The sequence below is a fragment of the Helianthus annuus genome, chromosome 3 (genome assembly GCF_002127325.2).
Source record: "Helianthus annuus cultivar XRQ/B chromosome 3, HanXRQr2.0-SUNRISE, whole genome shotgun sequence".
Taxonomy (NCBI): domain Eukaryota; kingdom Viridiplantae; phylum Streptophyta; class Magnoliopsida; order Asterales; family Asteraceae; genus Helianthus; species Helianthus annuus.
The window spans coordinates 55,522,522-55,594,610 of record NC_035435.2 but is presented as its reverse complement, the minus strand read 5'-3'; the positions used below and the strand labels follow the sequence as shown (position 1 = coordinate 55,594,610).

Here is a 72,089-nt window from a genome sequence, read left to right as displayed (position 1 = left end):
TAAAGTAAATCCAAATTTAAGTTATAAGTTCAATAACGTTTATGATCCATCTGCCCACAACGACCTGCTCCTTCCTTGTGCAAGCTCCAATATGTACCTAAGGTCCTGCAAGGCATGCAGCAAATAATCAACAAACTAGTTGAGCGAGTTCACAGAAAGTAAGTTCATAACATGCATAAGTATAGCTAGTGGGGGCTTCCCATACTAGTGTGTACTAAAGGTGGGGGCTTCCCATGTTTATCCTGGCTAATGAGGGCTTCTCATTAACGGTACTTACTAGACTAACTTCCGACCATGTGTTCTTCTTACTGAGAACAGGAAAACGTACAGGGTCACGTAGGCTTTACGTGACGTGCCCTTCCCCGAGGACAGTGGTACGCGTGGGGGCTACGTAGGCTTTACGCAGCGTGGCCTTCCGTCCTGGAAGCCAGTAGATGGTATTGGGTCACGTAGGCTTTACGTAACGTGTCCTTCCCGACCCGGGAGACATATGGAGAATATACTGGGTTACGTAGGCTTTACGTAACGTGTCCTGACTAACCTGAGGACGATGGTCTATAGTCTGGTATATGCGTAAGTACGAGTAATCATTCCACATTCATCATATCCAACCCAATTCCCAACCCGGGAATCCCATGCCTTGGCTGTGTGAACTCACCTTGGTTTGCTCGGCAGATACACAAGGAATATAAGTAGCAAGTAAATGGTCACTCACGTCCTACCATGGTTATTATACGAGTCAGGTTCGTATATAGCACGTATATAGTAATCACGTATAGTCATGGCATACATGTACGCACGTAAGCAGATAAGACATAGCATGCGTGATTCAATTGTCTAAGTCTAACAATACCCGGCCCAATGACATAAGCAGCCCAATAACAAAACAGTCCAGATTCTCAATCGGCCCAAATAGTAAACACATACAAGTCCATTAATAAACAGCCCACAAATCAAATCATTGGGCTCAATAGATTGGGCCCGTAACAGTGAAGGCCCAACAGTGTGCGTGTGAATGATGGTCTCGACTCGCAACGGGGTTACGAGTCGCAACGGGGATCTCGAGTCGTAACGGCTGGATACGAGTCGCAACAAATGGTCTCGGTTCATCCTGGTCTGGTTACGAGTCGCAATCTGACTCGCAACCGTGGTTGCGGTTCGTGCGGTTTGGTCTCGAGTGGGTACCGACTCGCAACTGGTGATACCGAGTCGCAACCGTGGTGTGTGTAACAGCCTTCCTTAATTCTATCAATTAAACTCCGTGATTTCAGCTAACAGTTTGGTCAGTTTCGGAAACAGATCAAATCAACAATTAATCTATAATCAAGCATGTTCATAATCAACATCAATTCAAGAACAATTAACCAATCTTGTACAGAACATGTAATCGGGTCATGTGATACATAATCCCATAGACTAACATGCAACCTAGGTCATGAAAACCCAAAACGAATCATCATACCAACCTTTCAGGAACAATCTATGTTAGCCGATCCTCAATCGTTTAATCTAATATTATCATACACACAATCCAAACATATATCATGTTAACCGATTTATCAAGTATCTCGCTATTTGAATATCTTCATACATCCGATTTGCATGAACACATATAAGAGCCGATTTACAAAACATTTATCAATTTACATTCCAATCAACACATTAACAAGAATTCTTGGTTAAGCAAACACCAACATACAAAACCATACGATAACCATTTAATAAGCAACCTAGTTATCAAGCACTAACCGGTTGGATTGAAGGTAGAGGATTGATTCGTTTCACAAGCTTCAAAGTGTGTGTGTGTGCCGTCGGGTTCCAAGCAAGCCGAGAGAGAGAGCAAAGCTTCTAGGGTTTGTGTGTGTGTTCTTGTGTTGTAACAAATGAGAGGAAAACAAGACCCTTAGTTTTGGTATAGTGGTTGCGAGTGGGGAGTGGGCCGAGCCCACTCGGTTGTCTAATGGACCCGAGAACAAGGAGTGGCCCAAAGGGCTTTGTGTGGCCGGTTCACAAACATACGACATACATACACACATAATGCATATAACATAACATATATCATGAAATCAATTAATCATTCGGGTTTATAAAATCACATATCGTGCACAAACGTTACATCAAAGCAAGTCTAAAGTTCGAGTTGTCACATTATCCCTAACTAATTGGAAATTTCGTCCCGAAATTTGGTATGCACTCACTGAGGAAGCTAGGTAAACTGTACTGTTCACTGATTTTCCTGGGGTGTCACATCCTTCCCCCGTTGATCTGGAATTTCGTCCCGAAATTCCGAAGTAGTAGCTTCAGCCTCAGTAGTGGTTGCCTTGTTCCCGAATAACTGGGGGTACTTTTCTGTCATCCTGTCTTCGCGTTCCCAGGTGTACTCTGGGCCACGTTTGGAGTTCCAACGAACTCGGACAAGAGGGATTCTCTTGTGTTTGAGGACCTTCACATCCCGGTCCGTGATTTCTACTGGCTCCTCGACGAACTGCAACCGCTCGTCGATAGTGAGTTCCTTAAAAGGAATGATGAGGTTTTCATCAGATAGGCACTTCTTTAAGTTTGATACATGAAAGACATTGTGAACTGCCCCGAGTTCAGCTGGTAGGTTCAACTTGTAGGCTACCTTGCCAATCTTTTCTATGATTTCGAATGGTCCGACGTACCGCGGATTCAGTTTACCCCGTTTGCCAAAACGAACCACACCCTTCCAGGGTGAAACTTTCAATAAAACCCGGTCCCCGACCTCGAATTCCAATGGCTTTCTACGCTTGTCCGCGTAGGCTTTCTGACGGTCGCGTGCTGCCGCCATGCATTGTCGTATCTGTGCTATCTTTTCCGTGGCGTCCACTACAATCTCTGGACCCGTAATCTGACTATCCCCCACCTCTGCCCAACAGAGAGGTGACCGGCATTTACGCCCGTACAATGCCTCGAATGGAGCGGCTTGAATGCTGGTGTGATAACTGTTATTGTAAGAAAACTCCACCAAAGGGAGATGTTTTTCCCAGCCGTTGCCGAAGTCGATGACGCATGCCCGAAGCATGTCTTCAAGTGTCTGAATCGTACGCTCAGACTGCCCATCCGTCTGAGGGTGGTATGCTGTGCTCATGTCTAGTCGTGAGCCAAAGGATTTATGCATCGCTTGCCAAAGCTCTGACGTGAATCGTGCATCGCGATCCGAAATGATAGATGTGGGCACCCCGTGCCTTGAGACAACTTCTTTAAGATAGACGTCTGCAAGTGTGGAGAACTTGTCCGTTTCCTTAATCGGTAGGAAGTGTGCAGACTTGGTGAGTCGATCAACTATGACCCATATCGTATCGTTCCCACGCTGGGATCTAGGTAGGCCTGTAACGAAATCCATGGAAATTTCTTCCCATTTCCACTGTGGTATCTTAGTCTGCTGAAGTAGGCCAGCTGGTTTCTGATATTCGACCTTGACTCTCGCGCAGGTCAAGCACTTTCCAACGTACGTAGCGATGTGGGCCTTCATACTAGGCCACCAATAAGTAGTGCTGATGTCGTGGTACATTTTATCCGACCCTGGGTGTACCGAATAGCGAGACTTGTGAGCTTCATCCATTACAAGTTCGCGTAAACCGCCATAAAGTGGGACCCAAATACGCCCCGTTACATAGTAGGCGCCGTCTTCCTTTTGTTCCATGCGTTGCCTTGAGCCGCGTAAGGCTTCAGCTTTGACGTTTTCGGGTTTCAGTGCTTCTAACTGAGCAGCTCGTATCTGTGCAGGAAGACTGGACTGAATCGTAAGCTGTAGCGCTCGCACGCGCTTAGGTAGAGTGTCTTTCCGACTGAGGGCATCAGCCACAACATTGGCCTTGCCTGGATGATACTTGATGGCGCATTCGTAGTCGTTAAGTAACTCAACCCATCGTCGTTGACGCATATTCAAATCCTTCTGCTTAAGAATATGCTCGAGACTCCTGTGATCGGTGTAAATTGTGCACCTGGTACCGTACAGGTAGTGTCGCCATATCTTAAGCGCAAAAACAACAGCTCCCAGCTCTAAATCGTGCGTCGTGTAGTTGCGTTCATGAATCTTGAGTTGACGAGAGGCGTAAGCGATAACCTTGTCGCGCTGCATTAACACACATCCCAATCCCCGAATGGATGCATCACAATATACTACGAAGTCTTCTGTGCCCTCTGGCAATGAGAGGATAGGTGCACTGCAAAGTCTATCCTTTAAGTGCTGGAAAGCAGTCTCCTGGGGCTCTCCCCAGCGATAGGTAACACCTTTCTGTGTCAGTAACGTAAGCGGCTGAGCAATCTTCGAGAAATCCTTGATAAACCGTCTGTAGTAACCTGCCAGACCCAAGAATTGACGTATCTCGGTCGGTGTACGCGGTGCAGGCCAGTTCCTGATCGAATCTATCTTGGATGGATCGACATGGATCCCATCCCTGTTCACTACATGGCCTAAGAAGTGGACTTCACGAAGCCAGAAGTCGCATTTAGAAAGTTTGGCGTACAACTGTTCCTTTCGAAGGAGTTCCAATATAAGGCGAAGATGCTGCTCGTGTTCCTCCTGACTCTTGGAGTAAATCAGAATGTCGTCGATGAAAACAATGACGAACTTGTCGAGATAGGGTTTGCACACCCTGTTCATAAGATCCATAAATACAGCAGGCGCGTTCGTTAACCCGAATGGCATGACGAGAAACTCGTAGTGACCGTAACGAGTTCTGAAGGCTGTCTTGGAGACGTCCTCATCCCGGACTCTCAACTGATGATACCCTGACCTTAGGTCTATCTTCGAGTAGCAGCACGACCCTTGCAATTGGTCGAATAAGTCGTCGATGCGTGGAAGAGGATAACGGTTCTTCACCGTCACCTTGTTGAGTTCACGGTAGTCGATGCACATCCTGAACGTACCGTCTTTCTTCTTTACGAAGAGTACTGGGGCTCCCCAAGGCGAAGAGCTTGGTCGTATGAAACCCTTTTCCAAGAGTTCCTGCAGTTGCTTTGACAATTCCTCCAATTCCGATGGAGCTAGACGATAAGGTGCGCGAGCTATGGGTGCTGCTCCTGGAGCGAGCTCGATTTGAAATTCGACCTGACGATGAGGCGGTAAGCCAGGTAAGTCTTCAGGAAACACCTGAGGGTAATCACGTACAATTGGAATATCTTCCAATTTCTTTTCCTTGTTGAAGCATCTGAAACAAGAGCCAAAATGGCTGTGTGACCCTTACGTAAGCATTTCTGAGCCTTCAAGAAAGAGATGATGCCAACCACTGCACCACTCTTGTCGCCTTGAACTTCTAGAGGTTCCTGACCCAAACGAGGAATGCGAATAACCTTTTCGCTGCATAAGATTTCCGCCTGGTGTTGGGAAAGCCAATCCATCCCAATCACGACGTCGAAGCTACCCAAAGCTATGGGAATGAGGTCGATAGAGAAAGCTTGACCAGCTAGGATAAGATTACACCCCTGAACTACGTGCGTGGCTTCTAGACTTTTACCGTTAGCTAACTCGACTACATGTTTGGTGGGTAAAATGTTGGTGCACGTTTTAGCAGTTGACACATTTTCACAGACATATAGCTTGTATCCGCACCCGAATCAAACAAAACAGTAACGTAAATATTGTCTAGGAGAAACTTACCCATGACAACGTTGGGATCGTTCACCGCGTCGCCTCGACCTAGCACAAAAGCACGACCACGAGCTTCATTGCCGTTGTTGTTGTTGTTTCCACCGTTATTGTTGCCGTTGCCCTGATTGTTGTTGTTGCGATTCTGGTTCAACTGAGGGCAATCGCGTTTGAAGTGACCTTCAGCCCCACACTGGAAACATTCCCGGTTTCCACGCTGTGGCTGCTGCTGCTGATTCTGGTTCTGTGGAGCGGGTTGTTGCTGAGGCTGCTGATTCTGATTCGCAGGCCGTGGACTCCTACAGTCTTTGGCCTCGTGACCCATCTTAAGACACCTTTGACAACGACCCTTGTTACATGGGCCGTGGTGATGCCTGTTGCAGTTGTGGCACCTAGGTTGACTACCCTGATATCTCCTCTGTCTGTGACTACCAGAGGATTGCTGACTGGGGCTCTGGTACTGGTCAGTCTTCTGTTGCTGAGCTTGAGACTGAACGGATGCTGAACCTTTGCTGGAATCTCCATCCCATTTTCTTTTACTGTCACCAGATGTAGCAGGAGTAACTGAGGTGGTGACGTTAGCAGTAGCATTAACACGCTTGGGCAGTTTATTCTGATCCACTGCCTGATCGGTGATACAGTGAGCGAGACGCTGAATTTCCTGTATGTTTTCGAGGTTAGCCGACGTCACGTGGCTCTGAATTTCTGGCGCCAATCCCTTGAGATACAACTCAATGCGCTTGTATGGAGGGTCCACCATAGTAGGACACAGAACGGCCAGCTCATTAGACCGTTTAGTATACGCCTCGATTTCCGATCCAACCATTTTCAAGTTATAGAGCTCATCCTCCAACTTGTGAATATCTTCACGCGTACAGTACTCACGCTTGATGAGTTCCTTAAAGTCGTTCCATGGGGTGGCGTTAGCAGCTGCCAACCCTAAGATCTGGACTTGGGCGTTCCACCAAGTCAGTGCTATTCCTTCCAAAGTGCCGGTGGCAAACTTGACCTTGCGAGCCTCAGGGCACTCGCACATCTCGAACACTGATTCTAGCTTTTCAAACCAATGGAGGAGTCCCACTGCCCCCTCTGTGCCGCTGAAAGGGTTTGGACGACAGTCCATGAAGTTCTTGAAAGTGCAGACTGGCTGCTGCGCGTGTTGACCTATTGTGTACGAATAGGACGAAGTTAAATACGAGAGTTAATGTAGGATCTAAAGATCCTAGTGTGTGCCTATACTGCAGGATATACTACCTGCTTGAGCTGCTGCAACTGCCGCAGCAACTTGAGCTTGAACAAGAGCCTCTAGCTGGGCTTGTGTCATGTTGATTCGTCCAGACATGATCTTCATAGTAACAAGTAGCATACGTAAGAATGGTTCGCGAGTAGGGCGATGACAGAAAAGCGTAGGCATATAGGTATTCTCATGAAATCAAAGCATGTGTATCTAAGCGTAATGCGAGCAAAGTTCTAAACAGTTCTAGCAAACAGGCAATAACATAAACCTTATTACCTAGGATGTCGAGTCTTGCACGTGGAGCGAAGCGTCGTTGTGGATCGTTGAGAGCACTGTTCTGGTTATAGTCCGGTTTTAATAAAAACGTTTTCCCATATTAAAACCAAGTTCTCTATAACCAATGGCTCTGATACCAATCTGTCACACCCCCAAAATCCACCCGCGGAGTACCACCGCTTGGGAGCGTGACTGACCAGGATCAAGCCATCAATCATATCAAACATAGCAATTAAAATAAAAGTAAATAATGTAAATCATCATGACACGATTGATGTTTCAAAACCAACATCGTTTAAGTAGCGGAAGCAACATAAAGTAAATCCAAATTTAAGTTATAAGTTCAATAACGTTTATGATCCATCTGCCCACAACGACCTGCTCCTTCCTTGTGCAAGCTCCAATATGTACCTAAGGTCCTGCAAGGCATGCAGCAAATAATCAACAAACTAGTTGAGCGAGTTCACAGAAAGTAAGTTCATAACATGCATAAGTATAGCTAGTGGGGGCTTCCCATACTAGTGTGTACTAAAGGTGGGGGCTTCCCATGTTTATCCTGGCTAATGAGGGCTTCTCATTAACGGTACTTACTAGACTAACTTCCGACCATGTGTTCTTCTTACTGAGAACAGGAAAACGTACAGGGTCACGTAGGCTTTACGTGACGTGCCCTTCCCCGAGGACAGTGGTACGCGTGGGGGCTACGTAGGCTTTACGCAGCGTGGCCTTCCGTCCTGGAAGCCAGTAGATGGTATTGGGTCACGTAGGCTTTACGTAACGTGTCCTTCCCGACCCGGGAGACATATGGAGAATATACTGGGTTACGTAGGCTTTACGTAACGTGTCCTGACTAACCTGAGGACGATGGTCTATAGTCTGGTATATGCGTAAGTACGAGTAATCATTCCACATTCATCATATCCAACCCAATTCCCAACCCGGGAATCCCATGCCTTGGCTGTGTGAACTCACCTTGGTTTGCTCGGCAGATACACAAGGAATATAAGTAGCAAGTAAATGGTCACTCACGTCCTACCATGGTTATTATACGAGTCAGGTTCGTATATAGCACGTATATAGTAATCACGTATAGTCATGGCATACATGTACGCACGTAAGCAGATAAGACATAGCATGCGTGATTCAATTGTCTAAGTCCAACAATACCCGGCCCAATGACATAAGCAGCCCAATAACAAAACAGTCCAGATTCTCAATCGGCCCAAATAGTAAACACATACAAGTCCATTAATAAACAGCCCACAAATCAAATCATTGGGCTCAATAGATTGGGCCCGTAACAGTGAAGGCCCAACAGTGTGCGTGTGAATGATGGTCTCGACTCGCAACGGGGTTACGAGTCGCAACGGGGATCTCGAGTCGTAACGGCTGGATACGAGTCGCAACAAATGGTCTCGGTTCATCCTGGTCTGGTTACGAGTCGCAATCTGACTCGCAACCGTGGTTGCGGTTCGTGCGGTTTGGTCTCGAGTGGGTACCGACTCGCAACTGGTGATACCGAGTCGCAACCGTGGTGTGTGTAACAGCCTTCCTTAATTCTATCAATTAAACTCCGTGATTTCAGCTAACAGTTTGGTCAGTTTCGGAAACAGATCAAATCAACAATTAATCTATAATCAAGCATGTTCATAATCAACATCAATTCAAGAACAATTAACCAATCTTGTACAGAACATGTAATCGGGTCATGTGATACATAATCCCATAGACTAACATGCAACCTAGGTCATGAAAACCCAAAACGAATCATCATACCAACCTTTCAGGAACAATCTATGTTAGCCGATCCTCAATCGTTTAATCTAATATTATCATACACACAATCCAAACATATATCATGTTAACCGATTTATCAAGCATCTCGCTATTTGAATATCTTCATACATCCGATTTGCATGAACACATATAAGAGCCGATTTACAAAACATTTATCAATTTACATTCCAATCAACACATTAACAAGAATTCTTGGTTAAGCAAACACCAACATACAAAACCATACGATAACCATTTAATAAGCAACCTAGTTATCAAGCACTAACCGGTTGGATTGAAGGTAGAGGATTGATTCGTTTCACAAGCTTCAAAGTGTGTGTGTGTGCCGTCGGGTTCCAAGCAAGCCGAGAGAGAGAGCAAAGCTTCTAGGGTTTGTGTGTGTGTTCTTGTGTTGTAACAAATGAGAGGAAAACAAGACCCTTAGTTTTGGTATAGTGGTTGCGAGTGGGGAGTGGGCCGAGCCCACTCGGTTGTCTAATGGACCCGAGAACAAGGAGTGGCCCAAAGGGCTTTGTGTGGCCGGTTCACAAACATACGACATACATACACACATAATGCATATAACATAACATATATCATGAAATCAATTAATCATTCGGGTTTATAAAATCACATATCGTGCACAAACGTTACATCAAAGCAAGTCTAAAGTTCGAGTTGTCACAGTTCGCGCCGGAGAGGTAACCTCAGTATATCCGGACAAGCTGGAGAGTCTGCTACTCTATACCCAGTTTTGCCGGAGAAAATTTTCTATTTCCCATAAATAGTATCTTTTCAAGATTTTAAAAGTGTCTCTTTTATTAGGACTTTTATCCAGAATCAAGGAAATTTGTATTCCCATAACATATCTTATTCTAGACCAAATAATATCAATAAGCAAGAATAAATAGCAATTAAGTGCTATTGCCTGCTAACCGTCATTCTTATGACATACCAGTATCCATTACATTATTTTTATATAAGTAATTTTCCTTAAAGTTTATTTAAGGCAAAATTCTTAAGTTCAAGTCTAAATATCATTCAGAATGTTATCAGATAATATTAAGTTTCTAATTTTCCGTTTAAGCTTAGGTATTATTATAACACCTATTTGCGTAAACAAGTGGCTTAGCTTATACTAAGGCATCTTTTCTTATGTTCAAGTCTAAATGCTATCAGATGTGCTACCAGTTAAGTTAATAGTAATCTCCTAACTCTTTTATTTAAGCTTAAGTATTGTTATCACAACACTTATAGGCTTAAAGCGGTGGCTTAGCTCTGATACCACCTTCTGTCACGACCCCCGACCCCATCCTGGCCGGAATCGGTGTCGTGAGCAGTCCAGTGGTACCGGTGATTATTTTGAAAAACATTGCAGCGGAAATTTCATCAGGACCGTGAGTTAGGAAAAATATCAGAGTTTAAAAACACCGGATTTTATTTAAAAAGATGGAATAAATTCCATGTTTTACAAAGGTAGCTTTTAATAAAAACAATATTTCTTAATTTGAAAATAAGCCACTTCTTGAAGTCTTTTAGTGCCGGATCCAATCCTTACTCCAATCTACTGTAATTACCTGAAATGCGTTTTAAAAAGGTTTCGTCAGCGGGAAATACTGAGTGAGTTCATTCATTTTACTGAAAACGACACATTTGTTATAATTTACAGTATTAAGGGTTTTTACATATGTTTATTATCAACCAACATTTCAAGAATAGGTATTTGTCACAGACCAGCTCTGTGACTGTGGTCATATCACCATTGGCTGGCCCAATGAGTGACGTATATCACTTTCTTTTAGGCTCGCCCACCTAATGTGATTAAAACAATAATAATACTGTGCACAATACCCCACATACCGGCTGTAATTTGGTGATTACATAAACTTAATCACTGTAATTATAACTTTAAAAAAATTAGTTTGGAGTATTGTAAAACAATTGATAAAAAGAGAATGACTCACAAATCAGTATGCAGGATTGAGTTAACAAACTTCTTGATTCTATTTCTTCTGATAATTAACCATGCATTTTATTATTCTGGATCCTCTGATGATTTAATAGTTTGTTTGATTGTAAGGGTGTAGTTGGGAGTGTTTTTGGTGGTTTAACAGAATAGAATACGTATTGGTGTAAAACCCAAATCAAACCTTAACGGTAGTCATGAGATTCGAACCTTAACGAATTTCACAAAAACCGGGTTAATGATCAATACAGCAGTTACGATAATTTCCCGAGATCAAATTCTCACAATGAATGACCAAGTGCAATACTTCAACTCATTTATCAAAATGACAAACGACAAAGTATAGTACTTCAACTCATTATCGAATTATCGACAACGACAAAGTACAATGCTTCAACTCATTTATCGGATTATCGACAAACGACAAAGCATAACCCAATGTGGGCGGCACTTAGGCATTCCTTGGATATATTGATCACTCGGAAAATGAATCGTAATAGCGATTGAGTGATTATTGGTTAGAACACCAACGTATAGAGAGAAGAAGAAGAGAAATGAGCAAAGAAAAATGAATCCTAAGCTTCTTATTTATAGCAAGCAAGCAGGCAGCTCAATTCCTTTTCTGTTCGATGTGGGATTCAAGTGACGTGCTTGCTAGCTAGCTTGACGTGCTAGCTAGCTAGCTTAGTTATATTATTTCAGCTGCTTAACTCGTTTTTCTTGTATAACTTTTAAAATATGATGTTTTATAAAACGATGAATATGTCAATAGAACGAGCATATTTTTATCTACGTTTTAACCTAAGTTTCATTAAAAACGGAGTAAGGAAAAAAAAATAATATATTTTATTATTAATATTAAACGTTCTTATACGACCTCATATATATCTATTTTTAATAGACCTTACTTAGCTTAATTAATCTTGTTAGCTTAATTAATATTGATTAACTGATCAATTAATCATACTAAACTTAATTAGGGTTTCCTTATTGTATAATTATCATACTAAATATTAATTTTAGTGAGGGTTGTTACACAACCAAATAAATCACACTCTTTTCTTAGCAATTTCTTTTTGTTTTTTACTATTTCAGCACTTCCCACGCATTTTACTCTTAACTTTTCCCATAGATCTGCAGCATTTGTGTATTCGATAAAAGAAATTATGTCGTCTCTGACAGACTGATGCAGCAATGCGATGCACTTTTGCTCAGCAACAAAATTCTCTATATCTTCAGTTTGTGTCAGATTTTCACCACGTTGTCCTCCATCATGGTATCCATTCTTTAGACTTTTCCAGCTTGGATACGCAAATGCCTTTAACCACTCTTCAAATTTCTTGGCCCACCGACTGTACTCTTCAATTGCCATCAACTTTGGAGGTTTGTTATATGTGCCGTATGCACTCTCCACACTTAAAGCGTCAGAAAAAGTTTTCTTTGCATTCGGAGTGTTCTCATTGGTGTTGCTTGAAGTATCATCTCCGGTGTTTCCAGCAAAGGCAAACATATCACTGAAAGGATTAATGAACTTGTCCATCTTTCACGTACCTGAAAAGTTAACAAACACATAGAAAAAAATTTGGAATTTTGAAAAACTTAGTTTCAAACGAAATTACTTGAAGCGAAATTGCTTCAAGCGAAATCACACTTCACACGAGATTACTGACTTCAAACGGAATTATCAACCAGATCTAATTCCGTGTGGAATTAGGTCACCTTCAAACGAAATTAAGTCTCTTGGTGTGGAATTAGTTACTTTGAAACGAAATTAGTAATTCCGTTTGAACTTTTAAACAAAATTAAGTTCCGTGTGAACTGAACAATGCTTTTCAAACGGAATTAATCCAAACGTTTTAATTCCGTGCGGAATTATAGTGGACTTTTCAAACGGAATTAGGATGACGTCATGATTTTCGTATCTGATTTCAAGCGGAATTAAAGATTTTATCAAATTTTGATCGATTTTAAGTCCAAATCTTTCAAGGATTACTTAAAACTGTGTTTTACTTGATATATGTAAGTTTTTAGCCATTTCAACCGTTAAATTTTGTTCAAATCAGAAAAGAATGAGTAGAAGTGAGAGAATCTGATGAAATCAAGCTGAATTGGTATGAACTCCTCGTCCTGAGCTCTGATACCACTTGTTGGATCGTCGTGTAACCCTAAACAGTCAGTTTGAGTAGTTCATCATCAAATACAAAGGCGGAATCAACGTAAAAGATGTCAAACAGCTTGTTTTTCCTCTAATTATCTTCTTTTACTGAGTTCCTGAGCTTTTACAATTCAGATAACAATCCGGTAGCACCTCGGCTCTCAAACACTAATTCCGTATGAAATGAACATGGCACCTAGGTATTTATGGAGGTGTAATTCCACATGAAACCAGTCAACACGAAATTACATGTTCATGCGATATTACTAATTCCGTGCGGAATTAGTAATCTCGTGTGAAACACTTAATTCCGTGCGGAATTACATATGTGTAATTTCGTGCGGAATTACCCTAAAATACTGTTTCTCGAATTCCATGCCCTAGTCTATCTAGTACAATATAAGACTTAACAAAGACGAAGTTAACAGACATCAGTGCACCAACACATAATGCCCATTTTGTTTGCATCTGTAACAAACTACTTCTGACTTCCCTTCAGATCTTCTTCCCTTTGTTCTTCCTTCCATCTTTCCTTTGTCACTCCTTTAAATTTTTGGAACTTCTCCCCTCTTATCCTTTGCTCAAATGTTTTTGTGAGCAATGCTATTATTTCAGCAATTGTAGAAAAATCTGATGAAGTATCAAAAATCTATGATTCTGATGTTTGAACTTATGAGGGTTGGGGTCAAAAATTTTGGTTTTTTGTGTGTAGGAGATGGGAGCTATAGGTCCTCCTCTTTGGGTTAAATTTTCATAAATTTCTTCTTCTCTAGGTACTAAGATACTATAGAGATCATGAAGGTTTAGATTGCCTAATTCTAAACTGGAGGCTAGAGTCATGGTGAGATTTTCCATTCTCTTGATAAGGCATCTAAAAAGTTCACATTCCTTTCATCTTTGGATTTTTCAACACCAAACTTCTTTAAGTCATTCAGAATTTCAATAAATCTGTTATATGTTTATGAAAGTGTTTCATTTGGAGGACTTTTACAACGTTCATATGATGAGACACAACTAGTTCTTTTGTATTTTTTCATTCTTCTCCTCCTTCACAAAAATTTTCCAACTAATCCCATATTTCCTTTGCCAATGCACACACAAATACTTGAGAAAATACATCATTTGAAAATGCCATAATCAAGAGTGATTTGGCACTTTCATCTGTTTCCACCAATTTCTTGTCATCATCACTCCATTGACTTTCTAGTTTTGGAGCCCATGATGCGGCGATTGTTGGAGACTGGTCAGTTTGTGGGAAAAGTGCAATTTCAACATGGGGTATATGTGGGCCTCTCTCAATGGATTGAAATAGAGCTCAATCATGTCCATTAAGGAGATTGATCATCCTAATTCTCCATTGGGTTTTATTTGAATTGCTTTAGCCATGATTTGACGAAAGCCCGAGATGGACCAACGGGTATTGGACCAGGTATGGGTATAGAAAAAAGATATTTCGTGGGTATGGGATTAGATGATACCTGATCTGATTACCCGAAACCATATACTCGTTTACCCGAAATATATGCCTGAAAATTTTTAAGTTTTATATTTATTTTTCTTTAATTATAGTTTAGTAATGTTTCATATTTTTGTAAGTTTATTATTTGAAAAATAAATTTTTTTTTTAAATATATATTTTTGATGACATTATTCATATTTATATGCTATAAAATACAAAATTATTTTTTGAGATTAATATTATACTATATTTACATTTTTAAATATATCAAATATTATTACGGTGACAATAATATGTTTATTATTTATCATAATTTAATATATGATATAAATTTAAAAAAAATTATAAAGGAATGTAAAAAATATATGTACTGAAAATCGCAATGGGTATACCCGATACTCTATGGATAAATATCTGCCAAATACCTGACAGTTAATAGGCCGGGTATGAGACAAGATTTTACAACCGAATACGAGTATGAGATTAATCATCCCAATCCATACCCGGCCCATTGCAATCCTTGCCTAAACCCAAGTATTTTAAAGACGAGCACCCCATTGGTTAGGCTGGACGGTATGGGGTTAGTCCCCAGTGCGTCCAGGTCCGGCGACGGTACACACACCGTGCCCCCCCCCCCCGGTCCCTGTCCTGACCGTCCGCCTCAAGCCGTTTGAGACGGTCCACAAAATGACAAAAGAGTGTGGGGAACGAGGAACTTTTGATCGTTTGATTAAAAAAAATTCCAATTTCCATTAAATAAAGCAACAACCATTTTTTAAAATTATACCAAATTCACTCAAACTTTTATAAATACTCACCACTTTTTCACCATTTTTCACACCTTTTTACCCACTACAATCTCATATTTCTCTCACATTTTATAAACACTCTTCCCTTTTTATATAAACTCAACATTTTTTATACCATTTTTTACCCACTACCACCCCATCTCTCTCTCTCAAAATTTACCATGGCTTCACCTTCTTCCATTTCTTCATCTTCTTCGTCTACGTGGTATTCATCATCTTATCTTCGGAAGAGAATGACGCATTTATGGAAAACATGATTATGAACGCGTCTCAAGTCTTCATGGCAGGTGATGAAGCGTCATCCCAACGGCTAACTAGACGAGCAAAATTAAACCGAGACAAAGAAGGTACTTTACTATTTTTTCCGTATGTTTATTTAGATTTGAAAATGTATTCTATAATTAATTTCATATATTTTTTCGTTTTAAATATATAGCCGCCCACGATAAACTAGTAGCCGATTATTTTTCCGACGAACCCGTGTACACAGACGAGATGTTTCGACGTCGGTTCCACATGAGTCGTCGACTTTTTTTACGTATCGCAGGCGACATGGCCCAGTCTGATCCGTTTTTTACACTGCGATACGACGCTAGGGGGCAAAGGGGTTTCACTAATTTATAAAAATGTACGTCGGTCATTCGCCAACTGGCATATGGTTACGCACCCGATGCATTGGACGAGTATTTAAGGATGTCCGAAAGAACCGCACGTCTATGTTTGCACAAGTTTTGCGAATGGTTGTCAAATTATATAGCAAGAGGTACCTGCGGAGACCGAATTAATTATATCATGCACACGAACAGAGACATGGTTTCCCAGAAATGCTCGGGAGCATTGATTGCATGCATTGGCCGTGGCAGAACTGCCCAACTGCCTAGCAAGGTCAGTATACTAGGGGAGATCATGGACATCTGACTATTATTCTAGAGGCTGTTGCGTCACAGGATCTCTGGATCTGGCATGCTTTTTTTGGTCTACCTGGTTCGCTCAATTACCTTAACATCATATACCAGTCACAGATATATGACGATGTAGTGGCGGGAACAGGTCCAGACACAAGTTTTACGGTTTCGGGGGTGGAATACAGGCGAGGTTACTGCTTAGTAGATGGAATATACCAACGTACTCGACAATCGTTAAAACTATTCCACACCCGACAGACGAAAAAAGAAAAAAAATTGCGAAGTATCAAGAGGTGCGAGAAAAGATATTGAACGGGCTTTTGGTGTTCTACAAAAAAATGGCATATCATTGAACATCTAGCACGTTCGGCTACACCAAAGAGGTTACGACACATTATGTACGCTTGTATCATCCTTCATAACATGGTCATTGAAGACGAAGGTAGAGCGATATGCGAGTACGACGAAAACGCGTCTACCGGAAATTCTGTTGCAGTTAGTTTGGAACAACAAGATTTGAACATGTTCTCTCTACGTAACGAGTACACACATCATAACCTACAAGCGGACTTGGTGGAGTACATTTGGAACAATGCTCAAAACGAACCAGACGACCACATGCAGGACGAAGACTATTAGCTTTTTTTAATATTTTTTAATCCTTAGGATTTTTAAAGTTTATGTTATTTTAATTTATTAGGATTTTTTTAATTTTATGTTTTTTTTAGTTTATGTATTGTTTTTTAATATTAATGAAAATATTTTCTTAATTTATTTGTTAAATGTTAAAAAAGTGGAAGATTAAAAAAATAAAAAAGTGGTGAAGTAGGATTATCTAAGATCATCCTCCCATTTCCACTAAATTTATGGATGGACCATCCTCCAAAGTATGGTGATGTGGTGATGACGTGACGGATCATCCTCCCTTGGAGGATCATCCCCATACCATGTAGCCTTAGGGTATAGGGAGTGTTTAGACACTTGAAAGTGGTAAACTTCAAAATCAACCAATAAGAGTGTGTAATGTCAAAGTGGTAAATTATGCTCAAAAGTGTTGACAATGCTTAAACACTTTAGACACTTTAGGGTGAACAGGGTGCCCTCGGGAAGGGGGGCGGTGAGTGTGAACCCCGCTCAGGAACACCGCCGCCATCCCCTTGGTGACCCAAATCGAGGTGTGGTGTGCGGGTTGTGTTCACCGATGGAGTTTTGTAATTTTTGACCCTTTTTTATTAAAACAAAAAAAAAAGCAAGTCCCCCAAAAGAAGAGTGCCGCCATCAAATTAAGGGTGGGAGAGTTAAGTGAGGAGTTGACGTGACACGTAATAATTGGCTGTGGGTAAGAGAGATCGCTCCCCACTTTGATAAATTCATGTCACCTACATAAATTTCCCAAAAAATATGCCATGTGTCCATTTCTATAATTTGGTCAATGCATTCAGGTGAGTTATCATTTGTGTTGAGTCAAAAAAATTCATGGCTTGAAATAGAGTTTCGCCTAACCCAAATTCAATTCCTAAACCTGTTCATTATTTCCACTAAAATCGTTCAAATGAAATCAAACATCCATGAATTTAAACCAAAAATACGCTGAGTTCTAATTCATAAATAAACAAACAGCACGTCGATTATGGTAGCAAACAGAGCCAAACAACAAACCATATATCCACTAACATTCTTTAAACCCCATCACTCATAACATTCCCATTACAGATCAAACATCCGATACTACCGCATACGCATTCTTCAAGCCACCTGCACCTGGATCGTCTTCGGCTTCTTCGGCTCAGGCGGAGGCAGCTTCTCCACAGTCACCGTAAGCACACCGTCCTGACAAACGGCCGATATCTTATCCGTATTCGCATTCTCTGGCAATGCAAACTTCCTCATGAACTTCCCAATCCTCCTCTCCATCCTCACATACTTCGCTCCTTCCTTCTCTTCCTCTCGGTTCCTCTCTCCGCTTATCACCAGAACGTTGTCGTCTTCCACCTGCACCTTTATATCCCCCGACTTCAGCCCCGGCATATCCACAATAAACGCGTAGGAGTTAGGATACTCCTTGACGTCAGCAGGGGTTGCCGCCATTGCCCTTGCATCGCGGACGTAAGCCCGAGATGGACCGCCGTTGTTGGACTTGTTGCCGGTTGTGTTATCGGTGGATTCGAGGATGTGTTGGAGGTTGCGGAGGAACGGAGTGTCTAATCCCATCAGACTGAATTCCATTTCGATTGTTGTAGAAAGCGATTGAAGAATTTGGATTAACAATTGAGATGTAGTTGTTGTATAACAGGATGATGAGGAAAGTGGAGTTTGAATGGCGGATTTATTTGGATGAAAAAGTAGATTCTGGAAAGAAATGGAAGGGGGAAAGACGATTCTAGATTTCTGTTTTAGTTTCTAGAATGAAGGGAAGACGAAAACAAGGCTTTCCTTTTTGAATAAATTTATATATATATTTTTTAAATTTAGTTGGACGGAAATAAATCTTATCCAAAAGAAAAATCTAGTGACTAAATCTACGCATGAAACATGTTTTCTAATAGATTAATTAATTACACATTTACCCTTACAAACTTAAAATTTTTTTAATTACACATTTACCCTTACAAACTTAAAATTTTGAGTAAATTGTTTAGGACTGTTTTTCATTTTCATTCAAGATAATTTTTTTTAATTATAAAACTTACGGGACGATTTTGGCAATTTACTCAAACTCTTTTTAATTTATTTTATTTAATTAATTTTGTTATATATATATATATATATATATATATATATATATATATATAGGGTAGGGATCCTAAGAGAAGTCCACCCTATTTGAGAAACTTAAGAATCAATCTGTACCACACATTTTCCCTAAGCAAAAAATTCAAAAAAAGTAAAAAAAAAATGCATTTTTTTCTTTTTTGAAAAATCGCAACTTTTTCATTAAGGATTAAATTTTTTATTTTTTATTTAAAATTTTTTTTTTTTGAGATTTATACATATGTGTATATTGTTAATCTTTTAACTATACATATATGTATATTGACAATTATACATATATGTATATACATGTTTAAAATTAAAAAAATATGTGTTATAAATCCTAAACCTTATACCATAAACACTAAAGCTAAACCTTAACGCTAAACCCTAAACCCTAAACCCTAAAGCTAAACCCTAATTCTAAACCCTAATGCTAAACCCTAAAGCTAAACCCTAATTCTAAACCCTAAAGTTAAACCCTAATACTAAACCTTTAAGCTAAAACTAAACCCTAAAGCTAAACCCTTAATGCTAAACCCTGATGCAAACCCTAAAGTTAAAACTAAACCCTAATGCTAAACCCTAAATACTATTACTAAACCCTAATGCTAAACCTTAAAGCTAAATTCTAAACCATAAAGCTAAACCCTAAACACTAATGCTAAACTCTAAATACTAATGCTAAACCCTAAATAACACTTATTTTTCAATTTTAAACATGTATATACATATATGTATAATTGACAATATACATATATGTATAGTTAAAAAGATTAACAATATACACATGTGTATAAATCTCAAAAAAAAAAATTAAAAAAATAAAAAATTAAATTCTTAAAGAAAAACCTGCGATTTTCCCAAAAAAAAATTTGCATTTTTTTTAACATTTTTTTGCATTTTTTTGGTTAAGGAAAATGTGTGGTCTAGAATGCTTCTCAAGTTTCTCAAATAGCCTACTACTTCTCACATGATCCTTATCCTATATATTGGGATGGTTCAAATGAAAACCACTTTTATTGTGAAAACTCGAAAACTAACTAAAAAAAAGCCTAAAAAACACACAAAATTTGTTTTTTTTTTCAATTTTTTTTTTAAAAATCGCTCGTTTTTATATATGAAAAAAATTTCAAAAAAAAAAAAATTTGTAGTACACATGTGTAATAATACACATGTGTAGTATTACACATGTGCACTACACAAATTTTTTTTTTTTTGAAAATTCTTTTATATAAAAAAACCAGCGAAAATTATTATGCAAAAAAAAAAATTGGTATGTTTTTTGGCTTTTTTAGTTAGTTTTCGAGTTTTCACAATAACTAGTGGTTTTCATTTGAACCTTCCCCTATATATATATATATAGGGAGAAGATCATGCGAGAACCACCTCTTATTGCGAGAACCGCGAGAACCAATGTGAACACAACCAAAAATGCCTAAAAATAGCTAAAAATCACACAAATTTTTTTTTTTAATATTTTTTATATAAAAATCGCTACTTTTCGAAGCCAAAACAAAAAAAAAAATTTAAAAAAAAAAAAATCTTTGGCCACTAAAAGTAGCGATTTGAGCATAAAAAATATTAAAAAAATTTTTTTTTTTGCTTTTTTTAGATTTTTTTAGGTTTTTTGGGGGTTTATTTTTAGCATTTTAGCTTGAGGGGGGGGGGGGGTTAGGTTTTTTTTTGGGGGGAGGGGGGGTGGGGGGTTTAGGTTTTTTTTTGGGGAGGGGTGGGGGTTAGGTTCTTTTAGCTATTTTAGGTTGTGTTCACATTAGTTATCGCGGTTCTCACAATAAAGGTGGTTCTCGCATGAGCCCCTCCCTATATATATATATACATATATATATATATATATATATGTATATATATATGTATATATATATATATATATATATATGATAGGAGTTGGCTAGAAAGTCCAAATTTCCTAAAAAGTGTAAAAAGTCATAAAACACCGTAATGTCAACCATAAAACACACCAAAAACCCATAAATAATATGATGAAGATTACTAAAACATCATGTATGTGAGTTTTGTGTTGTGTTTTAGATGTTAAGGCTCTGATTGTGGAATGACAAATATTATTGTGTTTTATGTTGTTTAGCATTGTGTGTTTTATATATTCATAGTTCTACGATGGTGTGTTTGAAGTTTTTATGGACTATTAGAGTTTGAATATGGTGTTTTAGTAATATTCATTCTATTATTTGTGAGTTTTAGGTGTGTTTTATGTCTGAAATTATTGTGTTTTATGACTTTTTACACTTTTTAGGAAAAACACACTTTCCGTAGGATCCCCACTCTATATATATATATATATATATATATATAAAAACAAAATATACATGCAGTTTTTATAAAAAAAAATAATAGTTTTGTGACAAAATTTTTATAAATTTTATTCAAACCACTAACTCAGTTTATTTTTTCTTTTAAGGTGAAGGATGTTTTAAATTTTATAAATTAATACATAAATTAATATCCAGTTTTTTTATATAGATCAGTTTTATAAAGAGAAATCAATATATAAAATAAACATAAATGGTGTACAGCACATAACGATTGATTACAACTTTTAGTATTTAATCAAGTGTAGATATAGAAAAAAAATGTAAAACGTTATATATTTTTAAATGTGTTGAACACCTAAGAAGTATGTTGGCAGAAATAAAATATTTATCTAATTAAGATTATGAGGGTAACTAACTAATATTTATTCCGAGTGGTTTGAGTAAAGAAACTTTTGGTTCATGGCATTATTCTTACTATTTGGTGGGTAATTTTAAGGTTTGGTAACGATACGTTATTTTGATAAGGGGGAGGGGGCAAATGGCTTCTGTTTTTTGTTAGGAGCGAATTTAAAAGAGTAGATAAGATGAATTACAAACTTGGTACATATGATAAAAATTGTTTATTTGACCTTTTTCTATAAGGTCACTAGTATTTTAGTTTTATAAAATTTAGAGGTTGAAGTAGATTTTATATTTATAAAACTGATGTATATAAAAAAATTGGAAATTAATTTTTGTCTTATTTTATAAAATTTAGAAGATCCTTCACCTTAATAGAAAAAAATAACTGAGTTAGTGGTTGGATGAAAATTTATAAAAATTATGTGATAAAACTATGAACTTTTTATAAGAACTGCATCTATATTCTATTTTATATATATGTGACAAAATTAATTAAATAAAATAAATGAAAAGGAATTTAAGTAAATTGCCAAAATCGTCCCTGAGGTTTTATATTTGCTAGTTTCATATAAATATCTTTGAACTTAACAGAAAAAGTAAACTAAGTTAGTGGTTTGGATGAAAATGACAAACAATGCCAAAGGTGTAGGGGTATTTGGCACAAAAAAAGTCATTTGTACCAAAATACTAAATTACACCATCTAAGAACTTAGTTCTCGTTACGATTCTAATAGGTACTTTAACCCCTGAAAACATTCAAACCCCTATGAGTTTCATAGTGACAAAAACGAGTATTATGTGCTAGATGGTTATTTTCGCATAAATATTTACTTTCCATATACTTTTAAATTCCGAATTCCGACTTTAAACTTACCTTGAGCTCCAATCCGTATACATTCAACCACCTAAACTCATTCACTCGTCAACACTTGGATAATCGGAAGAATTAGCAATTTTGTGAGTGTTAGGATCGGAGACTGTCATGATTGTGCTTGTTTGTATAAGTTTGACAAATCAATGAATATAAAATAAGATTAAGTGCAGCGGAAATGAAGACAAACTTTGTAAGCACAATCTAAGTGGGAAATAGTTTGATAAACAGATGCTTCTCATTAAGTTGAATGATTCAATTACAAATCAAATGATTACAAGCATGCTTACAGAACTAAGCTCCCCCTCAGCATGATACTCCAAGGTTGGTTGCACAAGATGAAAGGATTGGACTGGAGAAGAAGAATCCACTCAGTCAATCAAATGTAACAATACAGGGTACTGTTCCATTTATAGGCAAACCAAACCACTGAGGCATCTCAGCTGACGTCACCATGATAGTGACATCTAACAACCTAACAACCTACAAACACTGTTCTATACAAACTACTGATGTTTAACAACTGATTATAAGTACAATACAAAACAAGAGATAACTACTGTTTCACGTTCCGTTGTTGTAGCCTAAGCACTGATGTTGAGCATCAGTGCTTTCTTCAAAGGTGACCAGTCCTTGAATGGGCAGTGCTTGTGTCTTCAGCAGTACTTAGGAAACAACAGTAGATAGAGCAACAGTGTTTGTCTTCAGCAGTCTTTAGAGTTTCATCAGTGTTTGGTTCATCAGTTGTTATAGTGAGCAGTACTTAAGATCCATCAGCTGTTAGATTACCACTGTCAAGGGGAAAGCCAAGTGTAAACAGCTGCTTATTCTGAATCCACTGTTGTGATCCGGTTTTGGCTTTCATTATCTATTCCTCTGCTAGGGTTCAATCCCAACAATCTCCCCTAGGAACAGATAATGCCAAAACCCTTCATTATTCTGGACCTTTATTCCTCATCAAAAGTTCCTTAGCTTGCCTTTTAAATTCTTCTTCAAAATCCTTGGAACTTGTGTCATCTTCATCCCTACACAGTGTAAGTTCAAGGAGATCCTGCAAATCTTCAACACTAAGGCCTAGTGCTTCTTTCCTTGATATGTACTTCACTTCGCCGTTGGATCTGAACAAGGTCAGTACGTGGGTCTTTTGATCATACATTCACTTTAGTAGTTTTAATCTAGACGGGTTTCTTAGGAGAGAGTTATTTCCAGACGAGTTTGGAGATTGAGGCCTGGTAATGACAACTTTGAGCAGTGTCTTGAGATTTTGTTGTTTCTTGTAGTTCTGCTCTAAGTGTCTGAAGAACCATCTTCATGATATATTCTTCTGAAGCTTGGTCTTCTTTTGGTATTTCTGCATCCATCTGCTTTGTTTCCTTCTTTAACAAAGGATGGCAGCAAGTGGTGTTTGTGGTGGTGGTGATGTTTTAGATGTGGTAGTGGTTGATTTAATGGGGATGACAGTGGTTGTGGTTGTGGTGTGTGTTGATGTGGTATTGGTGGCAGTTGTTTGGGTAACAGATGTTGTTAATGGTGGAGGTGTAAGTGATTTTGTTGGAATAGAAGTTGTGGTTAAAGTAGTAACTGGCTTAGTTTAGAAGTTGTGGTGGTTGATTGCCTTGTTTTTTTTTTAACAGGACTCTTCTTTAATGAAGTACCAACCTTTTCTTTTTCTTTTTGCAGAACTATCTTTTTCTCAACCAAAGCTCTGCTCTCATCCCTTATCCTTTTAATATAAGCAGTGGTTTTGAGACCAGCTGAATTGACTTGACTTTGAACGATTCTCTTTTGTGTATCTTCATCATCTGCTTGAATTTTCAGGGTTTCATCACCTCCCTTTTCCTTTTCTTTGACAGATGTTTCAGCAGAAGTTACTGAAAGATTTTCCTCAGAGTCATTTTTCTCCCCCTTTTTGGCATCATCAACTATTTCGAAGATAGGTGCAGGGGTTGAAACAAATTCCACAGCTCATCTGGAGTAGGAGCAGATGATGGAGTAGCTGTTGGAGGTGGTGCAGTAGTGGATGGTACCCTTTGTGCCTTCAACAACTGTTGCAGCATGTCTTTGATTTCTGCAACAGATGTATCCAGTTTATCAATTCTAGCCGTCAATTCTTGGTACATTAAACCATCACCCAACTTAATGGGGTCATCTGATTTCCCACTAGCAGTGGTTGTAACTGTGGTTGATTGAGGAAGTGTATCCCAAAAATCATCCATTGTTGCCCCTTTGTCTTGGTACTGGGGACTTCTTTCTTCATAATGAGAAACGCTTTTTAGTGAACCAGTGAAGACTGGATACACAAGAGTTCCCAGTGAAGAAATTGCCTTCAAGGAAGTCTTGTTTATGAAACTACTGTCCAAGTGCAAACCAGTGGGTTCAGCACTTGTAGTAGCTGCTTCACTTGAACTACCACCAAGAGTTACTTGTAACTCAAAGGGGTGTAACCTCCTCAGTTGTTGCTGGGATAGAAGAGGTATAAGCATCAGACTCAGTAACTTGTTGGAGTGTACTCTCAGTGATAGGTGGTTGAGAGGAACTGATTATGTCTGAGTTATATCCAAAGCATGCAACAAGGTCATTATTGATGGTGGTATTTGTGAAATGATGATGGGAGTTGAAAGTGAATTTGCCCCGGGCAGTGGGCTGTGGATGATTGGAATCAAGTGATTCCAGAGCATCATAATTTGGTGTCCCTGTTCTTACAACCTGTTCTTTTTGAGAAGAAGCAGGAGGAGTTTGAGACATGGGTTGAGACCTTTCTACCATCTGCTGTGAGGAAGTAGCAGCAGTGGTTTCTAGTGACTTTCGTGTTGTCACTGGCAGTTGCTCTGGGATCTTATCTTCCAGAGTTGCCTTTATTGTAGGTTTGGGGGACTTTTGAATTTTCTTTTGTTTTGGTCTTTTGGTGGATTTAGGTGTGGGTTTCACAGCAGTTGTGTTACTGCTGTGATCACCTTGAGCAGTGGGCTCAGCAGCAGGTGCCTGAGGAGCAGTGGTAGCTGCTAAAGTCTGCTTACGAGCCTCTGCTTTTGTTTTGGAAATTTTTTGATAGCCTTGTAAATGTTTCAGATGTAAGGCCATTTATTTGAAAAAGTGATCATCGCATCTGATGCACACAACTGTTGAATAACATATGTCCACGTGTAACCTCTGTTGTAAATCAGTGTTTTGCACAAACAGAGGATATATTTCACAGAGTTTTAATGCCATCAGTGCTTTGAACAGACTTTGAAGATTTATTGAAAAATTCAATTTTAAACTATTTTTAAGGTTATTTTTTTTTTGATTTTTCTAAAAACATTTTTATGCTATTTACACATGGAACACAAGAAAGCTTGCTTTAATCCATGTTTAGCATTCCAATCATAGGGATCAAGTTTTTTCAACAGTAGATGAATCCAATTCTTAAGTTTGTACATCTACCAACTGATCATTAGGATGGACATGTTAAAGATAAAATCAAACCTTTTTATAGCAATCCCTCACAAAGTGATGTCTGATGATGAATGATGGTGAATCAATGAGATATTGAATCTTTTGATGATATATTTCAGCTACTTGACTGCCCTGCATAAAAGCAATCTTTTGAGCCACCATACCAAGATTCAATAACATATTTTGAAGTTACAAACAGTTGGACTATTCAGCTTGCAACAGCATAAAAATATTCTTCAATCAGTGGTTATGAAAACATTTGCTTGCTTTTTGCCTAGTCAAAACACTTTGATATTTGTACTTGTTTGGGTATGATAAATCTTGACAATCATGCTCCTAGCATATGCAATGTTCTTTGAGGACCCACTTTTCGCCAAATAGATTCTCATCATTTGGCTGTGGCACAAGATTTTCAAACTTGTTATCACTGAACTGCTGAAGCTCCTCTTAAATGACAACTACCCAACTTTCTGTCTTTCAGTGCTATAAGGCACATGACTTGTTGATGGAATGGTAGAAAGCCACCAAGAGGACACACGTTTCAGGAGAAACCTTTTGTAGGAATCCTTTTTCATTGATGTTGTTAAGTGTTTGGTGAAATGGATGAGATGTAAAAGAATTGATGTTTTAAAAGGTGAGGCTGTAGATGTGAGTCATCTGAGCTAACAACTGTTGGTGACTTTAATGATCCAACAACTGTTTGAAAGTGAAAGTGGAGGAATAAAAGGAATTGGTGATAACCAGTGTTGATTTTTATCCACTGTTAGTAGATTTTTATCAACAGTGGTTGTGGACATGGAAATAGAGGTGAAGGGCTACTTTGGTTAAGCAATTGTTGAGGTAGCAGTCAAGTGATTTCTATCCATTTTTGATGGACTTCTATCAGCAACTATTGGTGGATCAGTGGTTGAGCTTTACCAGCTGTTTTGTACATCTGCTGCTCAGATGAAGGAAATGATTTTGTCCTGTGATAACACAATATCATGTCCAACATCTTTTGATGGTGATAATGAGATATCTGCAAAGTAACATCCTTGACAAAACACATTTTAGATGCATATTATCAAGATTAACACATTAGCAGATTTTTACAGGGATTTGTATTCAAGGTTTTACTACTTATCTATTTCCTGTTTTAAACATTTGATAAATTTTGACAGTAGTTGAGTATCCCAGATGATGGCAACCTTTTCACTTTGACTGCACATTTTGTGTTCTAATCCTTAGAGTAAAACATGAGTAGTCAAGAATTTTAAAGTCTGTTAGCAATCAATCTTTGATCTGTGATGAAAACTTGAGTTTGAAATGACCTTAACTTATTTCCCCATCTCCTTTTGATCTATTTTCAAGGACAATATCACCCTAAGCAAAAATATAAGGGATCTACATCCTGACAGGAATTGAAACTTTTACTAAAAAAACAAGTAGAAGTTCAAAATATATCATTCTAATAAAAAATGGAGAATAATATATCCTGTTTTATTGAGAAAAACCTTTACAAAAAAATTAAAGGTTATTCTGAAAATGACATCAAAAAGGATCTGGTACATTTTTTAATAAAACTCATAGTCATATCATTCTCAAGTCTTATGAGAATGGTCAATGATTTGAATAACCACTGTTTGAGACCATTTCCTTGTCAATTGATTGCTAAAATGAGGAGACATGTACACATAAGTTTTGAAAGTCTTGTTATAGACTTTGTTACCATGTGATGGCACTGAAAAATTTTGTCTAGTCCTCTTTGTAAGTTTAATCACTGGGGATACTTTTGTTACCTGAACTTCCCTGAATCAATGAATGCACACAGTTGCTTGATGACCATTGTTCACCTAATTTTGGACTCTTAAGTGTTTTATGTTTAGACTCTTTTCTTTTGATTTCAAAAGTTTTGAGATAAACACATCTTTGAGTTTTTGTAATTTTTTGATAGAAAAGTATTGAAACTTTTACTGGAAGGTTTTCAAGAAAAGAATACTCAATCCAAAATCATTTTCAGCAATGTTTTGAGAGATTTGAACATTTTTGCTACTCCTTATGCCAAATTTCACATTACTCATGATTTGGTTTTCTCAACATCAGCATATAACCTTTGTAGGATTTCTCCATTTTTCTCACAAGAGACCTGGGCTAATTTCAAACTCTTTACAACACTGATATTTTACTATCATGGTTTTGAGTAGATCTAGGGTTATATTTGATGCATATATATATATATATATATATATATATATATATATATATATATATATATATATATATATATATATATATATATATAGGGTTGGGCTATATAGAAAACCCTAAAAATTTAAGAAACCCAGGAAACTCAAAGCTCCCGACTTTTTTTTTGAAAAAAATAACACATGTAATATACATGTTTTTAAGAGCTTTGGGCCAAAAAAATCAAAAAAGCGCCGAAGGGTTTTTTTTAAAAACAAATTTCAGCAACTTTCAGCATTTTTTGTCTAACACATGTTAGTCACCGAAGTTTCTGGAACTTGTTTATTTAAAAAAAAAAATACTTGGCGCTTTTTGTTTTTTTTGGCCCAAAACTCTTAAAAACATGTATATTACATGTGTTATTTTTTTCAAAAAAAAAAGTCGGTAGCTTTGAGTTTCCAGAGTTTCCTAAAATTTTTACGGTTTTTTGTCTAGCATTAGCCTATATATATATATATATATATATATATATATATATATATATATATATATATATATATATTTTGGACCACTGATTTTCTTAATGTGTTTTGACAGGGTTGATTTAGTCCTCTTGAGGATTCTCAACCTGCCTTCTAACACATAAGATTTCATGACTAAAGTTTTTATTTTCCTCTTTCTAAGTTAGCAAAACACTAATGTTTATATGAACATAGGTTTTGTTAAGCTGAGGTTCATACTTTAGCATTAATCATGATAAAATCATCACAAATTTCATAACAACAGTTGAAATCAATTTTGAATGAAGATAATCATACCATAGTTACCAGACATGTTTTCAGATCTGAAAACTATGGGTGATTTGTGCATGATATCACTTGTTGTTTGAAATTTGTGAATCTTATGACATCTTGGTTGTTTTACAGAGTATCTGATTCATCATTTTGAACATGATTTCTCGTTGCTCTGTTTTTCAACTAAATACAATCAACCTTAGTTATCAATGAATTTTGAGCTGAACTGTTATGTCAAATTGATTGTTAGATCGAATTTGACTGTCCGTGCTCTGATACCAATTGTTAGGATTGGAGGCTGTCATGATTGTGCTTGTTTATATAAATTTGACAGATCAATGAATATAAAATAAGATTAAGTGCAGCGGAAATGAATACAAACTTTGTAAGCACAATCTAAATGGGAAATAGTTTGATAAACAGATGCTTCTCATTAAGTTGAAAGATTCAATTACAAATCAAATGATTACAAGCATGCTTACAGAACTAAGCTCCCCCTCAGCCTGATACTCCAAGGTTGGTTGCACAAGATGAAAGGATTGGACTGGAGAAGAAGAATCCACTCAGTCAATCAAATGTAACAGTACAGGGTACTGTTCCATTTAGAGGCAAACCAAACCACTAAGGCATCTCAGCTGACGTTACCATGATAGTGACATCTAACAACCTAACAACCTACAAGCACTGTTCTATACAAACTACTGATGTTTAACAACTGATTATAAGTACAATACAAAACAAGAGATAACGACTACTTCACGTTCCGCTGTTGTAGCCTGAGCACTGATGTTGAGCATCAGTGCTTTCTTCAAAGGTGATCAGTCCTTGAATGGGCAGTGCTTGTGTCTTCAGCAGTACTTAGGAAACAACAGTAGATAGAGCAACAGTGTTTGTCTTCAGCAGTCTTTAGAGTTTCATCAGTGTTTGGTTCATCAGTTGTTATAGTGAGCAGTACTTAAGATCCATCAGCTGTTAGATTACCACTGTCAAGGGGAAAGCCAAGTGTAAACAGCTGCTTATTCTGAATCCACTGTTGTGATCCGGTTTTGGCTTTCATTATCTGTTCCTCTGGTAGGGTTCAATCCCAACAGTGAGTATACTTGAACCCCCTTTTCGTTTACCCCCTTTTGGGGTGTAACATGTTAAACTGTAAACTTACACTTAAACTTTATTATTAAATGCACAAACATTCCTTATACATGCATGCTTGCTTGTTACTTGATACTTTAAACTTGGGGTTATATGTTTTGTGTTAGACTTATCATTAACTTTGTACAAGCCTATCCTTAACATATATAGCACTATAGGATTAACGCACCACCCGTATTCTTGAGGTTATGTCATGAGCTTATTGCGTTTCATCATTGGGTTGATTAGTCGAAAACATGCCGATTTTATTGTTTATCTTGTATCAAAAGCTTGCCATGTGGAATTGTTGAAAACTTATCTTTAAACTATGTACGAAAACTTGTATACTCGTCTTTGCTTTTGCATTGAACTTTATTTTAAACATGTTACAGGTTGAGGACGACCATGCTTTGAAATTGAAGTAGCGATGATGCTTAGATACACACTTAGATGTCTTAAGTTTTAATATATTGTATCAATTTCATACTTTTTTGTTGTATGGTCATTCTTGTATCTCAAGTTGTTGTATTTGATTCAAACCTTTGTAATTGACTTTTAGAAACGAAATGAAACTCATTATTTAAGTATTGTCACCGTTAGTGTTATGAAGTCTCTTGCAATCTAGTTTTCGTCTCACTCTGATGTTTCCGCCATCGGTTGGGGTGTGACAACCATTGCCACCAAACCTGCACCACCACCGTAAACTCCTCCACCCCCGATGCACAACCCCACCACTTGTAACAACCTGACTTTCCGGGTCATTACTTGTATCTGTCAATTCTTGCTTAATTAACTTTTACTCTCGAGATTTCGCTTATCACAAAGGGTTAACTATTTTTAAACTATGTTTTACAACGCATTCACAACGCTTATTCAAAACGCACCTATCGCATTTAACGCAGTTTACAACGCATACTACTTACACGCATTTTATCGCATATCGCATCACATGTTTATACTAAACGCTATCACAACGCAAACTCGAAACGCAGACTTACTTTTATGCATCTTCGTTATTATGTGTGTTATTTGTGTGATTACTTGTTTAATGTTATGTGGATATCTCAACGCAACGCTCACTCGCAACTCGCTTAAACGCAACGCAATGCTTAATGCACGAAACGAAAGTTGGAAAACTAACTCGCACCACGCGGCTGTCTGAATGGACATCCGACCGAATGGACATCCGACCGGATGCCCATCCGATCGGATGGTTATCCGACCGGATGCCCATTCGTCACTTCGCATCCCCACCGCCTTACTTCTCTCTCACCCTATAAATACCCGCCGTACACGCTACTGTTCACTGATATGATAGCTCCATTCGACCAACTCGCTCCCAGTTCATTCTCCGGCACTTTTCTCTCGATTCAAGGCTATTTCGTAAGTATTTCTCCCTAAATCTTGTACTTCCATCATCACTACACACTTCTCCATCATCTTCTCTATCAAAATCACTGGTTACCATATTGAAATCACCTGATTTGGACCCCTTGAAGGTGACTTCATCTCAGTTGCTTATGCAATCGGTTGTGTGACGTCATCTCATCAAGTTCAGATCTAAAGGATTTCCACACTAATCAATAATAATCTCAACAAGATTTCGACATTTTTCAACTGATTTCAAACTTTTCTTCAACTTTTCTTCACTTTTTACTCAAAAACTGATGGAATCTAGATTCATTCAGGCTCTCTACCAATTCTCTAGTTGAGAACCGGTTTGAAAACGGGTTTCCGCCGGAGAGACGACCGATTTACGGGTTGAACTTGAAACTCCATCAAGAACAGTTAGTCTGATCGAATGGGGTGATTCCCATCCGATCGACTGAACTGGACCATGGTGTGTTTACGTTGTTTGACAAGTTGTCATGCCGTCTTCGTTAATCCTCAAACTTTTTAACATAGAAAATTTTTGTAAATTTTTTCAAACCAATAAATTGCCACTCGAATAGCCATCCGACTGAATAGCCATTCGATCGAATGACCATTCGATCAGGTGACTTGTCCTTTGTACTATTCCTTGTTCAAAACGAATCCGTTAAACTTCAAACTACCAAACTCTCGATCGAATAACCATTCGATCGAATGGCCATCCGTCCGGATGACCATCCAACCGGATGACTTGTTTAAATACTACAACGAAAACTTCAAAAGTTTTCAAAAAAATTTACAAACACCCACATCTCATTTGGATGGCCATCCGTTCGAATGGTCATCCGCTCAGATGACCATCCGATCGAATGGGTATTCACCCGTTCGACTCACCATTCGATACTTATCCCATCTGACACGCTGTTTACGCGCTGTTCAACGCTTACGCTATTGTTCTATGCTCAGGCTAACTCCAACGCGCTCCCTTCAATCCAATTCTAGGCTGTGTTTATTTGTTAAACATATACCGTGACTATACTCGAACCCTTTTTCGCTTAACGCACTTTTGGGTGTCACATACTTTCTCTATCAAAACACATCAACACACAACACAAACACTTTTAAACGCTGACCGCTCTCGCATGATATACGTGACTCGATGAATGCTTGTATGTTATGTTTACACAGTGATTATTTGCCGACACCTTAGCAACGATAGTACTATAGTTTTGACTCAACACCTGTTGTGGACAGGGGTTGTTAAGGGCCTTACTTCACATGTACATAGTGGTGAAAATGTGTTGCGCATTCTACAATTCACAGTCATGTCGATTGCATGCGTCATTGTCGATAGCTTACTTGATTCATATTTCTACGTGTTACATGCTGGTTATGCATAAACGCTTTTGCTATACTATATGCTACTCAAACTTGTGTACTCACCTTTATATTTTATGTATTGACTTTATTTTAACGTATGTGATAGGTTGATAGGATCCTATGTTTGCTGTGACAAATCGAGTAGGAAGTCTAGAAACCAACCAAATAAGAAATCTGAGTTGTCGGAACAGTTTACTTGTTTTTGAGACACGCGATCTGTAATAACTGTTTTTACTTTATATGTTAGTGGTATGGGACACTAACGTTAAATATATGGTCAATAATAGTTGTTATGGATTCTCTTAGACAATCTGTTTCGCTCAGTGCCATGCCCCGATGTTTCCGCCATCGGTTGGGGTGTGACAGATTGGTATCAGAGCCATAACTATAGGGAATTAGGAAGGACACGACCTTGTCTGGGTTTTGATGTCCTAGGATTGACCTAGTCTATAGTCTAAGCACCAACATACCAGCTCTGTGTGAACCCAGTAGGGGTTTTGCACGAGCCGTTTTTGATACTCTCGCTCGAACTCGCGAAAACTACATCTCTGTGCGAACACCGCAAACTACAGCTTCGCACGGATGAGCCTTTCCTAAGGTTCATGTAGGACCGAGTTAGACAGTCAAATGAGTCAATTCGAGCTAGTACCAACGAATATGTAGCGGAAATACATATTTGGCATGAAACAAAGCAAATCAGCAGGAGAAATGAGTAGAAAACAGATAGAATACACTTTTAACTTGCTTTCACATTAATTCTTCAGAAAACACACGGTCAGCAGTTCGGCTACCCGATGACATCAAATTTACCAATGTGAAAGACTGACTGGGGTATATATATAGTGGTGACAGGTTCGCTTATATGGACATGTCCATATGAGCGGACCTCTTTCTTGTAGATCCGCTTTTATGTCAAGTGTCCATATAAGCGGACCTAAACCATTAACATCACAAAATTACACTTTTAACCCCTGTACAATACATAAACAACCTATCTAGACCCTATACATTAAACTAACAAGACTAAGACGCAGGCTTTAGACAATATGCACCAACAAACTCCCCCTTGGATACAGCCGCAGTCTTTGTCTAGTCTTCGGGTCTTCAAACAGCTCTATACGTCTCTTCCCTTGGCTTCGGTTTCCTGCTCAGCGCAATCCTTACTCTTTCATTCTCTTTCTTCCTCGCCTTTTCTTCTTCAGCTTGAATCTTCAAGAATGTACCTTTCTTTTCTTCAAGCTTTTGACGTTCACGTTTAGCTTTCCTTTTCATCTTCTCATCAAGCGACCACCAAGATGATTTCCATTTACTCTCAGAATTTATGCTTTTCTGAAAGCAAAGGGAAACTACACGTTGAAACTATTGCGCTTGTTCTCTATCTGCTGGTTGATAGTGAATCTTGTTGATGAAAAGACATTCTATATCCTTCGCCGAGCAATTTACAAGCCACATTGGATCATAAATATGAATCTCTCGAATCTCCCCTCCTGCTCTGTAAGAATTAACCGCTTCGGTAGAAATACAACTATACACCCAACCAATGAAGCCTTTATAAAAGTCTTGTTCCATCTGAGGCATTGGAATTGTCTTCATTGTTCTCAGAGGCTTGACACTAAGAATAGTCTCTGTAACACCGGTATCTGGATCTACCCTCTGTACAAGCTTTGGATGATGCGGCTTCCATTTACGAAAATCTTTCAACGAGTCATACTTGATGTAACCCCACATAGCCACATCATTCTTTCGAACTGGGTAATCCAAACATCTAACCTTCGACAACTCATCTACATCCCCAAGGTAATGACATGATGTCATATAAACGTTCAAAGTACTGAACTCCGCACTCTCGTCTAATCGCATACGCATTCACTTGTGGTAAATAACCCCAACTGATGATATCACCGAGAGATACACTTCGATCACGCTCGTAATACTTCAATGGTCTCTTAAACTTTCTCTCGTGACTCTTTCTGAACCACTTCGATCTATCTTCCTTTTCCATTTCCTTTTGAGTACTATCAAAGTTCTTTTCTTTCACTGCCTCAGTCACCTTTTATCTTAATTCTTCTCTATTTTCCTCAGCAAAGAACTCCATCAGTGTAGGAAACTTAGAAGTATCTTCAACTACATCTTCATCATCCGTCCAATCTTCAATCTCAACTCGATCATACTTATCAGCCTCTTCAACATACTTATACGTGTATTCAGGCTGTTGATTGATATCAAAAGACTCCAAATCTTCTTCAAAATCAAACTTGAACTCCGGATCCACAGTATGCATCATTTCTCTGTAAACATCTAATCCCAAGATTAACTTTTCCGTATGTTCAACGATCGGAGTTTTACTAGACTCCCCCTTTCCACTTGCTTCCCCTGATTCTTCATTTACCTAATCATTCATCAGATCATCAACCTTTTTCTCAGTGGAAGCTTCTGTAACTTTCAAACCTGTACCACCTGCAGCGTCGTCATCATCATCATCATCATCATCATCATCTTTACCAGATCCATGACTACTTGCAGAGAATACTTTTTCATCCTCTTCATCTTCCTCTTCATCCTCCTCTTCATCATCTTCATCATCGCTGTTACCCATCAACTCTTCAAGATGTGTTTCCTCCTCAAACAAACCAGATATTGCAGTGATAGGTCCAGGATTATCAACCACCATAGAAGGTACTATCGATCTTTCAGTCACAGCTGAACTACCTTCAACTCCCTTACCTTTGTCTTTCATTTGCTCGTCTATTTTGGCTTGACGTTCAGCTCTGAGCTCTTCAACCTGCAGCTCTTCAAACTTTTGTTCTAACGATGTTCCAAGCATGCTTTCAACAACTTTGTTCAGCATATAGAACTCGTGATCTCTTAATGCTTTGGCTGCTTCAAATTCTTTGTTCTTCAACTTAAAGTATTCATTCTGTTCATCACGTCTAGCCTTTTCTTCTTCAAGTTCAGCAACTTTAACCTTCAAGATATCAATTTCTGATTGATCAGCATCAATCTTTTTCACCAACTCTTGATTTTCATTCTCTAACTTCTTCACACGCATCTCAAGAAGTCTTTCTCTATCAGACACTTTCTTATTTTCAGCTGCCAACCTCTTGTTCTCAGCAACAACTTCATCAACTTTCTTTTCAACATTTCTGACTTGTGAAGTGTTGGCAAAATCAAAATCTCCAACATCTAAAAAATTATCATGTGGAGTATAAAGACCTCTGCTGGACAAACCAAGTTGCACTTGAGTGAGTGGAGGTGTTTGAAATATATCTTATGAGGTAAGAAAAGGTTGTTGTGGTGGTGTTTGATGAATAGGTGATGGTTGTCTTCGAGGTGTTGGTTGTTTAGGTGGTGAGGATTGTTGTGGTGGAGTAGATTGTCGAGGTGGTGATTGGATAGGTGATTGTGGTGGTGTTGGTTCATGTGGTGGCGTAGGTGGTTTCTTGGTTTGTTTCTTCTTTTTGAGCACAGTCTTCGTTACTTTGATCTTTGGAGAGGCTTTGACAATCTTTGGAGAAACCACTTTCTTCCGACCTCCAGCTTTCTTTCTAACTCTTAGAGAAGATTGTGATCCTGAGACATGCTCTGGAGAAGGCACATAGACATCATCATCATCCTTTTCTTGTCTCTTTCTCTTTCTTAACATCTTCTCTTTTTCTATCTCTTCTTGAATTCTTTTTCGACTTTCAATCTCATCATTACCATCATCTGAAGAACTTGATGAACTTGTTGTACTCTTATCTATATCGTCACCCTCAACATCATCAACAACCTTTTCTTTCTCTTTCTGTGCTTCAACATTTATAACTTGCTCAACGTTAGCAACAATTTCTGGCCCTGTTTCCAAGACATCAGTATCAAACAATACATCAGTATTAAATGGATCATCTTCAGTAGCTGTCACTTGTTCCTTTTCAGCAGTTACCACTGGATTATCTTCTTCCGGTTCATCAATCAAAGACATTGTTGCTGCTTTCTTTTGTTTCTTTCTAGATTTCAAAGAAGATCCTTCACCTTCTCGAACAATAGGAGTTGCCATTCTACGTCTTCTTCCGGTTTCTTTCACATACCACTCATTCTTAGTAGTTTTGAAATCTTCAAGCATTTTCAGCTCGTCAGCATATCTTGCTTCTTTCATTTCCACTTCATTTCTCCAGTTCTGATGATTAACTGGATCTGGATCAACATATTTAACATCTTTAATAAAACCGAAAGGCTCGACAACAAGTGTTGGCTCTGGGTGATTCGGATGATATTTCACAAGCTGCTTCAGTGTTTTATTGGTCATGTGAGCTTGCACCAACAAATCATCTTTAATATTTCGATCAATCTCTGGATACGCATGGTCAATCAACATCTGTACAAACCTTGGATACATCCAGGTCTTGAGATCCGACTTGCTATTCTCAGCCATATAGTGGAATACTATATGTGAGAAGTTATACTTTTTGTTCAACACCAATGCCGTAATCATATTTATTTGGTAATCGCGCATTGCATCATATCCTCCTTTAGTATGACTTAATGAAATCAGTACACAATGAATCAAAAACTTGTAAGGCTTCTGAAATTTTGACTTTAAATAGTTTCCGGCATTTAAAGCTCCAATATATCCCATTCTCAACATGCACCCCTTCACCATTCTCTCTGGAAATCTTGTTGGATCATCAGGCTCATCAGGAAAATTAATGACTTCACGAATCAGTGCTTCTGTGACTAAAATCTTTTCTAACCTCCCATGAACTTCAACAACTGATGAAATCACTTTGCTTTGATCGTCATAACTTGCATTGTTCCAGAAACGCTCGATGTGAGATTTGTATAAAGGCCTTTGGTCAGTCAATGCTTTCTGGATGGGAATATGACCCATAAACTCCAAAATACTTCTGAAATTCTCCAATTCTGGATTTTTCTCAATATCCAAGTCACAACAGCTATTGTGAATAGGATTAAATATAACATTAGAAGCCTGCACATCAAACATATACACTCAATCAGATTTTTTTTGACAAATTTTCAACAATTTCACAAGAACACAAAAGCAGATCTAAACATGTTAACAAAAGCGGACCTAATCATGTTTGTACAAGCGGACCTTCACATGTTCATACAAGCGGATCAACATATGTTCTAACAAGCGGACCAACATATGTTCTAACAAGCGGATCTAAACATGTACATAAAAGCGGACCAACATATGTTCTTACAAGCGGACCATACAATGTTCATTCAAGCGGACCAAAAATATGCACACATGAGCGAACCATGAATATGCACACATAAGCGAACCATGAATATGCTGATGTGCGTGAAGTGTGTTATATTTTAGATGTATATTTAAGCCCTTTTTACACTTTTAGCCAAGTTTTAAATTTATAAAACACGATATTCACTAACACTAAACACACATATGGGCAAGTGCACCCATCGTGGACGTAGTATAGTGTTGGTAAGATACCGAGGTCGTCCAAGGACACAAGAGCTTTTAGTACCGGTTTATCCTCAACGTCTAATCAAACCAAAAATGTTAGAAAAGATTTTTAAACTAAGAAAATAAAAACTAACTAAATGCTGAAAAATAAAATAAAAATAAAAACAGATAGACAAGATGAATCACTTGGATCCGACTCGTGTATTAGTATAACCTTTGATTATTTTCGCACTTTTGCACTTGTTTAAGAGATTATCTTAGTTATTGTAGTAGGCCCCTCTTTTGAAGGCGACGTTACCCTCAACCCAGTAGTTTGAGTCAGCAAGGATAAAATCCTAAAGGGTCGGATTATTGAAAGATAATGAATTAAGTTATTAATGCAAATTATGGTAGGCCCCTCTTTTGGAGGTGACGTTACCCTCGACTAAGTAGTTTGAGTCAGCAGGGATACAGTCCTAAATAGCCGGGTTATAGTATTAATAGTAGTTAACTTATGAGGGGTCAAAGAGTTTGGATCCCCGCCATCCAATACCTATGGGCATTGAAGGATATCCTACTAAATTTGACCCGGGTCCCTTGCAGGATCTCTAAACGCTGAACAAGGGCAAGACCCTTACCAAACCGTTCCCTTAACCCCCGACCAGGTAGCCAACATACCTCCATATAGACCGTGGAGATATGAATGGTGAAAATCTTTTATTTTATATAGACAGTAAAATAATGCCAAGACACCACGGACAAACGATAAGGAAAGATCACCTTCAACATAAGCAACTAGTTATTAAAGTCATTAATACAAAACCAAATAAAAAGTGCAAAAGATTGAAAATAAAAAGTATTATACTAAACACTTGTCTTCACCAAGTGATGTAAGAGACTTAGGTAAACATGGCCTTGATTGTCAAGAACTCTTACGATCAATCTTGGATCCCGAGACGACTCACACACTCTATGATGGACAATGGATGATGGACACACTCTATGATGGACAATGGATGATGGTGGTGGATGATGGTGTTGTGATGGTGGTGGGTGGTGGATGAAGTGTGAGAGAGGTGGTGTGCCAAGGGATGAGTTGCAATGAAACCAAGCACTCCTATTTATAGGCTGAACAGAAGGCTGGGCACGGCCCCGTGTCCGCTGGACACGGCCCCGTGCCTGTCTGACACTCTCTCTCTCTTCATTAATTGTAATTCGCAATTACAATTAATGCGATTGCATGCATTGGCCGTGGCAGAACTGCCCAACTGCCTAGCAAGGTCAGTATACTAGGGGAGATCATGGACATCTGACTATTATTCTAGAGGCTGTTGCGTCACAGGATCTCTGGATCTGGCATGCTTTTTTTGGTCTACCTGGTTCGCTCAATTACCTTAACATCATATACCAGTCACAGATATATGACGATGTAGTGGCGGGAACAGGTCCAGACACAAGTTTTACGGTTTCGGGGGTGGAATACAGGCGAGGTTACTGCTTAGTAGATGGAATATACCAACGTACTCGACAATCGTTAAAACTATTCCACACCCGACAGACGAAAAAAGAAAAAAAATTGCGAAGTATCAAGAGGTGCGAGAAAAGATATTGAACGGGCTTTTGGTGTTCTACAAAAAAATGGCATATCATTGAACATCTAGCACGTTCGGCTACACCAAAGAGGTTACGACACATTATGTACGCTTGTATCATCCTTCATAACATGGTCATTGAAGACGAAGGTAGAGCGATATGCGAGTACGACGAAAACGCGTCTACCGGAAATTCTGTTGCAGTTAGTTTGGAACAACAAGATTTGAACATGTTCTCTCTACGTAACGAGTACACACATCATAACCTACAAGCGGACTTGGTGGAGTACATTTGGAACAATGCTCAAAACGAACCAGACGACCACATGCAGGACGAAGACTATTAGCTTTTTTTAATATTTTTTAATCCTTAGGATTTTTAAAGTTTATGTTATTTTAATTTATTAGGATTTTTTTAATTTTATGTTTTTTTTAGTTTATGTATTGTTTTTTAATATTAATGAAAATATTTTGTTAAATGTTAAAAAAGTGGAAGATTAAAAAAATAAAAAAGTGGTGAAGTAGGATTATCTAAGATCATCCTCCCATTTCCACTAAATTTATGGATGGACCATCCTCCAAAGTATGGTGATGTGGCGATGACGTGACGGATCATCCTCCCTTGGAGGATCATCCCCATACCATGTAGCCTTAGGGTATAGGGAGTGTTTAGACACTTGAAAGTGGTAAACTTCAAAATCAACCAATAAGAGTGTGTAATGTCAAAGTGGTAAATTATGCTCAAAAGTGTTGACAATGCTTAAACACTTTAGACACTTTAGGGTGAACAGGGTGCCCTCGGGAAGGGGGGCGGTGAGTGTGAACCCCGCTCAGGAACACCGCCGCCATCCCCTTGGTGACCCAAATCGAGGTGTGGTGTGCGGGTTGTGTTCACCGATGGAGTTTTGTAATTTTTGACCCTTTTTTATTAAAACAAAAAAAAAAGCAAGTCCCCCAAAAGAAGAGTGCCGCCATCAAATTAAGGGTGGGAGAGTTAAGTGAGGAGTTGACGTGACACGTAATAATTGGCTGTGGGTAAGAGAGATCGCTCCCCACTTTGATAAATTCATGTCACCTACATAAATTTCCCAAAAAATATGCCATGTGTCCATTTCTATAATTTGGTCAATGCATTCAGGTGAGTTATCATTTGTGTTGAGTCAAAAAAATTCATGGCTTGAAATAGAGTTTCGCCTAACCCAAATTCAATTCCTAAACCTGTTCATTATTTCCACTAAAATCGTTCAAATGAAATCAAACATCCATGAATTTAAACCAAAAATACGCTGAGTTCTAATTCATAAATAAACAAACAGCACGTCGATTATGGTAGCAAACAGAGCCAAACAACAAACCATATATCCACTAACATTCTTTAAACCCCATCACTCATAACATTCCCATTACAGATCAAACATCCGATACTACCGCATACGCATTCTTCAAGCCACCTGCACCTGGATCGTCTTCGGCTTCTTCGGCTCAGGCGGAGGCAGCTTCTCCACAGTCACCGTAAGCACACCGTCCTGACAAACGGCCGATATCTTATCCGTATTCGCATTCTCTGGCAATGCAAACTTCCTCATGAACTTCCCAATCCTCCTCTCCATCCTCACATACTTCGCTCCTTCCTTCTCTTCCTCTCGGTTCCTCTCTCCGCTTATCACCAGAACGTTGTCGTCTTCCACCTGCACCTTTATATCCCCCGACTTCAGCCCCGGCATATCCACAATAAACGCGTAGGAGTTAGGATACTCCTTGACGTCAGCAGGGGTTGCCGCCATTGCCCTTGCATCGCGGACGTAAGCCCGAGATGGACCGCCGTTGTTGGACTTGTTGCCGGTTGTGTTATCGGTGGATTCGAGGATGTGTTGGAGGTTGCGGAGGAACGGAGTGTCTAATCCCATCAGACTGAATTCCATTTCGATTGTTGTAGAAAGCGATTGAAGAATTTGGATTAACAATTGAGATGTAGTTGTTGTATAACAGGATGATGAGGAAAGTGGAGTTTGAATGGCGGATTTATTTGGATGAAAAAGTAGATTCTGGAAAGAAATGGAAGGGGGAAAGACGATTCTAGATTTCTGTTTTAGTTTCTAGAATGAAGGGAAGACGAAAACAAGGCTTTCCTTTTTGAATAAATTTATATATATATTTTTTAAATTTAGTTGGACGGAAATAAATCTTATCCAAAAGAAAAATCTAGTGACTAAATCTACGCATGAAACATGTTTTCTAATAGATTAATTAATTACACATTTACCCTTACAAACTTAAAATTTTTTTAATTACACATTTACCCTTACAAACTTAAAATTTTGAGTAAATTGTTTAGGACTGTTTTTCATTTTCATTCAAAATAATTTTTTTTAATTATAAAACTTACGGGACGATTTTGGCAATTTACTCAAACTCTTTTTAATTTCTTTTATTTAATTAATTTTGTTATATATATATATATATATATATATATATATATATATATATATATATAGGGTAGGAATCCTAAGAGAAGTCCACCCTATTTGAGAAACTTGAGAATCAATCTGTACCACACATTTTCCCTAAGCAAAAAATTCAAAAAAAAGTAAAAAAAAAAAATGCATTTTTTTCTTTTTTGAAAAATCGCAGCTTTTTCATTAAGGATTAAATTTTTTATTTTTTATTTAAATTTTTTTTTTTAAGATTTATACATATGTGTATATTGTTAATCTTTTAACTATACATATATGTATATTGACAATTATACATATATGTATATACATGTTTAAAATTAAAAAAATATGTGTTATAAATCCTAAACCTTATACCATAAACACTAAAGCTAAACCTTAACGCTAAACGCTAAACCCTAAACCCTAAAGCTAAACCCTAATTCTAAACCCTAATGCTAAACCCTAAAGCTAAACCCTAATTCTAAACCCTAAAGTTAAACCCTAATACTAAACCTTTAAGCTAAAACTAAACCCTAAAGCTAAACCCTTAATGCTAAACCCTGATGCAAACCCTAAAGTTAAAACTAAACCCTAATGCTAAACCCTAAATACTATTACTAAACCCTAATGCTAAACCTTAAAGCTAAATTCTAAACCATAAAGCTAAACCCTAAACACTAATGCTAAACTCTAAATACTAATGCTAAACCCTAAATAACACTTATTTTTCAATTTTAAACATGTATATACATATATGTATAATTGACAATATACATATATGTATAGTTAAAAAGATTAACAATATACACATGTGTATAAATCTCAAAAAAAAAAAATTAAAAAAATAAAAAATTAAATTCTTAAAGAAAAACCTGCGATTTTCCCAAAAAAAAATTTGCATTTTTTTTAACATTTTTTTGCATTTTTTTGGTTAAGGAAAATGTGTGGTCTAGAATGCTTCTCAAGTTTCTCAAATAGCCTACTACTTCTCACATGATCCTTATCCTATATATTGGGATGGTTCAAATGAAAACCACTTTTATTGTGAAAACTCGAAAACTAACTAAAAAAAAGCCTAAAAAACACACAAAATTTGTTTTTTTTTTCAATTTTTTTTTATAAAAATCGCTCGTTTTTATATATGAAAAAAATTTCAAAAAAAAAAAAAAATTTGTAGTACACATGTGTAATAATACACATGTGTAGTATTACACATGTGCACTACACAATTTTTTTTTTTTTGAAAATTCTTTTATATAAAAAAACCAGCGAAAATTATTATGAAAAAAAAAATTGGTATGTTTTTTGGCTTTTTTAGTTAGTTTTCGAGTTTTCACAATAACTAGTGGTTTTCATTTGAACCTTCCCCTATATATATATATATATATATATATATATATATATATATATATATATATATATATATAGGGAGAAGATCATGCGAGAACCACCTCTTATTGCGAGAACCGCGAGAACCAATGTGATCACAACCAAAAATGCCTAAAAATAGCTAAAAATCACACAAAATTTTTTTTTAATATTTTTTATATAAAAATCGCTACTTTTCGAAGCCAAAACAAAAAAAAATTTAAAAAAAAAAATTTTTTGGCCACTAAAAGTAGCGATTTGAGCATAAAAAATATTAAAAATTTTTTTTTTTTTTGCTTTTTTTAGATTTTTTTAGGTTTTTTGAGGGTTTATTTTTAGCATTTTAGCTTGAGGGGGGGGGGGTTAGGTTTTTTTTTTGGGGGGAGGGGGGGTGGGGGGTTTAGGTTTTTTTTTTGGGGAGGGGGGTGGGGGTTAGGTTCTTTTAGCTATTTTAGGTTGTGTTCACATTAGTTATCGCGGTTCTCACAATAAAGGTGGTTCTCGCATGAGCCCCTCCCTATATATATATACATATATATATATGTATATATATATGTATATATATATGTATATATATATATATATATATATATATATAGGATAGGAGTTGGCTAGAAAGTCCAAATTTCCTAAAAAGTGTAAAAAGTCATAAAACACCGTAATGTCAACCATAAAACACACCAAAAACCCATAAATAATATGATGAAGATTACTAAAACATCATGTATGTGAGTTTTGTGTTGTGTTTTAGATGTTAAGGCTCTGATTGTGGAATGACAAATATTATTGTGTTTTATGTTGTTTAGCATTGTGTGTTTTATATATTCATAGTTCTACGATGGTATGTTTGAAGTTTTTATGGACTATTAGAGTTTGAATATGGTGTTTTAGTAATATTCATTCTATTATTTGTGAGTTTTAGGTGTGTTTTATGTCTGAAATTATTGTGTTTTATGACTTTTTACACTTTTTAGGAAAAACACACTTTCCGTAGGATCCCCACTCTATATATATATATATATATATATATATATATAAAAACAAAATATACATGCAGTTTTTATAAAAAAAAATAATAGTTTTGTGACAAAATTTTTATAAATTTTATTCAAACCACTAACTCAGTTTATTTTTTCTTTTAAGGTGAAGGATGTTTTAAATTTTATAAATTAATACATAAATTAATATCCAGTTTTTTTATATAGATCAGTTTTATAAAGAGAAATCAATATATAAAATAAACATAAATGGTGTACAGCACATAACGATTGATTACAACTTTTAGTATTTAATCAAGTGTAGATATAGAAAAAAAATGTAAAACGTTATATATTTTTAAATGTGTTGAACACCTAAGAAGTATGTTGGCAGAAATAAAATATTTATCTAATTAAGATTATGAGGGTAACTAACTAATATTTATTCCGAGTGGTTTGAGTAAAGAAACTTTTGGTTCATGGCATTATTCTTACTATTTGGTGGGTAATTTTAAGGTTTGGTAACGATACGTTATTTTGATAAGGGGGAGGGGGCAAATGGCTTCTGTTTTTTGTTAGGAGCGAATTTAAAAGAGTAGATAAGATGAATTACAAACTTGGTACATATGATAAAAATTGTTTATTTGACCTTTTTCTATAAGGTCACTAGTATTTTAGTTTTATAAAATTTAGAGGTTGAAGTAGATTTTATATTTATAAAACTGATGTATATAAAAAAATTGGAAATTAATTTTTGTCTTATTTTATAAAATTTAGAAGATCCTTCACCTTAATAGAAAAAAAATAACTGAGTTAGTGGTTGGATGAAAATTTATAAAAATTATGTGATAAAACTATGAACTTTTTATAAGAACTGCATCTATATTCTATTTTATATATATGTGACAAAATTAATTAAATAAAATAAATGAAAAGGAATTTAAGTAAATTGCCAAAATCGTCCCTGAGGTTTTATATTTGCTAGTTTCATATAAATATCTTTGAACTTAACAGAAAAAGTAAACTAAGTTAGTGGTTTGGATGAAAATGACAAACAATGCCAAAGGTGTAGGGGTATTTGGCACAAAAAAAGTCATTTGTACCAAAATACTAAATTACACCATCTAAGAACTTAGTTCTCGTTACGATTCTAATAGGTACTTTAACCCCTGAAAACATTCAAACCCCTATGAGTTTCATAGTGACAAAAACGAGTATTATGTGCTAGATGGTTATTTTCGCATAAATATTTACTTTCCATATACTTTTAAATTCCGAATTCCGACTTTAAACTTACCTTGAGCTCCAATCCGTATACATTCAACCACCTAAACTCATTCACTCGTCAACACTTGGATAATCGGAAGAATTAGCAATTTTGTGAGTGTTAGGATCGGAGACTGTCATGATTGTGCTTGTTTGTATAAGTTTGACAAATCAATGAATATAAAATAAGATTAAGTGCAGCGGAAATGAAGACAAACTTTGTAAGCACAATCTAAGTGGGAAATAGTTTGATAAACAGATGCTTCTCATTAAGTTGAATGATTCAATTACAAATCAAATGATTACAAGCATGCTTACAGAACTAAGCTCCCCCTCAGCATGATACTCCAAGGTTGGTTGCACAAGATGAAAGGATTGGACTGGAGAAGAAGAATCCACTCAGTCAATCAAATGTAACAATACAGGGTACTGTTCCATTTATAGGCAAACCAAACCACTGAGGCATCTCAGCTGACGTCACCATGATAGTGACATCTAACAACCTAACAACCTACAAACACTGTTCTATACAAACTACTGATGTTTAACAACTGATTATAAGTACAATACAAAACAAGAGATAACTACTGTTTCACGTTCCGCTGTTGTAGCCTAAGCACTGATGTTGAGCATCAGTGCTTTCTTCAAAGGTGACCAGTCCTTGAATGGGCAGTGCTTGTGTCTTCAGCAGTACTTAGGAAACAACAGTAGATAGAGCAACAGTGTTTGTCTTCAGCAGTCTTTAGAGTTTCATCAGTGTTTGGTTCATCAGTTGTTATAGTGAGCAGTACTTAAGATCCATCAGCTGTTAGATTACCACTGTCAAGGGGAAAGCCAAGTGTAAACAGCTGCTTATTCTGAATCCACTGTTGTGATCCGGTTTTGGCTTTCATTATCTATTCCTCTGCTAGGGTTCAATCCCAACAATCTCCCCTAGGAACAGATAATGCCAAAACCCTTCATTATTCTGGACCTTTATTCCTCATCAAAAGTTCCTTAGCTTGCCTTTTAAATTCTTCTTCAAAATCCTTGGAACTTGTGTCATCTTCATCCCTACACAGTGTAAGTTCAAGGAGATCCTGCAAATCTTCAACACTAAGGCCTAGTGCTTCTTTCCTTGATATGTACTTCACTTCGCCGTTGGATCTGAACAAGGTCAGTACGTGGGTCTTTTGATCATACATTCACTTTAGTAGTTTTAATCCAGACGGGTTTCTTAGGAGAGAGTTATTTCCAGACGAGTTTGGAGATTGAGGCCTGGTAATGACAACTTTGAGCAGTGTCTTGAGATTTTGTTGTTTCTTGTAGTTCTGCTCTAAGTGTCTGAAGAACCATCTTCATGATATATTCTTCTGAAGCTTGGTCTTCTTTTGGTATTTCTGCATCCATCTGCTTTGTTTCCTTCTTTAACAAAGGATGGCAGCAAGTGGTGTTTGTGGTGGTGGTGATGTTTTAGATGTGGTAGTGGTTGATTTAATGGGGATGACAGTGGTTGTGGTTGTGGTGTGTGTTGATGTGGTATTGGTGGCAGTTGTTTGGGTAACAGATGTTGTTAATGGTGGAGGTGTAAGTGATTTTGTTGGAATAGAAGTTGTGGTTAAAGTAGTAACTGGCTTAGTTTAGAAGTTGTGGTGGTTGATTGCCTTGTTTTTTTTTTTAACAGGACTCTTCTTTAATGAAGTACCAACCTTTTCTTTTTCTTTTTGCAGAACTATCTTTTTCTCAACCAAAGCTCTGCTCTCATCCCTTATCCTTTTAATATAAGCAGTGGTTTTGAGACCAGCTGAATTGACTTGACTTTGAACGATTCTCTTTTGTGTATCTTCATCATCTGCTTGAATTTTCAGGGTTTCATCACCTCCCTTTTCCTTTTCTTTGACAGATGTTTCAGCAGAAGTTACTGAAAGATTTTCCTCAGAGTCATTTTTCTCCCCCTTTTTGGCATCATCAACTATTTCGAAGATAGGTGCAGGGGTTGAAACAAATTCCACAGCTCATCTGGAGTAGGAGCAGATGATGGAGTAGCTGTTGGAGGTGGTGCAGTAGTGGATGGTACCCTTTGTGCCTTCAACAACTGTTGCAGCATGTCTTTGATTTCTGCAACAGATGTATCCAGTTTATCAATTCTAGCCGTCAATTCTTGGTACATTAAACCATCACCCAACTTAATGGGGTCATCTGATTTCCCACTAGCAGTGGTTGTAACTGTGGTTGATTGAGGAAGTGTATCCCAAAAATCATCCATTGTTGCCCCTTTGTCTTGGTACTGGGGACTTCTTTCTTCATAATGAGAAACGCTTTTTAGTGAACCAGTGAAGACTGGATACACAAGAGTTCCCAGTGAAGAAATTGCCTTCAAGGAAGTCTTGTTTATGAAACTACTGTCCAAGTGCAAACCAGTGGGTTCAGCACTTGTAGTAGCTGCTTCACTTGAACTACCACCAAGAGTTACTTGTAACTCAAAGGGGTGTAACCTCCTCAGTTGTTGCTGGGATAGAAGAGGTATAAGCATCAGACTCAGTAACTTGTTGGAGTGTACTCTCAGTGATAGGTGGTTGAGAGGAACTGATTATGTCTGAGTTATATCCAAAGCATGCAACAAGGTCATTATTGATGGTGGTATTTGTGAAATGATGATGGGAGTTGAAAGTGAATTTGCCCCGGGCAGTGGGCTGTGGATGATTGGAATCAAGTGATTCCAGAGCATCATAATTTGGTGTCCCTGTTCTTACAACCTGTTCTTTTTGAGAAGAAGCAGGAGGAGTTTGAGACATGGGTTGAGACCTTTCTACCATCTGCTGTGAGGAAGTAGCAGCAGTGGTTTCTAGTGACTTTCGTGTTGTCACTGGCAGTTGCTCTGGGATCTTATCTTCCAGAGTTGCCTTTATTGTAGGTTTGGGGGACTTTTGAATTTTCTTTTGTTTTGGTCTTTTGGTGGATTTAGGTGTGGGTTTCACAGCAGTTGTGTTACTGCTGTGATCACCTTGAGCAGTGGGCTCAGCAGCAGGTGCCTGAGGAGCAGTGGTAGCTGCTAAAGTCTGCTTACGAGCCTCTGCTTTTGTTTTGGAAATTTTTTGATAGCCTTGTAAATGTTTCAGATGTAAGGCCATTTATTTGAAAAAGTGATCATCGCATCTGATGCACACAACTGTTGAATAACATATGTCCACGTGTAACCTCTGTTGTAAATCAGTGTTTTGCACAAACAGAGGATATATTTCACAGAGTTTTAATGCCATCAGTGCTTTGAACAAACTTTGAAGATTTATTGAAAAATTCAATTTTAAACTATTTTTAAGGTTATTTTTTTTTGATTTTTCTAAAAACATTTTTATGCTATTTACACATGGAACACAAGAAAGCTTGCTTTAATCCATGTTTAGCATTCCAATCATAGGGATCAAGTTTTTTCAACAGTAGATGAATCCAATTCTTAAGTTTGTACATCTACCAACTGATCATTAGGATGGACATGTTAAAGATAAAATCAAACCTTTTTATAGCAATCCCTCACAAAGTGATGTCTGATGATGAATGATGGTGAATCAATGAGATATTGAATCTTTTGATGATATATTTCAGCTACTTGACTGCCCTGCATAAAAGCAATCTTTTGAGCCACCATACCAAGATTCAATAACATATTTTGAAGTTACAAACAGTTGGACTATTCAGCTTGCAACAGCATAAAAATATTCTTCAATCAGTGGTTATGAAAACATCTGCTTGCTTTTTGCCTAGTCAAAACACTTTGATATTTGTACTTGTTTGGGTATGATAAATCTTGACAATCATGCTCCTAGCATATGCAATGTTCTTTGAGGACCCACTTTTCGCCAAATAGATTCTCATCATTTGGCTGTGGCACAAGATTTTCAAACTTGTTATCACTGAACTGCTGAAGCTCCTCTTAAATGACAACTACCCAACTTTCTGTCTTTCAGTGCTATAAGGCACATGACTTGTTGATGGAATGGTAGAAAGCCACCAAGAGGACACACGTTTCAGGAGAAACCTTTTGTAGGAATCCTTTTTCATTGATGTTGTCAAGTGTTTGGTGAAATGGATGAGATGTAAAAGAATTGATGTTTTAAAAGGTGAGGCTGTAGATGTGAGTCATCTGAGCTAACAACTGTTGGTGACTTTAATGATCCAACAACTGTTTGAAAGTGAAAGTGGAGGAATAAAAGGAATTGGTGATAACCAGTGTTGATTTTTATCCACTGTTAGTAGATTTTTATCAACAGTGGTTGTGGACATGGAAATAGAGGTGAAGGGCTACTTTGGTTAAGCAATTGTTGAGGTAGCAGTCAAGTGATTTCTATCCATTTTTGATGGACTTCTATCAGCAACTATTGGTGGATCAGTGGTTGAGCTTTACCAGCTGTTTTGTACATCTGCTGCTCAGATGAAGGAAATGATTTTGTCCTGTGATAACACAATATCATGTCCAACATCTTTTGATGGTGATAATGAGATATCTGCAAAGTAACATCCTTGACAAAACACATTTTAGATGCATATTATCAAGATTAACACATTAGCAGATTTTTACAGGGATTTGTATTCAAGGTTTTACTACTTATCTATTTCCTGTTTTAAACATTTGATAAATTTTGACAGTAGTTGAGTATCCCAGATGATGGCAACCTTTTCACTTTGACTGCACATTTTGTGTTCTAATCCTTAGAGTAAAACATGAGTAGTCAAGAATTTTAAAGTCTGTTAGCAATCAATCTTTGATCTGTGATGAAAACTTGAGTTTGAAATGACCTTAACTTATTTCCCCATCTCCTTTTGATCTATTTTCAAGGACAATATCACCCTAAGCAAAAATATAAGGGATCTACATCCTGACAGGAATTGAAACTTTTACTAAAAAAACAAGTAGAAGTTCAAAATATATCATTCTAATAAAAAATGGAGAATAATATATCCTGTTTTATTGAGAAAAACCTTTACAAAAAAATTAAAGGTTATTCTGAAAATGACATCAAAAAGGATCTGGTACATTTTTTAATAAAACTCATAGTCATATCATTCTCAAGTCTTATGAGAATGGTCAATGATTTGAATAACCACTGTTTGAGACCATTTCCTTGTCAATTGATTGCTAAAATGAGGAGACATGTACACATAAGTTTTGAAAGTCTTGTTATAGACTTTGTTACCATGTGATGGCACTGAAAAATTTTGTCTAGTCCTCTTTGTAAGTTTAATCACTGGGGATACTTTTGTTACCTGAACTTCCCTGAATCAATGAATGCACACAGTTGCTTGATGACCATTGTTCACCTAATTTTGGACTCTTAAGTGTTTTATGTTTAGACTCTTTTCTTTTGATTTCAAAAGTTTTGAGATAAACACATCTTTGAGTTTTTGTAATTTTTTGATAGAAAAGTATTGAAACTTTTACTGGAAGGTTTTCAAGAAAAGAATACTCAATCCAAAATCATTTTCAGCAATGTTTTGAGAGATTTGAACATTTTTGCTACTCCTTATGCCAAATTTCACATTACTCATGATTTGGTTTTCTCAACATCAGCATATAACCTTTGTAGGATTTCTCCATTTTTCTCACAAGAGACCTGGGCTAATTTCAAACTCTTTACAACACTGATATTTTACTATCATGGTTTTGAGTAGATCTAGGGTTATATTTGATGCATATATATATATATATATATATATATATATATAGGGTTGGGCTATATAGAAAACCCTAAAAATTTAAGAAACCCAGGAAACTCAAAGCTCCCGACTTTTTTTTTGAAAAAAATAACACATGTAATATACATGTTTTTAAGAGCTTTGGGCCAAAAAAATCAAAAAAGCGCCGAAGGGTTTTTTTTTAAAAACAAATTTCAGCAACTTTCAGCATTTTTTGTCTAACACATGTTAGTCACCGAAGTTTCTGGAACTTGTTTATTTAAAAAAAAAAATACTTGGCGCTTTTTGTTTTTTTTGGCCCAAAACTCTTAAAAACATGTATATTACATGTGTTATTTTTTTCAAAAAAAAAAGTCGGTAGCTTTGAGTTTCCAGAGTTTCCTAAAATTTTTACGGTTTTTTGTCTAGCATTAGCCTATATATATGTAACGACCATAATTTTTCCTTTAAATTTAATAAATGACGGCATACTTTTCTAACAAAATTTGGGCATGACCCGTTGGTAAACGGGCGATACCCTGTTTTTCATAAACAAACTTCATTCAACTATACACAAAGATTCAAAGACATGACATACACAACAAAAGATGACCTATCCTTAGTTTCGAAAACCAACAAGTATGTACGCACCTACGACAACTTTTCAAAAGACAACCATGACCAAACTAGTTTAAGTACAAAACATAAACATAAGTAACTAGGTAATTTGACATCGACTTAATACAAAATGCGGAGCACTTGACGGGCTTGAGGTGTGTTCGATCCGGGCAAGCTTGATAACTAGACATGAGATTTACCTACATGATCACAACATCAAAACATATTAGAACGGGGGTTCCTTCTTTACTCAAGAAATTACCTTACGAACTTAAAATAAACGGGAGATACAAGTCTTATACTAAATTACATTCTTTCATACTCACACGGTAGTGAGTTCCAACGAAACTTCATACCCATCTTTCTAGACTTACAATTTCATTATCCGACCCATTCAAGAGAAAGGTCCAATCATATATCTTAACCATGCTTGATACAATTTAGTACAAATATGGACAAACACATATCTAAAGTAAACCCCAAATTGTACAAGTAACGTACCTCGGTCTAGATCCCCTTGTTGCTTCACTTGACTCGAACTTTCTTCTTTAACGCCTACATATAACCATTCATTCTTTTAATTCATGCTTCATGCACATTACACATATCAATTGATAAAACATCATTCAATTTACTCATGCTTCACAAACATGTTCAATTCACACAAGTTTATGGCTTATATGACTAGCATTTTTCATTGAGGCATTTTCTCAAACACTTGATGTGCACATTATTAACAAAGCACAAAGTACAAGTATTTATTGCATAACCTTACTTATTCACCTTATAATCTAACAAGAATCAATCAAGTTCATGAATTTCTTTCATTCTACACTATCCTAACTAATCTAATTTTCTCTATCACATTCAGATTATATATCAATTCACCTCCATAAACATGTCATCATAATTCATCATGTCTACCTTTTTCCTACAATAAGTGGGTATGAACCCTAATCATCCAAACAATCAAAATTAAGCAAAATCCTCATTCTATTATGAATTCCTACTCACAATTACACAAGACTTCCACACAAATTCACGATTGGGTTAAACCCCACTTCCTACCATTCATTCAAAACAGAAATTTCGACTTACCAAGGGTTGAACAAGCTTAGATTACTCGAATTAGGGCTCATGCATTCACTAAAACTCTAAATTCCCTTCTGTTTTTGGAGGATTTGTGAAGTTAGGGTTTGGTCTTGCCCCCTCCTGCTCTTGATCGATCCCACGTACACACCAAGTGTGTGGTTTTTGTTTTCCCTTTTCTTTTATTTGTTTTAATTTAAAACTTTCATTCCTTTTTAACAAGTTTGATCCCTAAACTTTCTTAATTTGTTTATTAGTCATAAACCTTTCTTCTAATCAGGTTACTAACATAAATGCTTAACTAGGTTAAATATAACATGACTAGACTTTTAAGTAATATAAATAAATTACATATTTTGGGGTGTTACAAGTCTACCCCCCTTAAAAGAGGTTTCGTCCTCGAAACCTTAATACGTACCAAATAATGTCGGGTAAAGCTTCTTCATCTCATCTTCTAGCTCCCACGTAAGGTCTGATCCCTTCCGATGTTGCCATTGCACCAAGACTTGCTTTATGGTTTTGTTCCGAAGGTGTGTCACCTTGGAATCCTTGATAGCTATCGGCCTCTCAATGTAATTCAATTTTTCATCCAACTCAATATCGTCAAGGGGCACATATGCCGTCTCATCCGCTAAACACTTTCTCAATTGTGACACATGGAATGTGTCATGTATTCCATCCAAAGTTGACGGTAATTCCAACCGATATGCTACCTCCCCAACCCGGGCCACAATCTTGAAAGGTCCTATGTAGCGAGGACCTAGCTTTCCTCGCTTACGGAAACGGATTATACCTTTCCACGGGGAAACCTTTAATAACACATAATCACCTACTTGAAATTCGATGGGTCGTCTCCTTTGATCTGCATAGGCCTTTTGTCGATCTTGAGCCGCTTTCAAACGGGCTCGCACAAGATCGATCTTCTCGTTAGTTTTAACCACCACCTCGTTGGGTGCGATTTCTCTCTGTCCCACCTCTCCCCAACAAATTGGAGTTCTACACTTTCTTCCATACAACAATTCATACGGTGCCATTCGAATGCCGTTGTGGTAGCTGTTGTTGTATGAAAATTCCACTAACGGCAAGTGGTCATCCCAGCTTCCCCCGAAGTCTATTACACATGCTCGCAGCATGTCGATAAGTGTTTGAATGGTCCGCTCGGACTGACCATCCGTTTGGGGGTGGTAGGCGGTACTGAAATGTAATTTTGTGCCCATGCTTTCATGAAAACCTTGCCAATATCGAGATGTGAATCGGGTATCTCGATCCGACACAATGGATACAGGAACTCCGTGTCGTGATATTATCTCGTTAACATAGATCTCCGCCATCCTTTCGGAGGAGAAAGCTTCCCGAATGGGTAAGAAGTGCGCGCTCTTGGTAAGGCGGTCTACAATCACCCATATAGCATCGTGACCTTTCCTTGTCTTAGGAAGCTTGGTCACTAGGTCCATCGTTAATTCTTCCCATTTCCATACCGGAATCTCTAACGGTTGCAACTTCCCATATGGTTTCTGATGTTCTGCCTTTACCTGCAGACATGTCAAACATTTGGCAACATACTTGACAATGTCACGCTTCATGCCGGGCCACCAATAACTTTTCTTCAAGTCCAAATACATTTTTGTAGCACCAGGATGAACTGAGAATCGGGTTTTGTGAGCTTCTTCGAGTAATGCCCCCTTTGCTTCGCTAAACCGAGGTATCCAAATACGACCATACATGGTTTTAATCCCATCGGATCTTTCTTCCAATTTATCCACAAATCCCTTTGTTCTTTCCTTTTTAGAATCCATTGCGCTTAGTGACTTGATTTGGGCTTCTTTAACCATTTCGAGAAATCGTGGTGTAATTACCATCTTCATGGACTTAACTTGAATTGGAGGCGGGTAATCCTTTCGGCTCAGGGCATCGGCTACTACGTTAGCTTTACCCGGATGATAAAGGATCTCACAATCATAGTCTTTAAGAAGTTCTAACCACCTTCGCTGCCTCATATTTAATTCCCTTTGCTCGAAAAAATATTTAAGGCTTTTGTGGTCAGAATATATAACGCTTTTCGTACCGTAAAGATAATGCCTCCATATCTTCAAAGCAAACACTACTGCAGCTAACTCCAAATCATGGGTTGGGTAATTACTTTCGTGTGTCTTCAATTGCCTAGAAGCATAGGCAATGACTCTACCCCTTTGCATCAAAACACATCCCAACCCTTGGTGTGACGCATCCGTAAACACCACCAAGTCTTCCGTTCCATCTGGTAAGGTTAGTACCGGGGAACTCGACAGCTTTTCTTTCAAGGTTTGGAACGCCCTTTCTTGATCTGCACCCCACGAAAACTTCTCATCCTTCTTGGTTAACTTGGTCAACGGCAAGGCCAATTTAGAAAAATCCTGGATAAACCTCCTATAATAGCCTGCTAAACCCAAAAAGCTTCTTACCTCACTCGGGTTCTTGGGAGGTATCCACTTCATAACGGCTTCCACCTTTGACGGGTCTACTAAGATACCATCCGCATTAATAACATGACCGAGAAATTGTACCTCTCTAAGCCAAAAAGCACACTTGGAGAATTTCGCGTACAATTTTTCCTTGCGAAGCACTTCAAGAACCTCACGCAAATGGCATGCATGATCGGCTTTACTTCGAGAATAAACCAAGATGTCATCGATAAAAACTATAACGAATCTGTCTAACATAGGCCGACAAACTCGATTCATAAGATCCATGAACGCGGCAGGCGCGTTCGTTAAACCAAAGGACATTACTAAGAATTCGTAATGCCCATATCGCGTTCTAAAAGCCGTTTTCGCCACATCCTCATCTCGTACTCGTAACTGATGGTACCCGGACCGCAAGTCTATTTTTGAAAACCAACTTGCCCCTTGTAACTGATCGAAGAGATCATCGATTCGGGGCAATGGGTATCGGTTTTTCACAGTCAGCTTATTCAACTCGCGGTAATCGATGCACATGCGCATCGAACCATCTTTCTTTTTGACAAAAAGTACAGGCGCTCCCCATGGCGAGACACTCGGGCGTATAAATCCCTTGTCGAGCAATTCTTGTATTTGTACCATTAGCTCCCGCATTTCTGTTGGGGCCAGCCTATAAGGAGCCTTGGCTACAGGTTTGGCATCAGGGTACAATTCGATCTTGAAATCCACTTCGCGTTCCGGTGGAAGCCCCGGTAAATCTTCCGGAAAAACATCAAGAAACTCATTCACAACTTCAACCTCTTCTATCTTAGGGATATTCTGCTTAGTATCCACCACATAAGTTAGAAATGCCTTGCTTCCATTTCGTACGTACTTGTATGCTTGGACTATAGAACAAAGCTTCGAATTGATATTCCTTTCCCCTTGTATGCTTACTCGTTTTCCTTCCGATGTTAACACATGAATTATCTTCTTCTCACATTGAATTTCGGCCTGATGTTTAGTTAGCCAATCCATGCCAACTATAACCTTAAATTCCCCCAATATCATGGGAATAAGGTCGATAGCAAACTTCTCGTCTTCAATGATTATTTCACAATCTCTACAAACTTCGTGCAACAAGTAACTCTTACTATCGGCTATTTCTACTTCTAATGGTACACGCAGTCTTTCGATTCTAAAGGAGGGGTGTGACACTAATTCACTTGATACAAACGATCTACTGGCACCGGTATCAAATAACACATACGTAGGCATCGAGTTCAATGAGAATATACCTGATACAACATTCGGGTGATCCTTCGCCTCCTTGGTTGTGATCTGAAACATCCTCCCCTTAGCTCTTGGGGCTTCCTCCTTTCTTGCCTCCTTATCCGTTTTTTGTTGAAGCTTGGGACACTCAGCCTTAATATGACCCGGTTGAAAACAGTTGTAACACGTTCTTGAAGGATTAGGGCACCTATAGTATGGGTGTCCCTCTTGGCCACAGTTGTAACACCCCTTTTTCCCTTTCAAACATTCCCCCGTGTGTAACTTTCCGCACGTTTTGCATTTTGGAATACTACCCTTCGCCTTATCCTTCTTGCCTTGATCTTGAAATTTTGGTTTCTTTGAAGGGCTCGAGCTGGAAACATTTTCAGATGCCCTCTTTTCGCCTCTTTCTGCCTGTCTTCTCATTTCAATCTCCCTATCTCGGGCCAGTTCAATGAGCTCATTCAAAGTTTCACATTTAGCGGGAATTATGAACTCCCGATATTCAGCCTTCAACATACCATAATAACGGTTTATCTTCATTCTCTCCGTTCCTGCTATCTCGTTACAGAACTTCAGCTTGTCAAGGAAAACATTGGTGATTTCATCAATGGTTTCATCTTTCTGACGAAGATGTAAGAAATCTTCTTGGATCTTGTCGATGGCAGATTGTGGGCAGTGATGCTTCAGAAAAGGTTCCTTGAACTCCTGCCATGTCAAGACTTGAACTTTTTCTTCCCCAAGCTCTTTACTATAAACATCCCACCAATCCTTAGCTCGGAGTTGTAGCAAACCGGTGGCGAACATCACTTGATCCTCCTTTTCACAATGACTCCTTACGAACACCGCTTCCGTACTTGCAATCCACCTTTGACATACTATAGGATCAATTTCTCCTTTGAATGGTAACGGGTTGCACGCCATAAATTCTTTGTAAGTGCACTTGCGAGTTCCTTTCCTTTCTTGTATTGCATTGATCATTCCCTTTAACTCGTCTATCTTACTCGTCATCATTGATTCTACTATTTCTAGCACATGACTTTCCACTTCTTGGGCTAAGTGAGGTGTACTTGCTTGCATTGCCCTTCCAATCTCTTCCGAGATCATAGTTTTCAGCCGTTCTTGTTGCGTCGTTTCATTCTCATTCGAATCCGTCATCTACACATAAACATCCTTCTTATTCCAAACATTCAATCATCCTTTTAGTCATATAATCATTCTATTGGTACATAACTTTTTGAAAGTTAACATTCATGCATACTACTATTCGTTAGAGTCTTATTATAGCGTTTGCAATACTTCACGTATGATAGAAAACATTTATCAAAACATCACAATTGCAAAAGGCTGAAAACAGGTACCACCGTAAATTACGGTGTCACCGTAATTTACGGTGGCAATATTTCCTTTACGGTGTAACGCTACTGCCTTACGGCAGTGGAATTTCTTCCCAGTGTCTACCGTAAATTACGGTGTCACCGTAATTTACGGTGACGCCCAGCATGCTTTGATGAGTTTCTTATTTATGCAGCCATCTATTCATCCCGTTTTAACCCGTACCAGTCCGTTTCGTCCCAGACCCTTACACATCATCCCATGATGATCTTTCCTAACGTTCCCTAACTAACTCATTCATACTACGAAATAATCTTTAAAGTACTTACTTGCTTCGCGCCGCGGGTCGAACACACTCTTCACATGAGCTTCGGTTTGAGTTCAAGTGTTTGATGCTTGAATCCCTCAAACCTAGGCTCTGATACCAACTTGTAACGACCATAATTTTTCCTTTAAATTTAATAAATGACGGCATACTTTTCTAACAAAATTTGGGCATGACCCGTTGGTAAACGGGCGATACCCTGTTTTTCATAAACAAACTTCATTCAACTATACACAAAGATTCAAAGACATGACATACACAACAAAAGATGACCTATCCTTAGTTTCGAAAACCAACAAGTATGTACGCACCTACGACAACTTTTCAAAAGACAACCATGACCAAACTAGTTTAAGTACAAAACATAAACATAAGTAACTAGGTAATTTGACATCGACTTAATACAAAATGCGGAGCACTTGACGGGCTTGAGGTGTGTTCGATCCGGGCAAGCTTGATAACTAGACATGAGATTTACCTACATGATCACAACATCAAAACATATTAGAACGGGGGTTCCTTCTTTACTCAAGAAATTACCTTACGAACTTAAAATAAACGGGACATACAAGTCTTATACTAAATTACATTCTTTCATACTTACACGGTAGTGAGTTCCAACGAAACTTCATACCCATCTTTCTAGACTTACAATTTCATTATCCGACCCATTCAAGAGAAAGGTCCAATCATATATCTTAACCATGCTTGATACAATTTAGTACAAATATGGACAAACACATATCTAAAGTAAACCCCAAATTGTACAAGTAACGTACCTCGGTCTAGATCCCCTTGTTGCTTCACTTGACTCGAACTTTCTTCTTTAACGCCTACATATAACCATTCATTCTTTTAATTCATGCTTCATGCACATTACACATATCAATTGATAAAACATCATTCAATTTACTCATGCTTCACAAACATGTTCAATTCACACAAGTTTATGGCTTATATGACTAGCATTTTTCATTGAGGCATTTTCTCAAACACTTGATGTGCACATTATTAACAAAGCACAAAGTACAAGTATTTATTGCATAACCTTACTTATTCACCTTATAATCTAACAAGAATCAATCAAGTTCATGAATTTCTTTCATTCTACACTATCCTAACTAATCTAATTTTCTCTATCACATTCAGATTATATATCAATTCACCTCCATAAACATGTCATCATAATTCATCATGTCTACCTTTTTCCTACAATAAGTGGGTATGAACCCTAATCATCCAAACAATCAAAATTAAGCAAAATCCTCATTATATTATGAATTCCTACTCACAATTACACAAGACTTCCACACAAATTCACGATTGGGTTAAACCCCACTTCCTACCATTCATTCAAAACAGAAATTTCGACTTACCAAGGGTTGAACAAGCTTAGATTACTCGAATTAGGGCTCATGCATTCACTAAAACTCTAAATTCCCTTATGTTTTTGGAGGATTTGTGAAGTTAGGGTTTGGTCTTGCCCCCTCCTGCTCTTGATCGATCCCACGTACACACCAAGTGTGTGGTTTTTGTTTTCCCTTTTCTTTTATTTGTTTTAATTTAAAACTTTCATTCCTTTTTAACAAGTTTGATCCCTAAACTTTCTTAATTTGTTTATTAGTCATAAACCTTTCTTCTAATCAGGTTACTAACATAAATGCTTAACTAGGTTAAATATAACATGACTAGACTTTTAAGTAATATAAATAAATTACATATTTTGGGGTGTTACAATATATATATATATATATATATATATATATATATATATATATATATATTTTGGACCACTGATTTTCTTAATGTGTTTTGACAGGGTTGATTTAGTCCTCTTGAGGATTCTCAACCTGCCTTCTAACACATAAGATTTCATGACTAAAGTTTTTATTTTCCTCTTTCTAAGTTAGCAAAACACTAATGTTTATATGAACATAGGTTTTGTTAAGCTGAGGTTCATACTTTAGCATTAATCATGATAAAATCATCACAAATTTCATAACAACAGTTGAAATCAATTTTGAATGAAGATAGTCATACCATAGTTACCAGACATGTTTTCAGATCTGAAAACTATGGGTGATTTGTGCATGACATCACTTGTTGTTTGAAATTTGTGAATCTTATGACATCTTGGTTGTTTTACAGAGTATCTGATTCATCATTTTGAACATGATTTCTCGTTGCTCTGTTTTTCAACTAAATACAATCAACCTTAGTTATCAATGAATTTTGAGCTGAACTGTTATGTCAAATTGATTGTTAGATCGAATTTGACTGTCCGTGCTCTGATACCAATTGTTAGGATTGGAGGCTGTCATGATTGTGCTTGTTTATATAAATTTGACAGATCAATGAATATAAAATAAGATTAAGTGCAGCGGAAATGAATACAAACTTTGTAAGCACAATCTAAATGGGAAATAGTTTGATAAACAGATGCTTCTCATTAAGTTGAAAGATTCAATTACAAATCAAATGATTACAAGCATGCTTACAGAACTAAGCTCCCCCTCAGCCTGATACTCCAAGGTTGGTTGCACAAGATGAAAGGATTGGACTGGAGAAGAAGAATCCACTCAGTCAATCAAATGTAACAGTACAGGGTACTGTTCCATTTATAGGCAAACCAAACCACTAAGGCATCTCAGCTGACGTTACCATGATAGTGACATCTAACAACCTAACAACCTACAAGCACTGTTCTATACAAACTACTGATGTTTAACAACTGATTATAAGTATAATACAAAACAAGAGATAACGACTACTTCACGTTCCGCTGTTGTAGCCTGAGCACTGATGTTGAGCATCAGTGCTTTCTTCAAAGGTGATCAGTCCTTGAATGGGCAGTGCTTGTGTCTTCAGCAGTACTTAGGAAACAACAGTAGATAGAGCAACAGTGTTTGTCTTCAGCAGTCTTTAGAGTTTCATCAGTGTTTGGTTCATCAGTTGTTATAGTGAGCAGTACTTAAGATCCATCAGCTGTTAGATTACCACTGTCAAGGGGAAAGCCAAGTGTAAACAACTGCTTATTCTGAATCCACTGTTGTGATCCGGTTTTGGCTTTCATTATCTGTTCCTCTGGTAGGGTTCAATCCCAACAGTGAGTATACTTGAACCCCCTTTTCGTTTACCCCCTTTTGGGGTGTAACATGTTAAACTGTAAACTTACACTTAAACTTTATTATTAAATGCACAAACATTCCTTATACATGCATGCTTGCTTGTTACTTGATACTTTAAACTTGGGGTTATATGTTTTGTGTTAGACTTATCATTAACTTTGTACAAGCCTATCCTTGACATATATAGCACTATAGGATTAACGCACCACCCGTATTCTTGAGGTTATGTCATGAGCTTATTGCGTTTCATCATTGGGTTGATTAGTCGAAAACATGCCGATTTTATTGTTTATCTTGTATCAAAAGCTTGCCATGTGGAATTGTTGAAAACTTATCTTTAAACTATGTACGAAAACTTGTATACTCGTCTTTGCTTTTGCATTGAACTTTATTTTAAACATGTTACAGGTTGAGGACGACCATGCTTTGAAATTGAAGTAGCGATGATGCTTAGATACACACTTAGATGTCTTAAGTTTTAATATATTGTATCAATTTCATACTTTTTTGTTGTATGGTCATTCTTGTATCTCAAGTTGTTGTATTTGATTCAAACCTTTGTAATTGACTTTTAGAAACGAAATGAAACTCATTATTTAAGTATTGTCACCGTTAGTGTTATGAAGTCTCTTGCAATCTAGTTTTCGTCTCACTCTGATGTTTCCGCCATCGGTTGGGGTGTGACAACCATTGCCACCAAACCTGCACCACCACCGTAAACTCCTCCACCCCCGATGCACAACCCCACCACTTGTAACAACCTGACTTTCCGGGTCATTACTTGTATCTGTCAATTCTTGCTTAATTAACTTTTACTCTCGAGATTTCGCTTATCACAAAGGGTTAACTATTTTTAAACTATGTTTTACAACGCATTCACAACGCTTATTCAAAACGCACCTATCGCATTTAACGCAGTTTACAACGCATACTACTTACACGCATTTTATCGCATATCGCATCACATGTTTATACTAAACGCTATCACAACGCAAACTCGAAACGCAGACTTACTTTTATGCATCTTCGTTATTATGTGTGTTATTTGTGTGATTACTTGTTTAATGTTATGTGGATATCTCAACGCAACGCTCACTCGCAACTCGCTTAAACGCAACGCAATGCTTAATGCACGAAACGAAAGTTGGAAAACTAACTCGCACCGCGCGGCTGTCTGAATGGACATCCGACCGAATGGACATCCGACCGGATGCCCATCCGATCGGATGGTTATCCAACCGGATGCCCATTCGTCACTTCGCATCCCCACCGCCTTACTTCTCTCTCACCCTATAAATACCCGCCGTACACGCTACTGTTCACTGATATGATAGCTCCATTCGACCAACTCGCTCCCAGTTCATTCTCCGGCACTTTTCTCTCGATTCAAGGCTATTTCGTAAGTATTTCTCCCTAAATCTTGTACTTCCATCATCACTACACACTTCTCCATCATCTTCTCTATCAAAATCACTGGTTACCATATTGAAATCACCTGATTTGGACCCCTTGAAGGTGACTTCATCTCAGTTGCTTATGCAATCGGTTGTGTGACGTCATCTCATCAAGTTCAGATCTAAAGGATTTCCACACTAATCAATAATAATCTCAACAAGATTTCGACATTTTTCAACTGATTTCAAACTTTTCTTCAACTTTTCTTCACTTTTTACTCAAAAACTGATGGAATCTAGATTCATTCAGGCTCTCTACCAATTCTCTAGTTGAGAACCGGTTTGAAAACGGGTTTCCGCCGGAGAGACGACCGATTTACGGGTTGAACTTGAAACTCCATCAAGAACAGTTAGTCTGATCGAATGGGGTGATTCCCATCCGATCGACTGAACTGGACCATGGTGTGTTTACGTTGTTTGACAAGTTGTCATGCCGTCTCCGTTAATCCTCAAACTTTTTAACATAGAAAATTTTTGTAAATTTTTTCAAACCAATAAATTGCCACTCGAATAGCCATCCGACTGAATAGCCATTCGATCGAATGACCATTCGATCAGGTGACTTGTCCTTTGTACTATTCCTTGTTCAAAACGAATCCGTTAAACTTCAAACTACCAAACTCTCGATCGAATAACCATTCGATCGAATGGCCATCCGTCCGGATGACCATCCAACCGGATGACTTGTTTAAATACTACAACGAAAACTTCAAAAGTTTTCAAAACAATTTACAAACACCCACATCTCATTTGGATGGCCATCCGTTCGAATGGTCATCCGCTCAGATGACCATCCGATCGAATGGGTATTCACCCGTTCGACTCACCATTCGATACTTATCCCATCTGACACGCTGTTTACGCGCTGTTCAACGCTTACGCTATTGTTCTATGCTCAGGCTAACTCCAACGCGCTCCCTTCAATCCAATTCTAGGCTGTGTTTATTTGTTAAACATATACCGTGACTATACTCGAACCCTTTTTCGCTTAACGCACTTTTGGGTGTCACATACTTTCTCTATCAAAACACATCAACACACAACACAAACACTTTTAAACGCTGACCGCTCTCGCATGATATACGTGACTCGATGAATGCTTGTATGTTATGTTTACACAGTGATTATTTGCCGACACCTTAGCAACGATAGTACTATAGTTTTGACTCAACACCTGTTGTGGACAGGGGTTGTTAAGGGCCTTACTTCACATGTACATAGTGGTGAAAATGTGTTGCGCATTCTACAATTCACAGTCATGTCGATTGCATGCGTCATTGTCGATAGCTTACTTGATTCATATTTCTACGTGTTACATGCTGGTTATGCATAAACGCTTTTGCTATACTATATGCTACTCAAACTTGTGTACTCACCTTTATATTTTATGTATTGACTTTATTTTAACGTATGTGATAGGTTGATAGGATCCTATGTTTGCTGTGACAAATCGAGTAGGAAGTCTAGAAACCCACCAAATAAGAAATCTGAGTTGTCGGAACAGTTTACTTGTTTTTGAGACACGCGATCTGTAATAACTGTTTTTACTTTATATGTTAGTGGTATGGGACACTAACGTTAAATATATGGTCAATAATAGTTGTTATGGATTCTCTTAGACAATCTGTTTCGCTCAGTGCCATGCCCCGATGTTTCCGCCATCGGTTGGGGTGTGACAGATTGGTATCAGAGCCATAACTATAGGGAATTAGGAAGGACACGACCTTGTCTGGGTTTTGATGTCCTAGGATTGACCTAGTCTATAGTCTAAGCACCAACATACCAGCTCTGTGTGAACCCAGTAGGGGTTTTGCACGAGCCGTTTTTGATACTCTCGCTCGAACTCGCGAAAACTACATCTCTGTGCGAACACCGCAAACTACAGCTTCGCACGGATGAGCCTTTCCTAAGGTTCATGTAGGACCGAGTTAGACAGTCAAATGAGTCAATTCGAGCTAGTACCAACGAATATGTAGCGGAAATACATATTTGGCATGAAACAAAGCAAATCAGCAGGAGAAATGAGTAGAAAACAGATAGAATACACTTTTAACTTGCTTTCACATTAATTCTTCAGAAAACACACGGTCAGCAGTTCGGCTACCCGATGACATCAAATTTACCAATGTGAAAGACTGACTGGGGTATATATATAGTGGTGACAGGTTCGCTTATATGGACATGTCCATATGAGCGGACCTCTTTCTTGTAGATCCGCTTTTATGTCAAGTGTCCATATAAGCGGACCTAAACCATTAACATCACAAAATTACACTTTTAACCCCTGTACAATACATAAACAACCTATCTAGACCCTATACATTAAACTAACAAGACTAAGACGCAGGCTTTAGACAATATGCACCAACAAACTCCCCCTTGGATACAGCCGCAGTCTTTGTCTAGTCTTCGGGTCTTCAAACAGCTCTATACGTCTCTTCCCTTGGCTTCGGTTTCCTGCTCAGCGCAATCCTTACTCTTTCATTCTCTTTCTTCCTCGCCTTTTCTTCTTCAGCTTGAATCTTCAAGAATGTACCTTTCTTTTCTTCAAGCTTTTGACGTTCACGTTTAGCTTTCCTTTTCATCTTCTCATCAAGCGACCACCAAGATGATTTCCATTTACTCTCAGAATTTATGCTTTTCTGAAAGCAAAGGGAAACTACACGTTGAAACTATTGCGCTTGTTCTCTATCTGCTGGTTGATAGTGAATCTTGTTGATGAAAAGACATTCTATATCCTTCGCCGAGCAATTTACAAGCCACATTGGATCATAAATATGAATCTCTCGAATCTCCCCTCCTGCTCTGTAAGAATTAACCGCTTCGGTAGAAATACAACTATACACCCAACCAATGAAGCCTTTATAAAAGTCTTGTTCCATCTGAGGCATTGGAATTGTCTTCATTGTTCTCAGAGGCTTGACACTAAGAATAGTCTCTGTAACACCGGTATCTGGATCTACCCTCTGTACAAGCTTTGGATGATGCGGCTTCCATTTACGAAAATCTTTCAACGAGTCATACTTGATGTAACCCCACATAGCCACATCATTCTTTCGAACTGGGTAATCCAAACATCTAACCTTCGACAACTCATCTACATCCCCAAGGTAATGACATGATGTCATATAAACGTTCAAAGTACTGAACTCCGCACTCTCGTCTAATCGCATACGCATTCACTTGTGGTAAATAACCCCAACTGATGATATCACCGAGAGATACACTTCGATCACGCTCGTAATACTTCAATGGTCTCTTAAACTTTCTCTCGTGACTCTTTCTGAACCACTTCGATCTATCTTCCTTTTCCATTTCCTTTTGAGTACTATCAAAGTTCTTTTCTTTCACTGCCTCAGTCACCTTTTATCTTAATTCTTCTCTATTTTCCTCAGCAAAGAACTCCATCAGTGTAGGAAACTTAGAAGTATCTTCAACTACATCTTCATCATCCGTCCAATCTTCAATCTCAACTCGATCATACTTATCAGCCTCTTCAACATACTTATACGTGTATTCAGGCTGTTGATTGATATCAAAAGACTCCAAATCTTCTTCAAAATCAAACTTGAACTCCGGATCCACAGTATGCATCATTTCTCTGTAAACATCTAATCCCAAGATTAACTTTTCCGTATGTTCAACGATCGGAGTTTTACTAGACTCCCCCTTTCCACTTGCTTCCCCTGATTCTTCATTTACCTAATCATTCATCAGATCATCAACCTTTTTCTCAGTGGAAGCTTCTGTAACTTTCAAACCTGTACCACCTGCAGCGTCGTCATCATCATCATCATCATCATCATCATCATCATCATCATCATCTTTACCAGATCCATGACTACTTGCAGAGAATACTTTTTCATCCTCTTCATCTTCCTCTTCATCCTCCTCTTCATCATCTTCATCATCGCTGTTACCCATCAACTCTTCAAGATGTGTTTCCTCCTCAAACAAACCAGATATTGCAGTGATAGGTCCAGGATTATCAACCACCATAGAAGGTACTATCGATCTTTCAGTCACAGCTGAACTACCTTCAACTCCCTTACCTTTGTCTTTCATTTGCTCGTCTATTTTGGCTTGACGTTCAGCTCTGAGCTCTTCAACCTGCAGCTCTTCAAACTTTTGTTCTAACGATGTTCCAAGCATGCTTTCAACAACTTTGTTCAGCATATAGAACTCGTGATCTCTTAATGCTTTGGCTGCTTCAAATTCTTTGTTCTTCAACTTAAAGTATTCATTCTGTTCATCACGTCTAGCCTTTTCTTCTTCAAGTTCAGCAACTTTAACCTTCAAGATATCAATTTCTGATTGATCAGCATCAATCTTTTTCACCAACTCTTGATTTTCATTCTCTAACTTCTTCACACGCATCTCAAGAAGTCTTTCTCTATCAGACACTTTCTTATTTTCAGCTGCCAGCCTCTTGTTCTCAGCAACAACTTCATCAACTTTCTTTTCAACATTTCTGACTTGTGAAGTGTTGGCAAAATCAAAATCTCCAACATCTAAAAAATTATCATGTGGAGTATAAAGACCTCTGCTGGACAAACCAAGTTGCACTTGAGTGAGTGGAGGTGTTTGAAATATATCTTATGAGGTAAGAAAAGGTTGTTGTGGTGGTGTTTGATGAATAGGTGATGGTTGTCTTCGAGGTGTTGGTTGTTTAGGTGGTGAGGATTGTTGTGGTGGAGTAGATTGTCGAGGTGGTGATTGGATAGGTGATTGTGGTGGTGTTGGTTCATGTGGTGGCGTAGGTGGTTTCTTGGTTTGTTTCTTCTTTTTGAGCACAGTCTTCGTTACTTTGATCTTTGGAGAGGCTTTGACAATCTTTGGAGAAACCACTTTCTTCCGACCTCCAGCTTTCTTTCTAACTCTTGGAGAAGATTGTGATCCTGAGACATGCTCTGGAGAAGGCACATAGACATCATCATCATCCTTTTCTTGTCTCTTTCTCTTTCTTAACATCTTCTCTTTTTCTATCTCTTCTTGAATTCTTTTTCGACTTTCAATCTCATCATTACCATCATCTGAAGAACTTGATGAACTTGTTGTACTCTTATCTATATCGTCACCCTCAACATCATCAACAACCTTTTCTTTCTCTTTCTGTGCTTCAACATTTATAACTTGCTCAACGTTAGCAACAATTTCTGGCCCTGTTTCCAAGACATCAGTATCAAACAATACATCAGTATTAAATGGATCATCTTCAGTAGCTGTCACTTGTTCCTTTTCAGCAGTTACCACTGGATTATCTTCTTCCGGTTCATCAATCAAAGACATTGTTGCTGCTTTCTTTTGTTTCTTTCTAGATTTCAAAGAAGATCCTTCACCTTCTCGAACAATAGGAGTTGCCATTCTACGTCTTCTTCCGGTTTCTTTCACATACCACTCATTCTTAGTAGTTTTGAAATCTTCAAGCATTTTCAGCTCGTCAGCATATCTTGCTTCTTTCATTTCCACTTCATTTCTCCAGTTCTGATGATTAACTGGATCTGGATCAACATATTTAACATCTTTAATAAAACCGAAAGGCTCGACAACAAGTGTTGGCTCTGGGTGATTCGGATGATATTTCACAAGCTGCTTCAGTGTTTTATTGGTCATGTGAGCTTGCACCAACAAATCATCTTTAATATTTCGATCAATCTCTGAATACGCATGGTCAATCAACATCTGTACAAACCTTGGATACATCCAGGTCTTGAGATCCGACTTGCTATTCTCAGCCATATAGTGGAATACTATATGTGAGAAGTTATACTTTTTGTTCAACACCAATGCCGTAATCATATTTATTTGGTAATCGCGCATTGCATCATATCCTCCTTTAGTATGACTTAATGAAATCAGTACACAATGAATCAAAAACTTGTAAGGCTTCTGAAATTTTGACTTTAAATAGTTTCCGGCATTTAAAGCTCCAATATATCCCATTCTCAACATGCACCCCTTCACCATTCTCTCTGGAAATCTTGTTGGATCATCAGGCTCATCAGGAAAATTAATGACTTCACGAATCAGTGCTTCTGTGACTAAAATCTTTTCTAACCTCCCATGAACTTCAACAACTGATGAAATCACTTTGCTTTGATCGTCATAACTTGCATTGTTCCAGAAACGCTCGATGTGAGATTTGTATAAAGGCCTTTGGTCAGTCAATGCTTTCTGGATGGGAATATGACCCATAAACTCCAAAATACTTCTGAAATTCTCCAATTCTGGATTTTTCTCAATATCCAAGTCACAACAGCTATTGTGAATAGGATCAAATATAACATTAGAAGCCTGCACATCAAACATATACACTCAATCAGATTTTTTTTGACAAATTTTCAACAATTTCACAAGAACACAAAAGCAGATCTAAACATGTTAACAAAAGCGGACCTAATCATGTTTGTACAAGCGGACCTTCACATGTTCATACAAGCGGATCAACATATGTTCTAACAAGCGGACCAACATATGTTCTAACAAGCGGATCTAAACATGTACATAAAAGCGGACCAACATATGTTCTTACAAGCGGACCATACAATGTTCATTCAAGCGGACCAAAAATATGCACACATGAGCGAACCATGAATATGCACACATAAGCGAACCATGAATATGCTGATGTGCGTGAAGTGTGTTATATTTTAGATGTATATTTAAGCCCTTTTTACACTTTTAGCCAAGTTTTAAATTTATAAAACACGATATTCACTAACACTAAACACACATATGGGCAAGTGCACCCATCGTGGACGTAGTATAGTGTTGGTAAGATACCGAGGTCGTCCAAGGACACAAGAGCTTTTAGTACCGGTTTATCCTCAACGTCTAATCAAACCAAAAATGTTAGAAAAGATTTTTAAACTAAGAAAATAAAAACTAACTAAATGCTGAAAAATAAAATAAAAATAAAAACAGATAGACAAGATGAATCACTTGGATCCGACTCGTGTATTAGTATAACCTTTGATTATTTTCGCACTTTTGCACTTGTTTAAGAGATTATCTTAGTTATTGTAGTAGGCCCCTCTTTTGAAGGCGACGTTACCCTCAACCCAGTAGTTTGAGTCAGCAAGGATAAAATCCTAAAGGGTCGGATTATTGAAAGATAATGAATTAAGTTATTAATGCAAATTATGGTAGGCCCCTCTTTTGGAGGTGACGTTACCCTCGACTAAGTAGTTTGAGTCAGCAGGGATACAGTCCTAAATAGCCGGGTTATAGTATTAATAGTAGTTAACTTATGAGGGGTCAAAGAGTTTGGATCCCCGCCATCCAATACCTATGGGCATTGAAGGATATCCTACTAAATTTGACCCGGGTCCCTTGCAGGACCTCTAAACGCTGAACAAGGGCAAGACCCTTACCAAACCGTTCCCTTAACCCCCGACCAGGTAGCCAACATACCTCCATATAGACCGTGGAGATATGAATGGTGAAAATCTTTTATTTTATATAGACAGTAAAATAATGCCAAGACACCACGGACAAACGATAAGGAAAGATCACCTTCAACATAAGCAACTAGTTATTAAAGTCATTAATACAAAACCAAATAAAAAGTGCAAAAGATTGAAAATAAAAAGTATTATACTAAACACTTGTCTTCACCAAGTGATGTAAGAGACTTAGGTAAACATGGCCTTGATTGTCAAGAACTCTTACGATCAATCTTGGATCCCGAGACGACTCACACACTCTATGATGGACAATGGATGATGGTGGTGGATGATGGTGTTGTGATGGTGGTGGGTGGTGGATGAAGTGTGAGAGAGGTGGTGTGCCAAGGGATGAGTTGCAATGAAACCAAGCACTCCTATTTATAGGCTGAACAGAAGGCTGGGCACGGCCCCGTGTCCGCTGGACACGGCCCCGTGCCTGTCTGACACTCTCTCTCTCTTCATTAATTGTAATTCGCAATTACAATTAATGCGCTTGCTGTACTTTCACCACGCCCCCGTGTTCACTGGGCACGGCCCCGTGGTGGGCAATAGAAGCTTCTATAGGTTTGTCTTTTCTGCTGCTTCTTGGGCACGGCCCCGTGCTGGTTGAGCACGGGGCGTGTTCAATCTTCTGCCTTCTCTATTTTGCTTGGGAGGATGCCGTTGAGGGGTCGGGTAATCCACTTATGTTCCTTTTCTCGTATTTATGTTAGATTTAGCTGTCTTTTTGCTTCTTTTGTGAATTTGAGCTCATTTAATCCTGAAAATACAAAAGGAAGACAAAAACACTCTTTTTCCAACATTAGTACTTAAAAAGTGTTAGTTTTATGCCTCATTTGATGTAATTTATATGTTGCATTTTACACACATCAAATACCCCCACACTTGAATTTTTGCTTGTCCTCAAGCAAAACTCTTTAATATGTGGCTTACACTCCCAAATGGAATGGGTAGAAGAGAAGGTTTTGGCTTGTCATAGAGTGTCGGGAATCCAAGATCTTTTTGGTTTTATTTTTATTTATTTACAATCCTATTCGTTATGATTTATTTAGAACGTTTCATAGGGTAAATTACTTATTTGGGCATAGCATGCCTTTTTAAAATTCCATTTATATACAAGTTCACATACCTCACGGGAGAAATCACTCACACTCGGTCGAAGGTGTATTTTTAGTGAATCACTTGAGAGTGGCGTGGAACTTATCCCTACCATAGGCTTGCCAAGCAATCAATCCTCCTCCTTTTTAACTTGTTACCTTTGTAAATATCAAGAGGACTTTTTGGGTAAAGGCTTGGGCTAAAGGTGGGTAGTTGGGTTAGTGGTTAGTAGAAAAAGGGCGAAAAGCGTAAAAAGCGTCGGTTTTCGTAAAACATTTTTGTTTTAGTGACTTTTTATTCTTAATGAAGTATTTCTTCAAACAAGCTTTTGTTTTAAGAGCTTTGTTTGTTTATTTCTAACTTCATCATTTTTTTTAGTCACACGAAAACCGAGCTTGTTACTAAAATAAAGGGTAAAAATAAAAAGG

General features: G+C 37.8%; 4 protein-coding genes and 2 long non-coding RNA genes across 6 annotated transcripts; all 6 read right to left on the bottom strand.

The window, feature by feature from the left end:
* Positions 1 to 17,767: 17,767 nt before the first annotated feature.
* On the bottom strand, positions 17,768 to 18,597 carry LOC110929404 (17.9 kDa class II heat shock protein-like). Its single transcript, XM_022172555.2, has one exon. It carries the CDS (start codon positions 18,418 to 18,420, stop codon positions 17,941 to 17,943), a length of 480 nt encoding a protein of 159 aa, XP_022028247.1. The 5' UTR covers positions 18,421 to 18,597; the 3' UTR covers positions 17,768 to 17,940.
* A 16,239-nt stretch (positions 18,598 to 34,836) lies between these two features.
* On the bottom strand, positions 34,837 to 35,832 carry LOC110931829. The gene is made up of 3 exons (XM_022175202.1): positions 35,376 to 35,832; positions 35,224 to 35,279; positions 34,837 to 35,172 (listed from the first exon to the last, which is right to left on the bottom strand). The coding sequence occupies exons 1-3, from the start codon at positions 35,830 to 35,832 to the stop codon at positions 34,837 to 34,839; spliced, it is 849 nt and encodes a 282-aa protein (XP_022030894.1).
* Positions 35,833 to 36,051: 219 nt separating this feature from the next.
* Positions 36,052 to 37,764, bottom strand: LOC110931828 (probable serine/threonine-protein kinase kinX). The gene has a single exon (XM_022175201.1). It carries the CDS (start codon positions 37,762 to 37,764, stop codon positions 36,052 to 36,054), a length of 1,713 nt encoding a protein of 570 aa, XP_022030893.1.
* Positions 37,765 to 41,051: 3,287 nt separating this feature from the next.
* Positions 41,052 to 41,881, bottom strand: LOC110929403 (17.9 kDa class II heat shock protein-like). Its single transcript, XM_022172554.2, has one exon. The coding sequence runs from the start codon at positions 41,702 to 41,704 to the stop codon at positions 41,225 to 41,227; it is 480 nt and encodes a 159-aa protein (XP_022028246.1). The 5' UTR covers positions 41,705 to 41,881; the 3' UTR covers positions 41,052 to 41,224.
* A 10,354-nt stretch (positions 41,882 to 52,235) lies between these two features.
* Positions 52,236 to 53,326, bottom strand: LOC110927861. Its single transcript, XR_002585961.2, has 3 exons — positions 53,194 to 53,326; positions 52,597 to 52,650; positions 52,236 to 52,295 (listed from the first exon to the last, which is right to left on the bottom strand). It is a non-coding gene; the product is annotated as an uncharacterized LOC110927861 (long non-coding RNA).
* A 5,625-nt stretch (positions 53,327 to 58,951) lies between these two features.
* Positions 58,952 to 59,975, bottom strand: LOC110927862. The gene is made up of 3 exons (XR_002585962.2): positions 59,910 to 59,975; positions 59,313 to 59,366; positions 58,952 to 59,011 (listed from the first exon to the last, which is right to left on the bottom strand). It is a non-coding gene; the product is annotated as an uncharacterized LOC110927862 (long non-coding RNA).
* Between the last annotated feature and the right edge of the window lie 12,114 nt (positions 59,976 to 72,089).

Bases quoted from the DNA above. Each gene is read 5' to 3' on its own strand.
- LOC110929404 (XM_022172555.2), bottom strand. From the start codon at position 18,420: ATGGAATTCAGTCTGATGGGATTAGACACTCCGTTCCTCCGCAACCTC.
- LOC110931829 (XM_022175202.1), bottom strand. From the start codon at position 35,832: ATGCGTGTGAAGAAGTTAGAGAATGAAAATCAAGAGTTGGTGAAAAAG. The intron at 35,280-35,375 runs GTAACAGCGATG...GATCTGGTAAAG, and splicing joins ACATCTTGAAGAGTTGATGG to ATGATGATGATGATGATGAT. The intron at 35,173-35,223 runs GTTACAGAAGCT...ATGAATGATTAG, and splicing joins CAGGTGGTACAGGTTTGAAA to GTAAATGAAGAATCAGGGGA.
- LOC110931828 (XM_022175201.1), bottom strand. From the start codon at position 37,764: ATGTTTGATGTGCAGGCTTCTAATGTTATATTTAATCCTATTCACAAT.
- LOC110929403 (XM_022172554.2), bottom strand. From the start codon at position 41,704: ATGGAATTCAGTCTGATGGGATTAGACACTCCGTTCCTCCGCAACCTC.